Genomic DNA, 72,089 nt, shown 5'->3' on the forward strand with positions numbered 1-72,089 from the left:
TCTTCAAAATACCGATAATCGGGAGGTACCGTTTTATGGGGTGGACCTACACCAAAAATTCTCTGTTGGAATGTTTCATACCTCTGCTGAAGACTAACCACCAAATTTCACTAATTTCGGTTGGTCATTATGATTAAAACTTTAAAAATACTGAAAATAGGGAGGTCCGGTTCTATGGGGGCTATATTAAAACGTTGACCGACCATCCCAGTTTTTTGTCCTGGATATTGTAAGTCAATAATAGGTACGTGTACCAAAATTTATGCACCTACAACAACTCCCTTTATTTTTGCCCACAGTTAATATGGACTAGCGACATAGTGCGATGTGAGATGTTCTGGCGCAGCAAGCAGCAACATAACTCCTATCGCTGTAGTTTTGGAGGCGACTAAGACCGAATCAGCCTCGGATGTGCACCCCTTCCATACATCCACTACATCTCACAGAAGTTGACATATGGTATATGCGGATCTGGTAAATGGAACAGACCAAAAAAGCTCGGACTAGGCATTCCGGGATATATTGCCGCTCCCATGCTAAAAAAACAACACATAATTGTTGAGGTGATGCGCTCTGGCCTAAGATTCCTCCGAGTCAATCCGGTATATTGAGAAGTTAGTCGTATATGATTTCGTTATATGCAAATCGAGTCGATAAATGAGGTTAAAGCTGCAAAATGCTTCAAAATAATTATAACAGCCCCCATACAATGGAACAGCATAATATAGGCTCTTCCAGTTTGAGTTATCCGAAGATTTTGATAGAATTTTCAAATCGAACTACTTCCGATTTGCCATCTTAGTTTCTGTCCCTTGATTTCGAGTATTTAAACATTTATTTTCACAGGCCAGTGTATGAAGAAGAAGAACTTATGTCGTTAATTTTCCCATGTGAGTGTTTTCCCCCATTTCAACTTGGAAAATTGTTTCATTTGTACCATTGAGAAGCCTTAGGGCACAGAAAGAAATTGCAATTTTATTCTGACTGGTTTAATATGTGGAGGATGTGATGAATTAATAATAGCTTGCTAAATGCCATCTTGGAGTGGGGGAAAATACACGAGCATCTGTATAATTGAAATAAACACTTTTGATGGTGATGGAAAGAGAAAAGATGGCGAACAATTATGAAATAATGAAAATGAAACAAAATATGGTCCGCAATTTTATTGATGGCAAAAAATACTAAGAGAACTGCAATCATATCAAATATTACCTATAATGAAGAATTGAACTGCAGTATATAGCATAGGTATTAGAATCCTTTTTTGAAATAAGTAGGGGGGAATTCCCCTTATTAAGACATCCATTTGATTTTTAAATTACAAAATTATGCAATATTCACATTAAGTCCTTCCCACTTTTCATAATCCCTTCACTTGAGAATCTTTATATGCATTCGGTTGCATTTGCAATGCTGCTGCCACCCACCACAAAGCATTCGAATTACAAAACAAAATACAAATTTAGTAATTTTCATCTACTTTGTTTTGTTAAAATTCGTTAGAAGTGTCAGCCAGGACTATGAGGAAAAAAAACGTAAAATCCATTAAAAATTCATTACTCAAGAGACACACATGCGTCTAAGATGACGTTTAGCATGATGAATACGATGCCGTGTGCCCGGTCATATGAAAGTCGTTGCATTACAAACATGTGCAAATACAACTAAAGGGCGAGGTTAATTGGAATGATGGAAATTGTTGAAAGACCACAGGTATTCAAGTAAAATTTTACCAGGCAATTTAACAAGTCGGGTGACGTAGGGGATGTAAGATACCAATAAACGATCCTAACTGACTTGAACAGGGCAATACCCAGTACTTATCTTGGTCACTCTTTCATCACAAGGGGAAACTGTAACCTGGGGAACTGTCTTTAACACCCGCTAAAGGTAGTGAGGTAACATGTAGGAATTGTTAAAAGCTTGAGTTGGACGCCTGGTTAGTAGCCCAACCCTACAAAAACATAAATTCCACTGCGATCGATTCTATACACCGAATTGACTGTAAGGTTTTTGTGATCAGGGTCGTCACCTCAGAAATAAAGTTTTTGTATTCGTATATTTTTTCACCTAGGGATGGGTGAATACTGGAATTTCTGCTCTGCGCCCTTTTGGTCCTTGCCATTATAGCGAAGAACCCCGGGCCGTGCATCTGTTCCGTTTGCAAGATCCATCCACCACATGACAACATCGGTAAGATGTAATGGATGTAGGGAATGGGTGCACATTCGAGGCTACTATGGTCGTAGCCTCCGCAAGGGTGCTAAGTCAGGAGTTATGTTGCTGATTGCTACGCCAGAACATCTCCCAGCTTGTCTCGAAATTCGTCGACAGATTTATCGTCGAAATACAAAATGGCCCCGCAGCCTCCCCAACAACAACAGCTGAGATGTATATATAGAGGATGAATAGTTGTAACATGCGTTATATGCCAGATATTAGTTCGCATTTTGAGGGCAGTTGTTAGGGGACTTCAATGCTCATAATGAGCTTTTGCATTCCATCCAAGACATTGACCAGAAAGATACAAAGTAATAGGTCAACATTTTGCACGGCCCACGAAGATAAAAGGAGATTGCCACAGCTCGCCAGACATAATCTTTGTGGCAACCGTTATAAATAACGTATCTTGGCAACCCGTGGCTCAAACCATCTTCGTTTCCGTTATCAGATCTCAAGACTTCAAACTTCTGGCCGCCTTACTTTTCTGAACCATTTAAAGGTAAGGATTCCTAGCATTTAGTAATCACCGCTTCAGAGAGCTGCCCATTACCTGATATCCTCTGGTTACTGATAGAATTTTTCGGGACATCTGCTTCAGAGAGCTGTCCATTGCCTCAGATCCTCAGGTTACTGAGAGAATTTTTGGGACAGAACACACAGTTGCATCTACTCGCTACTTACCCTCCACATCCATTGCCGCTGATATTGCCACAGGATCAGATTTATCGATGACTGCTACTTGAAGTTTATTTGATACCATTGGTCCGGCTAACTTCTGTTCAAAGCCGCTACCAGTAAGAGAAGATCCGGAAGACACCTTTCGGCTCAAGTTAGCATGAGAGCCTGCTTTAGCTGTGATGTCTTTCCCGCTCCCCTTCTTTTGATAGCCGGCAGAGGAATCAGAAGGTTTGGAGTCCTGGATCGGCGTGGGTCTCTTGGCCTCCCTTTGAAGAGGGAGTTGAAGTCAAGAGGGGTGAAGCCTTCGCTTTCAGTTTGACCTCTGGGGGCTATAGGGGTCGATGCTGGCGTTGGGCCCAGCTGGGCCCCTTCGGTCATAAGGATGAGTGAAACCCTATTAAATTCAGGATTTTTCTTAGATAAGTGAAGATGTTTCCTTCCAAACTAGCTCACCACACAGAGTTTACTCCTGAATAATTAAATTTTCCTCGTCAAGATAGACGATCTGCGATAGCCCCCCTTCTTCTTAGCCAACCTTGAGAAAGAGCTTTTTGAGGTAGTGTCGGGTTACCATCCTCAATAGTGTCCTGCCTCGGAAGACTAGTTTTATCGACTGCGGCCGATAGTAGGTTTATTGGTGCTTCCGATGGTCCTGGCTTCAAGGAGTTGTTTGCTTCTGCTGAAGCCGAGGCCAGGTTATCGTTGACTATAGTCGCTGGAAGGACTGTGGTGGCAAGTTCGACCGAAAAATCACATATTGGGTTTTAGACCAAAATCGAAAAGTCGAAAAATCGATTATTGCGTTTCATTACCTAGCATTACCTAGCATAGCCTAACACCTTAGTTTTCAGCTGGTTGAAGCGCACAAGAATTTGTAACTTGACCGTTCTATACAATACTTACCTCTCCTTCGACCCACAGTAACATCCAACCCAGCCACTTTATTCAATGACGTCAATACCATCAACCATCCCCATACTCAACATTGTCCAACATATCTAACGTTCGATTTAAGTGTTTGGAAAATAATTCTCATTCACTTCTCGTTATTGCCCGAATATATGTATGTTCCGGTTTTTCTTATCGAAGATTTCGAACTCCAGCCGACAAAGTACGAGTAGACGCGTGAGTTGTTAGCAGTCACGTTACCGAGATACCGATTCGACCCTGTGCTTAGCACGCTCCAAGCTCTGAGCAAGCTCCATTCGCTTAGCAAACACTAAGCTCACAGCTCTATGCTATTAGCCAGTTCCCGATAGCAACCGGAATAGCACAGAGCTGAATAACACTGCCCATACGAAGTCGATATTCGCCCTTTAGGCGACCAACATTGGCATTCAGACATTCAGGGTTCGCATGACCTCCTTAAGACCGGAAGTAGCGCAGTGGTTTGCATGCCCACCTTGCTGATAGTAGGATATTGACAAGAACATCATATTTCTCGGCGAAGGCTTAACCCATCTGGGACTATATAGATTTGATATTCTATGAGTTTTCCTTCTTCTGGTTGGTCGGCAACCTCTAAGTACCTAATGATGTCGGATAGGAATTGTGATAAAACCAATCTAGTCTCTCTGGGTAGAATCTTTTCATCATCGCTAATGGAAGGTGGTCTCCCACCGAGCACAATGCTACTTGTCATCTCAGCATTTCTACAAAAGAAGTAGAGGTTGTCCAGTATTTTAGGGTTTTTGCTTTGTCGGGATAACCTGTTCACGAATATGGACGTCGAGTTCCTGATTCACCATTTATCTACGATATGAGGATGGCAGCTGTTGATTTTTGGTGGGGCATATGTACGTTTCTACTAGAAACCAAGTTTTAAAAGATGGTATGTTGCTGTTTATATACCCTGGAAACAATTGGAAGTAATTTTCTAACTCCCTCGCCTAAAGCGTCACTTCCGAGACACGACGAGGAAGATAATAAATATCGTTGGTTCATTAAATAAACAATTTCTATAGCATAATGACAGTTCATCTTTTATCGCGTGTGCAACACTCCTGAGTGACTTAAAAGCCGATTCCTTACATTTATTTAAGAATTCCACAAATTTGAACTACTATATGACATTTTTCTATCTGATGCTTATATGACACTCTGGTGCAGTGGTAAGTATGCTCACTTTGCACTCTGAAGGTCCGAGGTTCGATTCCCAAGCCAGACAACAACATCAAATTTTTAAAATGTCAAAATGAATGTTGGGGATGTTCCTGAGTTTTCAGTTAAGAAATATAAGTTCTCCAAAAGCGTACCAGGATGTGACTCCGTCGTGGTTCACAAATGAGTTCACTTCAGGGTGACTTCCGCGACTATCGCCCGCGACTTTTTCCATCGCCTAGGCAACACTCTTAAGTCACTTCCGCGATAGTTTTTGCTTGCAGGGTATGTTTTACGTCTATGCCTGTCGACATAATCGTGCAGTTGTCTACGTATGATATTAAGTTGTGTACCTTTACTTACCTGAGGTTACCATTTTTACCATTTGTTACTACTTTTAACTTGCAAAGCGTTCCTTAACCCCAAAAAGTGGTAAAACTGGAAGCAATTTTTAAGAAAGAGGGAGAGGAAAACTAACAAATATGCCTTTCTCTTCTACCACAGGCTACCAGACAAATTTCTTCGAGTAAAAAATTGTAGAGCTGATTTTTCGACATTTATTTGACGATTATTTGATAATGAAGAAAAATGAACAAAAACAGAAGATAAAAGCTAACGCTGACAAAACAGAATTAAAAACTTTGATATAAAAAAAACATGTAATAAAGTCTCAGTCGGCTACCCCGACAGAGGTATACCCTCAGCCTGTGTGAAGTGAAACACCTTTTTCCCAAAAAAGCGTATGTATGTATTTAGGGGGTCTTCAGAATTTTTGGCGTATGAACTTGCCGCCAAAGATATGGATTAGTACAAAATCTCAAAAGCACTTAAGGAGGTGCCTAAAGGAATGGACGGATGTAATCCATTTTGGAAGTGTGTCTTGTTTTGGGAGTCAGTTCTCTCGATAGGACCATTATACCAGGAAACATGAACTTGCCCACGAAAAACTTCATATAGCTGTAAACAGGGCTACAATTATTATTTTCAAAGGATTCTCGCACAGACCCTTAACCGAACTTAAACAAAATTGTTGATCATTTGTGTGGGTGGTATCCTAAGGTATGGCCCGATAGGGCCCAGTTTTGAACATAAACTATGCTTGGACAAAATCAAACAAAATAAAATCGGGATCCAAAGTATGGATCATATCGGTTGATCCGTTTATGAGATATTGTGCTTAGCATTTTAGCGAATATTTTCGAACTTTTGTGGAACAGGTACCGGAAGGAGCGGACCTATAAGCACCATCATCGAATTTCATGTAATATTCGAAGAAATATTACGTTGTGCAAAGTGTAGGTGCCAATACTCATGCTGGCCGTATGTTTTTTTAATAGTTTTCGGTTCATTTTCTCAAGAAGTATGGACTTGCCACTGACCAAATTTGTACCATCGTAATAAGGGCCTTGAGTGTAACCTGTTGCACTTTTCCGAAATTGGGAGGTATCCGAAGAAGTTGACATATACATATAGTCCATATTCTAACATGATCTATGTCTCGTAGAAATATTACGATGCCCAAAGTATGGACCAAATCGGTTACTGCATTCAAAAGTTTTCGTGCGTACCATTCTAGTGAAAAGTTTTGAACTTTTGTGAGGAGGTACCTGAAGAAGTGCACCGATAAGGTTCATCTTAGATCTAGATTTAACTTTGGGCAAAATATTACGATTGCTAATTTTTGGATCGAATCAGTGTATCCGTTCGAGAGTTACCGCGCGCTCCATCCACAACACACGGTGCGATACCTGATTTTTACTAGCTTTCAGGCCATTTGCTCAGGAAGTATGGAGTTGCCCCTGAAAAAACTTGTACCGCCGTAAGCGGGGCAGTGAATACAAATTCTTACGACGAAAATCAAAGCGATTTGAGAGCAGGCCCTAATCTGAACTATTCCTAAATTTTGTGTGGGAGGTACCCGAAGGAGTACCTAGAAACTTTACGCTGTGCAAAGTATGGACCAAATCGGTGACTCCTTTCATGAGTTATCGTGATCGCAATTTTTCCTACCATTTTCGAACTTTTGTGGGGGAGGTACCGGAAGGAGTGGACAATTTTCTCTTTTTAAGGAACAAAGCTTTAATTGTATTTGTGGTTGTGGTGCGGGCGTATGCGATACGTAGAAGCTGAATTTGGATAGTACTCCACCCTGAGTTACATCTAACTTGTTTTTATCTGCGATAGTTGGACAACACACGTTTAATATGGTTGGGGAGTTTCGTCTCGAACTCTTTAAAAAAATCCAGTGTCACAAAGATTGACTGTTTATGGGGTCTTTTGTTGTTGGGCTGGTACTTCTTGTCATGGTACTTCTTCCAGCGCGGAAGAATTTCTGGTGGTCAGCCCAGTTCAACAATGGACGATAAAAGTTTGTGAAAGATAAATTACAAAGTCTAATGTGCTTCAGCATTTTTCTTCCCGGAACACCTGGACCACTTGCTGTGGTACTCAAGGCTGATTTAATACTTTTTTAACCACATTATACTTTGGTATTGTGTATGGGTTGACATCCGTCCTCACTGCACGAGAAGCTCTTCGTATTTTCCTCTTATCGCGATCAGGTGTTGGGGTGCTCTACAAATTACCTGCAGAACGCAGCTGCAGTGCGGGATTTTGGGTTAAATAGCGTTGATTATATTCAACAGTCGTTTAGATCCAAGATCTAATTGTCAATGATGTTTACATCATATTACTCTTTGTGATTTAATATATTTGGGTGACGTAGGGGATGAATGACACCAAGCAACGGTCTTGACCGGCTTTAACATGGCAAAGCCCAGGATTTATCTTGGTCCCTCTTTCATCTCAAGTGGACACTGACCTCCCCGTGGTGTCACCAGGGGAACTGCCTTTTAAACCCGTTAAAGGTAGTGAGCTAACATGCGCCGCGAGTTCACCCATAAGAACGTTAAAAACTTGGGTTTGGGCGTCGGGTTAGTAACCCTCCCCTAGAAAAAAACATCCTACTATGAAAAAACGAAAGAAAAGAAAAACAAACCCCTCTAAAGTTGACGAACCCCGCAAACGTTTTAAGGACCATGATCTGCGAATCTGCACCTGGAATGTTCGCACTCTTTATAGAGAAGGTGCAGTCTTCGCATTGGCAGACGTACTTGAAAAGTACAAGGCCGATATTACTGCCATACAGGAAATACGATGGATTGGGAAAGGCGTCACAACAACACCTAAAGGTGACGCACTGTATTATAGCTGCCATGACGTAAAGCATGAGTTTGGTTGCGGATTCGTAGTTAGTCGGACACTAAAACATCTGGTATCCAGCTTCACCCCAGTGAATGAAAGACTTGCTGCAATTCGAATAAAAGCTAAATTCGTCAACATCAGCTTTATTTGTGCTCATGCTCCCACTGAAGAAAAGGACGAACAGACCAAAGATATATTTTACGACCGCTTAGAAGAAACATATGACCGTTGCCCTGCCCATGACATTAAAATCATTTTAGGCGATTTTAATGCCAAAATTGGAAAGGAGAATATCTTTGGCCCAACAGTCGGGAAATTCAGTCTCCACAGTGAAACATCTGACAATGGTATGAGGCTGATAGACTTTGCAGCTGCAAAAAACATGGTAGTTAGCAGTACCAGATTTAATCATCTCGATATTCATAAGGGCACCTGGCTATCTCCAGATCAAAGAACAAGTAATTAAATTGATCATGTTGTAATAGATGGAAGACATTCATCCAGATTCGGACCACTACCTTATTGCAGCAAAGGTACGTACCCGTCTAAACGTTGCAAATAAGGCACGAACAGACTCAACGCGGAAGTTGGACATCGATAGACTGCAAACACAACAGATAGCCACAGCATATTCCACTCAACTAGCCCAATTGCTTAACGCGAGCACTCCTTGTCCCGATAACATAACAACACAATGGCAACATATTGCCCACTCCAAGCAAACAGCCGCAAAATCCATACTTGGATTCCAGAGACCTCCACAAAGGAATTCATGGTATGACCAGGAGTGTCGTGCTGCTACCGAAGAGAAAAATGCGGCATATAGAGCTACTTTGCAATCAGTAGCAACGCGTAGCGCGCGAGAGAGATATCGGGAGAAAAGGAGAGAAGAGAAACGTCTTTTCCGCAAGAAAAAGAGAGAAATGGAAAAGCGGGAGTGCAAAAAAATCGAGATGTACAGGAGGCAGAATGAAGTCCGAAAATTCTACCAAAGAGTGAAACATCAAACAGATGGCTTTGGTACAGGCACATCCTCCTGTAGAGACCAGCAAGGTAATCTGGTAACAGATACAGATAGCGTGCCCAGGATATGGAAGGAACATTTCTCCAATCTGCTGGTATCCAATAGTAGCGAAGACGATGATACCACAGATCCAATCCCAGAAGAAGGTATAGAATGTATACCGCCCGGCCAAGATAAGGTAAAAACAGCAATCAACCGGCTGAAGAATAATAAAGCAGCAGGAGCCGATGGCTTACCAGCCGAGCTGTTTAAAACCGGAGGCGACGCGCTGACGCATTAGCTAGTTAGCACCATCTGGCAGGAAGAACGCGTACCCGACGATTGGAACCTGAGCATCCTATGTCCCGTCCACAAGAAAGGAGATAAGACTGTATGCTCAAACTATAGGGGCATAAGTCTTCTCCCTATTGCCTATACCTTAGTGTCAGGAATATTGTGCGAACGACTAAAGCCAATGGTCAACGAAATAATTGGACCATACCAATGTGGCTTTAGACCTGGCAAGTCCACCATTGACCAGATATTTACCCTGCGCAAATCCTAGAGAAGACCCAAGAGATGCAGATCGACATATTTCACCTTTTTGTCGATTATAAAGCAGCATTCGACAGTCCACGCAATGTCTGAATTTGGTATCCCAGCAAAGCTCATCCGGCTTTGTAAGATGACATTAACTGATACTTGGTCCTCAGTTAAATTTGGAAAGAACCTATTCAACATTTTGCTGGAAAAGGTAATACGAGATGCAAATGTCAAAAGAAATGGCACAATTTACACCAATAGCCACATGTTACTTGCCTATGCTGATGACATAGACATCATGGGACGATCAGTAAAGGAAGTAACTGATACCTTTAGGAAGGCCGAAGCAGAATCTGCAAAAGTGGGTCTGGCGGTAAACGGCGAAAAGACCAAATTGATGGTGTCGACGCGCAAAGCGTCCATAGAGCTCGGACCAACTGTGGAAGTTGGTACCTACAATTTTGAGGTAGTTAAAGACTTCGCCTACCTCTGCACTGCCATAAACACAACAAACAACATCAGTTGTGAAGTAAGAAGAAGAATTGTATTGGCCAACAGATGCTACTATGGTCTAAGTAAGCAATTTAAAAACAAAGCCACATCTCGTCAAACAAAAATAACACTATACAAAACGCTGATACTACCCGTGCTAATGTATGGCTCCGAAGCATGGGTACTTGCGCAAGCAGACGTGGCAGTGCTTGGTGTGTTTGAGAGAAAAAGTCTTCGAAAGATCTACCGGCCGATTTGCGTTGACGGTGAATATCGACGTCGTATGAACCACGAGCTATATAAGCTATACAAAGACATGAATATAGTTAAACGTATCGAGATGCAACGATTGTGTTGGCTAGGCCATATCATGAGAATGAGCGATGATGAACCCGCTAAAAAGGCGTATGAATACATGCCCCATGGCGGTGCACGCAGAATCGGCAGGCCTAAGCTTCGATGGAGCAAACAAGTGGATGAAGAAATGGAAAGGCGCGGTATTCCAAAAAGTCAAGCGAAAAACAGAGAGGAATGGAGATCTTTTCTTAGTTCGGCCTATGGAACAAATGTTCTGTAATTGGCCAACTAAGTAAGTAAGTAAGATTTAATATATTTTTGTTTAGATTTTGGATACTTTGACGGCAGGATTGTTGCCTTCTTATCTCACCCTCAAATCAGAAAATTTTTAAACCTCCGCTAGAAGGCTAGGTTTCCGTATGCATTTTTTGCAGGCTTTCAAGGTGGATTGTCTAAATATTTTTCCCCTGCCTTGAACTGATGTCTATAGGGTAGCATTGGGCATCGACTATGCTCATGAGCAATGGGAAACGAACAGAAGCATACGTACACTAGAGGCAACATCGTGCGTTTACGTTCGATTGAGGCATTTGTTGTTGTTTAGCACAATACAAACACAATATTTAGCCTTTAATTATGATACCGTCCGATACTGCTGTAGGAGTATGGTAGTGAAGTCATCGTCTATTATCTTTTTTTGGGGACCTGTATGTTTCAGCCATATTAAGTAACGGGAAGGTGGTCTGAATTTAGAGCAAAGTCTACGGCAATAACAATCCTTAAAACTACGGCTGTTAGTCAGATGATCTATTTATCATACTTAACAGATGATCAATATAAGGGCAACAGCTTATTGTTGGCTAATAGTACTACACCTTACTAATGCAAGTCCAATACTTCGATAGGAAACACATATCCATAAACGACCTTAGGAATCTTTAAGAATTGATAAATCTTTGGGACTTCATTTCCAAAGTTTCTAAACTTATGTGGTCTATATATTTGGAATGGTGATCGTTTTCTGATGTGGAATACCGTAGGTATTTTTAGCCGATCTTTGATTCTAGATCCATTATATATTTCGGCTATATAGAATGTAGCATGTAGAAAGTAAACAATTAGGGGTAGCTTTTACATAATATGAGAAACAATATCGATCTCTGTGTTGTTCCACAAACCTATCATTCTTTTCGAAAAATACCCTATAATATTTTAATATTCACCTCTATGAACATACCGGCGACAAAAAATTAGAAAAAAAATCTTAACACAAAAATAATCTACACTTAAGGCGACACAATTCATATTAAAACATAAAGAAATCCTTTTATGATAATTTCTCAAGAGTGTCGTCCTTTGATCATTGACGCCAACGTCAGGAAAAAAAACACAAAAACAATATGCACTAAGTCACATTCATGGCAATGACGACGTCTAAAAATTCTTCAAAATTTTACATATGAATAAAATAACAGACGAAAAAAAAAAAACCAAATGAAGGAAACCACTTTGAGCAGAAAACAAGTCCCAAACGATTCCGGATATAATAATGCAGATTTCATAATTTTCAAATTAACAAGGAGAGATGCATGGATGTCTGGATGGGAAGAAGTACTAGATTTCAATTCACAATGATGATGACTGGCTTTGTTAACTCAGTGTTCAATTCCATCTTTTATGTGGTTTCCGAACAAAAAGTGGGAACATATTCCTTTTTCTCGTTTTGTATGAATGTTAATCAGGATATGAATTCGAATTTGAATTTGCATTGTTCAGCTGCCTCGATTCTATAGACAAATTATGGAAATTGCATTGGCTTTTCAAAAGCTTTTGGCATATTTTTGGGGGGTTTGAGGTACCTCACATTGATCCCCCTTTTGCGATTTCGAAACACAACAAAAAAAGTGAGAACTGCATTTATTGCTTGATTGCAATTAGCGAAGTAATTTTCGTTAAACGGCAGATTTTCAATTGGAATTTTATGAATAATTTTAAAGGATTTTTGTTTTGCCATGCATTTGCATTGCGTATCCTAAGGACGTCGTTATTAATAATAAACGTTTTTGTTTTCTTTCTTGCATTTTCTAAGAGAGTAGGTGTGTCCTTTTGTGAGTTTCAATCTCAATGGAATATGGTCCTCGTAGAATTTACATAATTCCTTAATTATTCCCTCAATTTATAAAGAACACTTGCAGAAAGAAGTTTCTTCATTTTGTGTTTGGATTTAGAATGCATTTCATTCATTTAAGAGGACTTATCCAAATATTCTACACAAAGTGTTTTGTATTTTCATGTAAATTGCAATTCATTAAATATGTTGTTGAGATTTGTACAAAAGAAATTCTTTGAATGTGTTTTCAGCAATTAACAAATAACGCAATTGCACAGGTATCACAGCCGAACATGTGAAGACTGAGCTAGCGACTTTCTTAATGTGGTATTCGTTGATAGTCTATTTTGTTAAGCAAATAAAAACACAAACCAAACCACAAAAGGAGACCACTATATAATAGACACAACGTAGGGTCCTAACCACTAGACGATCACGGCCAATCCCACGGCAGCGGGTTCTTTCATACCGGATTGACCCGGAACAACACAAAACCAATGTTCCGGCCAGTGGCTGCCACCTCAGTGTGTACATGTTTGTATTTGTTTCGTTTTTCTGTATTGGGAGCAGCATATCCCGGAATGCCTGCTCCGAATTCTATTGGTCCGAGCCGGGACGGAGGAAAACCCAGGACCAATATATCTGTGCTCAGTTTGTCACATCCGCATCTTCACCCACATCCAACCTTCGGTGAGATGCAATAGATGTCAGGAGTGGGTGCATCTAAGGGGTTGCTCTGGACTCGTCCACGTGAGGGACTACGACAAGGACTATGTTGCTGCATGCTGCGTGAACACAGTCCCCAGTGAGTCGTCGTCGGATTACGAGACTCCCTCGTCTGATTACGAAACTCCCCCGCAGTCCCCTCGACAACAACCGCACACGCAGCCTTTAACACCAGCCGTTGTTGTCCCAATCCCCGAAAATGCAGACTTTTTGCAATTGAATTGCAATGGACTCCGAGGTAAGAGCGAGGAGATAGTAGATTTTATGAGTCGGAAGAACATCAAGGTCGTGGCGATGCAGGAAACCAAGCTGAACAACAACCACAGCTTAGAGCATTGTGATGGTTACAATGTTCTAAAGAAAGATCGCACCAGAAGTGGAGGTGGGGGATTGGCTTTCCTATTGCACCAGTCTGTCCAATACAGACCTATCTCGCTTGAGCCTGTCTCTAATGGCCCGTACATGGAATGTATGGGGGTAGCAGTCAGGTGTGGAGCTGCCCAGATAGAGTTGCTGAATGTATAGCTGTATCCCTGATTATAGGCCTGACATTAGCCCGCTCTTGCAAGGTCATAATCGTCTGGTCCTGGGGGATTTTAATGCGCATCATGAGATGTGGCATTCGGCTCTCGGAAACGAACAGGGAGGTACAGCGCTGGCTGAGCAGATTTATAGCTCTAAGTTTTGCACGGTCAATGAGAGGACGCTTCTACCAGAATTAGAGGATTAGAGTGTCATAGTTCGCCTGACATAACCATCGTGTCACCTGGTCAGACAAATGACGTTACCTGGCATCCCGTCATTTCCGTTGGATCAGACCATCTCCCCATAATTGTCTCCGACGTCATCACCTCTGAACGCCGCACGTTCGTCAATCATAAAAAAAGCTGATTGGCCGAGTTTCAGAGAGTTCACCAATCACCGCTATAGAGAATTGCCCAATCCTTCTCATGTTCGGGTAGCGGAAAGGACGTTCGGGGACATCATCACTGCTGCAGCCACTCGCCATATCCCTGCTGGTCGAATACCCGAACTAAGACCAAATTTCCCAGCAGAGACGACGGGATTAGCAAATGAGCGTGATGAGCTTCGTCGTATCAACCCCAATGACCCCAGAGTTAGGGAGCTGACACTGGAAGTTAACAGGATGGTCTGCGAGCATAAGCGGAAAAAATGGTTAAATCATCTGAAGAGCTGCAACATTGGAGCCGGTGTAGGTGAATTGTGGGCAACGGTTAAGTCACTCTCGAACCCTAGAAGAAGGGAAGATAGGACCTCAGTCACGTTTGGCGACGTTACGTTGACTGACCCGAAGAGGTGCGCAAGTAATTTCAATCGACAGTTTGTCGAGCATCTCGAGAGTGACAGGGCGAAGAGAAGAGTACTACGACGCATCAGATCTCTTCCTGCCGAGGATGAACCACCACAATTTACAATGGATAATGTTGCCAATGCCATCAGGAACGCTAAGTCATCCAAAGCGTTGGGCTCTGATGGAATCTCCATGGTAATGTTGAAGCAACTGGATGAGCCGGGAGTCGAGTATCTCACCAAAGTCTTCAACTTGTCGCTAGCCACCCTCGTTAGTCTGCAAAATGGGCAGGGTGGTCCCAGTACGGAAGCCAGGCAAGGATGCCAGCAAAAGTGAATCGTACAGAGCGATTTCGCTTTTGTCGCCCGTAGCAAAGACACTTGAGGCCTTAGTCCTTCCCAGTATCAGAAATAGCTATCAAGTTGCCGATCATCAGCATGGATTCCGTAAGCAGCACAGCACGACAACAGCGCTGCACGCCATTACCACATATATCTCTAAAGGACTCAACCAGAGACGGCCGTGCGATAGAACAGTGATGGTGGCGCTTGACTTATCCAAAGCCTTTGATACAGTGAGGCACTCCACGCTGTTTGAGGACATTGAGCAGACAACCCTCCGGCCAAGCTTGAAACGTTGGATAGTCAACAATATGTGTGGACACCAATCGTACGTGGAATTCAGGAATAAGAAGTCCAAACCCCGTAGAGTAAAACAGGGAGTTCCCCAAGGTGGGGTGATATCTCCGGAACTGTTTATCCTCTACCTCTCCTGTATTCCACCCTCTCCAGACGGCATTGAGATCGTGACGTATGCGGATGATTGCACGATCCTGGCGTCGGGTACCTATCCTGATGACATTTGTGAGAGACTGTACAACTATTTAACCGATCATACCATCTTTTTCCATTCGAGGAATATGCAGATTTCCGCCACAAAATCTACAGCCACTCTGTTCACCACATGGACAGAACAGTTTGGACGGAGTTGAATGTCGTGGTCGACGGTAGCAGGATTCCGACCATAAACTGCCCTAAAATTTTAGGGGTCACATTCGACACAACATTCACGTCGTGCGCACACGCCACAGCTATCTGCGACAAGTTGAAAAGTAGGAACAAGGTCCTCAAGTCCCTGGCCGGCAGCACTTGGGATGCAGATAAAGAAACCTTGTTGGCCACGTATAACGCGATAGGTCGGTCTGTGGTAAGCTATGCGGCTCCAGTCTGGTCCCCGAGATTGTGTGATACGAACTGGAAAAAGATTCAAACTTGCCAGAATGTCGCCCATAGAACAGCGACAGGGTGCCTTCCCAAATCTTCAGTGGACCATCTACATGAGGAGGCAAAAATTCTTCCTGTAAAGTAACACAATGAGATGCTTTCGTTGCAGTACCTGCTTGGATTATCTTGTGGGTAGGCGCGGCCCATTCAGGGATATCAGGAAGGATATCCATGCTCTAGAGGGAGAGGTCCAACGATATAGGAGAGAACCCCTAGTTCAACAAGCATATCAAGCAGGATTGAATAGCATTCACACGCACGCAGTTGCCAAGGCCTTAAGCAATTATAGTGTGAATAAAGTACTGAGGACATATGCCCAGTATGCGGCATGGGCCCGCACGACGCAAAACACCTTTTTAACTGCACCGCCAAACCTACCCATCTAACTCCAGTGGATCTGTGGCTACATCCCATCGAAGCAGCCATTTATTGAACTGGAGATAGACCCAGAGCCAGATTGAATAGAGGAACGAACATATAAACATAATAAAAACAACTATATAATAGACAGTAGGTCTGTTATCTAGCCGAGAATTCATTATAATTTGCACCAGGGAAAGGTCAGGGGCCTTTTTCCATATGGAAGCGAAAATGCCTCTTACCTTATTTAAAATTTCGTTCGGACTATAATTGCGACCTTCACACAAAATTTCGTGACGATCGATCAAAAAATACAGTTTTATATGACCCCAAAAACAAATTTACAGTCGATCGGGTTATTATATATGTACATAATTTGGTGAAATTTTCTCTAGACCGATTTCGGTCACATATTGCAAATTTCTTCAAAATGTCTATCCAATGTTGTACTTGGTGTTTTAAATACATTAAATACGGAATAAAATATATATGGGAGCTCTAGCAAAATCTAAACAGTTTTCAAAAAAAAAAATTTTGTCAATATTTTACAGTTTTAGTGTCTTTGGACGAAAATACATGTATGGGGGTGTATCCAAATCTCAACCGATTTTAATATAATTTGGCAAACTAAATTCTTCACCAAATTCCGTCACACATTCCAAACTTCATTGAACTTGTACTACATATATAGCGTGTTCAGTAGACAGTTTTTAAGTCAAAGAGAAAAAATTGATGTCGGATTTGTTTAGGCGGCACCCCCGTAAAGTGTTTAATTTTGTTAGATTTTAAGATTGCCATAGTTTGGGCACGATCGGAATATGTTAGCACCTACCACTGGGGCCTCAAGGTTTCCATAGTAATTTGTTGGAGCCGAAGGCGAGTTTTCACGAAATCGCTCTACAGACCACATTTATTTTCCAATCGCTGAAACAGTTTTACCAGTTCATTTCTGAGGGTAAGCAAGTAATGCTACAAAATAAATTTGAAAATCGGGTCGGATTTTATATTAGCTATATTATATAATTCTTCCACAAACATCCCATAAGGGACAATGGAGACTTCTCTCATATCAATGAGTGCATCCCGATACATATTAGCTCAATGATATGGGACCTCCAGTTTATCGCCGAGTCCGAACGGCGTGTCTAAGACACCACTTTTGTAGAGAAGTTTTACATGGCTGAAATACTCAGGAAATGTCGCCAACATTACTGAGGGGTATTTTGCCACCGTTGAAAAGTGTTTTGATGCTGCCTGGCCGGGGAATCGAACCCACGACCCTATGGTGCAAGGCGGTTGTGCATACCATTGCACCCCGGTGGCACCCATATTAGCTATATAGGGCCCATAGAAACTTTGAGGCCCAGTCGCACGTGTCAACTTATTCCGATTGTACTCAAGCTTTGGCAATCTTAAAATCTACAAAACTAAACACTTTAGAGGGTGCCGCATAAAAAATCCGACATCGATTTTTTAAAACCACCCTAGTGCTTAGTGCATCAAATACATGAAAACATTCGTATATGGGCAAAATTTTGTAAAATTGAGAAAATTAAGAAAAATTTCTAAAAAAAATCGCTGATGCAAAAATTTTCCCGAAATGTCTAAACGAATTTGCGTAAAATCAAATTTATGACAATATATTACGTATTTGCAAACATATTTTTTGAAATGGTAGTGCATATGCTTACAAAATATACATAAAACAAGTAAAAAAGTATCAGTTGGCTTTGCCGACAGAGGTATACCCTCAGCCTGTGTGAATTTAAACACATTTTTGCCAAAAAAGTCTTCTGAATTTTGGGCGTATGAACTTGCCAACAAAGATATGGAATTGGATTTATTCTCAAAAGTTTTGTGGGGAGGTACCTTAAGTAATGGACCGATATAGTCCAATTTTGAAGAATGTCTTATTATGGGAGTCATTGCTCTCAATAGGACAATTATATCAGGAAAAACATCATATCGCTGTAAATGGGGCTAGAAGTGCTAGGAGTATCTTCTATAAAAATTTCCAAAGGATTCTCACACAAACCCTTATCTGCACTTAAACAAAAATTTGATCATTTGTGTGGGTGGTATATATAGAAATATATGCAACCAGTTGCAAGAAAAATCAAGCTAAATAAGTGGACCGATAAGGCCCATCTAAAAACTTGATTTAACTTTGGGTAAGATATTACGATTGCCAAATTTTGGATCGAATCGGTTTATCCATTCGAGAGTTACCGCGCGCTCCATCCAAAACACATGGTGCCATAGCGGATTTTTACAGCTTTCTGACCATTTGCTCTTTACTTACCCTTGAAAAAACTTGCACCGTCGTAATGGGAGCAGCGAATACAAGTTGCTACAACAAAAATCAAAAGGATTCGAGAGGAGGTCTTAAACTGAACTTTTCCGAAATTTTGTGTGGGAGATACCCGAAGAGTGAACCGATATAGTCCTATTAGAAATGTATCTATGTCTGGTATAAATATTACGATGTGCGCAGTATGGACCAAAGGGGTTGGTCCCTTCGAGGCGAAACGGATTTCGTCCAAACATACTTGGGGTCTAAAACCATTATTTCGATGTGGCACATAATGCCCGTACGAAAGTGTATGTATATACCCTCGTTAGCATAAATGCTGAGGGTATAAAAATTACAACAGCATCCATAGATTGTCAGAAATAAAGTTAAGCCTGTGTCGTGAAGGTCGGAGCTATAATACTCATGTTATTTGCAAAAATACAAAGAAAATTTTAGGAAAAACTTAATTTAAAAATGTTATTATTCTAATTTTGTTACTTTCTGATTTTATAGGAAAACCAATTTTTGGCTTATAGTTTTCCTATTGGCGAACTATTTTTGATCATTATATTAAACCACTCCAATTGTGGCAAATAATTAAAATAAAGTTATATTGAATATGACATAACTTACAACACATATAAACAACGTAATAGTGGATATGACATCATGCGCATCCGATTTTCTACACAGCGAATGAATCCCTTTTATTTGATATACACTTTGTGAAATTCTATTTGGCGACCACGACGTAGCATCAGTTGCATATTAGGGTCGAAAAAATAATAAAATGGCAACAATTTCCACGAAGTACATTTACATTTTATGCGCATCCGATTTCAATGATCACCATTAAAAAATACATCATTCTATGCCGTTTCAGTGGGGTACATCAAGAACCGTGGATGTAAGATCTCACTCAATTTTTAGAAAAAATCTCTTTTATTTCCGGATTCCCGTTAATTTTTAAATATCTGTTTTTGCACATTTTAAGCAGGCGTATCGTTCTATTTTTTTAAGTAAAAATGACGCATCCAAAACGCGTTTAATATGCGGGAAAAAAACGATGTCGGATTTTTTATGCGGAATTTTCTCTTCTATTGGACAATAATTATGGCCTTTAGATTTAGAGCAATTCCGTGAAAATTCACCTTTGGTCCCATACAAATTACTACGGAAACTTTGAGGCCCCACTGACACGTGTTAACATATTCCCATTATGCTCAAACTTTATCAATATTAAAATCTAACAAAACTAAACACTTTTGGAGGCAGCCGCATAAAAAAAATCCGACATTTTTCCCTTTGAGTTAAAACCAGACTTATGTGCACAGTTTCGGTCAAATTGCGTATTAATTTCGTTGGCTTGGCCATTTCAACAGCTCATAAGCGAACATTTCCACTTTTGTGAGGGAGGTGGTCGAAAGTGCGAACCGAAGTACATCGTTTGTCTTTCAATATAGAATTAAAAAATAACTGATTCCCATTCATGAAGTAGCCTCCACACTTCCATTAATATTATGTGTTTTTTCACTCACTTTATATTCGTATACTTAGTACTTCTTTCTTATTTCTGCATAATGGCAGTGATCTAACAATTAACAAAAAACGCAAGTAAAAGTGGTGGTTGTTTTGACGATCACTACGCTGTGAATGAAGGTGGTGTCTTATGCAACTCAAAAGATCCTCCATGAGAATTTTTATGTTTTCTTGACACGCCCTTTTGCATAAGAAATATGGCCAACTATTCTTGCAAATGATTCATTGCAAATTAAGGAAGACCAGGCAGGGCAACTGCCATAAATAAGCCCAAAGTTAGTTTTGGGTGTTATGAACGGGTGAACGGGTAATAAAGCCTGAATAAAATAAGTCACAATGCCGAATTTTATATAGCTTATCCAAGTAAGTTTTCTTGGATAGCCGTCTATGCTTTAAGCATTTTTTGTTGCAAAATAGGTATAAAGTAGTTTTATTATTTTATTTATCCAATTTTTTTAATATTTAATTATGTCCGTCAACAAAACACTGCTTTTATTACATTATTTTTTCTGCCTTTCCTGAAAGCAAATAAAAGTTAGATGACAGTCTTCGATTTTAAAATTGAAAACACAAAACTGAAGGAATAGACTGACATCGTCCATCCTGGAATTGCTCATAGGACATTTTAAAGTTATTAAGCCATTATGTCCGGAAAATTTTGGTGATTAGGATGGCTCTCACGGTTACACCCGAGCAAGTACTGCAACGAAAGCATGCCACTGTGTTGCTGTAATGGTAGATCTTTGTCCCCTCATGTAACTCGTCCAATGAAGACAATGAATGAATGAAGATGAGGCACTCTTTTGCATCACGTTGCACTTATATTCGAAGGCGACACTGTCTCCGCATAGCTTACAACAGATCGACCTATCGCATTTTATGTGGTCAACAAAATTTCTTTATCTGCAACCCAAGTCCTGCCGCCTAGGGACTTGGGGACCTTGTTGTGGCATGCGCGGACGACGTGAACATGCGGCGAATGTGGACCCCAGAATTTTGGGAAAATTGGTGGTCGGAATTCTGCTACCATCGACCATAATGTTAAACTTAGTGATCACGTCTGCAGTCTGCGTGATGAAAAGAGTAGATGTAGATTCAGTGGCCGATATTTGCATATTCTTTGCGTCGAAAAGGTGGTACACGGAGGAAAAAAAGGCCTCTCTAACATACATATGTCCCAAACATATTTTGCAGCAAACAAATGTTTGGGTACTGCAAACAAATTTATGTTTGGATGCAAACAAATATTTGATTGGGTGCAAAAAAATATATGTTTAGTTATAATATAAATACAAAGCCACAAAAAAACAAACAGATGCACCAGTAAATGTAAAACACATTGAAATGTATGAACACTTGGTCTCAGTAAGCGCTCAATGGCTATCATTAACATAAACACACATTTATAAATGGTGGTTGTTTATTGAGGGTGCCACCGTTGTGCAATGGTATGCACGCCCGCCTTGCACGCAGAAGGTAGTGGGTTCGATTCCCCGGCCAGGCAACATCAAACATTTTTCAACGGTGGCAAAATACCCCTCAGTAATGTTGGCGACATTTCCTGAGTATTTCAGCCTTGAAAAACTTCTCCACAAGTGGTGTCTTAAGACACGCCGTTCGGACTCGGCGATAAACAGTAGGTCCCATATCATTGAGCTAAATATGAATCGGGGTGCACTCATTGATATGAGAGAAGTCTCCCTTGTCCCGTATGGGATGTTGTGGAACAACGTTTTTTTGTTTTTTGTGTGATTGTTTATTGAAAGGCATAGAAATACCAATCACAAAAGCAACAACAGACACATATGCAGGTGGTAAATAAAAATTCCAATGAAATAAATAACAGACTTTAGTAAAAAAATAACGGAAAAATACTTTGCGGACATAACTCCCAAAATTCGTTGGGATTTATGTCCGTGAAGCAAAACGGACATAACTCCCAGAAAAAACGCTGACATAACTTCCAACGATTTTTTTCTTAATTTAAAAATTATTTTTGTTAAATTTCAATATTAACAGTTTTTATACCCTCCACCATAATATGGAGGGTATATTAAGTTTGTTTTTCCGTTTGTAACGCATTGAAATACTCATTTGCGACCCTATAAAGTATATATATTCTTGATCAGGGTAAAATTCTAAGTCGATCTGTGCACGTCCGTCCGTCCGTCCGTCCGTCCGTCTGTGGTAATCACTCTAGCATCCACAAAAATGGAGCTAGGACGCTGAAATTTTGGGAAAATGCGTCTTTTGTTTGCAGGCAGGTCAAGTTCGATGATGGGCTATATTGGTCCACGTTTTGGTATAGCCCCCATATAACGGTACCCCCCGATTTACGGTATTTTGACGTTTTTAGCTACATTTTCAGACCAATTTAGCTATAATTTGACATTTAGGGTTCTTAAGTGTCAGTAAACTTATATAACAAAACTTGTGGGGATAGGTCCACGTTTTGGTATAGCCCCCATATAACGGTACCCTCCGATTTACGGTATTTTGACGTTTTTAGCTACATTTTCAGACCGATGTAGCTATAATTTGACACTTAGAGTTATTAAGTGTCAATAAACTTACATAACGAAAGTTGTGGACATAGGTCCACGTTTTGGTATAGCCCCCATATAACGGTACCCCCCGATTTACGGAATTTTGCCGTTTTTAGCAACATTTTCAAAACGATTTAGCTATTATTTGACATTTAGGGTTCTGAAGTGTCAATAAACTTACATAACAAAAGTTGTGGACATAGGTCCACGTTTTGGTATAGCCCCCATATAACGGTACCCCCCGATTTACGGTATTTTGAAGCTTTTAGCTACATTTTCAGACCGATGTAGCTACAATATAACATTTAGGGTTCTTAAGTGTCAATAAACTTATATAACAAAAGTTGTGGACATAGGTCCACGTTTTGGTATAGCCCCCATATAACGGTACCCCCCGATTTCCGGTATTTTGACGTTTTTAGCTACATTTTCAGACCGATTTAGCTCTAATTTAACATTTAGGGCTCTTAAGCGTCACTAAACTTATATAACAAAAGTTGTGGACATAGGTCCACGTTTTGGTATAGCCCCCGTATAACGGTACCCCCCGATTTACGGTAGTTTGACGTTTTTAGCTACATTTTCAGACCGATTTATCTATAATGTGACATTTAGAGTTCTTAAATGTCAATAAACTTATATAACTGGTGGACAAAGGTCCATGTTTTGGAATAGACCCATATAACGGTACCTTGGTATAACGGATTCCGGTATCCCCATGTAACGGATTTTCGGTATTTTGAGAATTTTACCTACAAGTTTTAACCGAATTATCTGTAATTTGAACATTTGACATTTGAAATTCTTAGTGGTCACCACACCTCTTCACCAAAAATTGTCAAGAAAGGTCGATGTATTGATAATGCTCCCATATAAAAGTACCTCCCGATTTTCAGTAATTTGATGATTTTAACTACAATATTAAACCGAACAAGCAGTAATTTGACAATTGAAGTTCTTAGTGGTCACAACACTTCTCCATAAAAAATTTTCAACATAGGTCCATGTTCGGATATAGCTCCCATATAACGGTACCTCCCAATTTTCAGTAATTGGCAATTTTAGCTAAAATTTTTAACCGAACTAACTGTAATTTGACATTTGAAGGTTGTAGTGGTCACCACACATCTGCATCAACAATTTTCAACATAGCCCCAATATAACGATACTTCCCCATTTTCGGTACTTTGAGGATTTTACTTAAAATGTTTAACCGAACGTAGGTCCATGTTTTGGTATAGCCCCAAAACAAACCTCCCGATTTTCCGTACCTTAGCTTTATTTTTTGGACGAACTTTCTGTAATTTGAAATTTAAAAGCCAACAAAAATTGTTCACAAAAAGTTCATATTTTCGTATAGCCCACATACCTCCGAACTAGCTGATAATGACATTTGAAGTTCCCACGTTATGTACCGATTTTCGGTATTTTGAAGATTCTAGCTACAATTTTTAACCGAATTATGAGTTATTTGACATTAAAGGCTCCCATCAAAACTGTCAACATAGGTCCATGTTTTATTATAACCCCTATATAACGGTACCTCCCAATTTCTAGCCCACCAAAAATTTTCAACATACATAGTTAGATATAGGCACCATAAAAAAGGGCCTACCGAATGAAACATTTTATGTACATTATCTGACATTTTAACGTACCCACTTAAAGTTGGGGACAGGAATGAAAACTAATTAATCCATTTTAGTTCAGAATATTTTATGGTGGAGGGTATGAAAAGTTCGGCCCGGCCGAACTTAACGCTTTTTTACTTGTTTCTATTGATCTGGCAAAAACCCGTTATAAATTTTAGGGAAGAAATTAGTTTTTGAGTGGAATTGTTTATTTGAGAAGGCTTAAGTGCCAAATAATGCCAAAGTATCAGTTTTCATAAAATCGTTTAAAAAATAATTAAGTCTGAATTTGTCAGCAGAAGCTTTTCCAGATTACGGCGATTTTTAAAATATTTGCATATTTTTAACGTAACTTTGTATTTTCGCCTGCTGCTCTTTTCGATTTTAAAAAATACTTGCATATTTATACAAAAGCTTTCTATTTTCTTAAATAGTGAAAATATTTTTGAAAAAAATCGGGCTATTTGTACAGAAGGCGAGAGGACGAGGTGGCGTCGGACATAGCTCCCAAGGCGGACATAACTCCCAAAACGATTTTGGGAGTTATGTCCGTTGGGAGTTATGTCAAGGCACCAAACAAAACACATTTTCCTCAAAGTTGTTTTGACACAAACACATTATGTTTGGATCCAAACATATATATGTTTGCAATCAGTCCCAAACAAATATTTGTTTGGATCCAAACATATTTCTAACATATTTTTTTCTGTGACCAGTTAGTATATGACGCATGTTTTTTGTGCGTTTCGCTGTTCACGTACTGAAATTAAAAAAGTTCAGATAATCTGAAATAATTACCCAAAAAAGAAATTCCCCACAAAATCCCAAATATTTTTCAGATTTTCCCAAAAATTCCTCAACTAGAATTTTTTCACCATTCCAAAAAAAAAAATTCCACAATTTGGGGGAAATCCCCAATACTGACAACGGGGCTGTAGAAGTATAATACGAGTACAAGCTTCCTTTATAGACAGAATCTCCCCCTGAAAACACTACGGTAGCATAGTGGATGTATTCATATTAGAGCTGTCCGTGTACACCTTGATGTCGCAACCCGTCAGTGGTGATCCAATAGTCCATACTTTCCAGTTTACAAATTTGACTTCATAGGGCAGATCAAAGGTCATTGCAGCAGTGCAGTAATCCGCATTAGTTGCTATCTCTCTCTTGGTAGTTTGTGAAGCGTGCAGGCCTGTCCACATGTCTTTTATCTCGCCACATTCCGAGGTCTAGTAGCCTCGTAGCATTATAATCACACTTCCATGATATGTACACCTATTCGGTCCAATCGGATACTCTATTCATCCGTTATCGTGCAAGTCAGTAATTTTAGTTGATGTCTGTAGGGTTTTTGTTTGGAGGTTTTAGGCAATTTTCTCAGTGAGTATGTACTTGCCTCCAACAACAACCTGAACAAAATTAAAAAAAAAAAAACCAGTAAGAAAGTATCAGTCAGAAGCAGAGTTCGAAAATAAACAGTACACTAACATAGTGTACCGCTCCGAGAACAGTATCACTAAAATATTTTTAGCGTTAGTGTTCCGGAACACAAACACTAAAAAATATTTTAGTGATACTGTTCCGGAGCACAACGAAAAACGTAGTGTACCACATTTTGGTACACTAAAAACGTTGGGTACCGCAGTCGGAACACTAAAAATCGTAGTGCTCCGCAGTCGGAGCACTAAAAATCGTAGTGCTCCGCAGTCGGAACACTAAAAATCGTAGTGCTCCGCAGTCGGAACACTAAAAATCGTAGTGTTCCGCAGTCGGAGCACTACAAAATAACGTAATGATAATGTACCACACACGAGTTTATTATGATTTGGGAGGAAAATTAAATATTTATATTAAATAATAAGTACAAATTAAGACATAAAAACACAGATACACCTGTTATATCCATGTATGTATACATATTAATTAATAACGTTGGGAACTTAAGTAGAACATATGACAAACTTTAATTCGGTTCTTGTACAATGGCGCACTAAAAATTGTAGTGTTCTGACTGTGGATACATAGAAAATACCACAAAGGAGTTTATTATGATTGGTGAGGAAAATTAAATATTTTATATTTTTTTTTAATAAATACAAATTAAGAAATAAACTATAATAGAACACGTGAAAAACGTCTGATTTGATTTTTGGAGAATGGATCAATAAAAATCGTAGTGTTCGGCTGCGGAGCACTAAAAATTGTAGTGTTCCGACCGTCGGATCACTAAAAATGTTAGTGTTCCGACTGCCGGATCTCTAAAAATGTTAGTGTTCCGACTGCCGGATCTCTAAAAATCGAAACAAAGGATCAATAAAAATCGTAGTGTTCGGCTGCGGAGCACTAAAAATCGTAGTGTTCCGACTGCCAGATCACTAAAAATTTTAGTGTTCCGACTGCCGGATCTCTAAAAATCGAAACAAAGGATCAATAAAAATCGTAGTGTTCGGCTGCGGAGCACTAAAAATCGTAGTGTTCCGACTGCCAGATCACTAAAAATTTTAGTGTTCCGACTGCCGGATCTCTAAAAATCGAAACAAAGGATCAATAAAAATCGTAGTGTTCGGCTGCGGAGCACTAAAAATTGTAGTGTTCCGACTGCCGGATCACTAAAAATTTTAGTGTTCCGACTGCCGGATCTCTAAAAATCGAAACAAAGGATCAATAAAAAACGTAGTGTTCCGCTGCGGAGCACTAAAAATCGTAGTGTTCCGACTGCCGGATCACTAAAAATGTTAGTGTTCCGACTGCCGGATCTCTAAAAATCGAAACAAAGGATCAATAAAAATCGTAGTGTTCGGCTGCGGAGCACTAAAATTTGTAGTGTTCCGACCGTCGGAACACTACGATTTTTAGTAGGAACACTACGATTTTTAGTAGGAACACTACGATTTTTGTGCTCCACAACCGAACACTACGATTTTTATTGACCCATTGTTTCGATTTTTAAAGATCCGGCGGTCGGAACACTACAATTTTTAGTGATCCGGCAGTCGGAACACTACGATTTTTAGTGCTCCGGCAGTCGGAACACTAACATTTTTAGTGCTCCGCAGTCGGAACACTACGATTTTTAGTGCTCCGGCATGCGGTACACTACGATTATCGTTGTGTTCCGGTACAGTATCACTAAAATATTTTTTAGTGTTTGTGCTCCGGAGCGGTACACTATCGTAGTGTACCTATCCACCTTGGTACGGTACAGAACGGTACGGTACGATATTATAGTGTTTATTTTCGAACACTGGTCAGAAGAAATTCTTGAAAAAGTTTTAGAGTTATCTTGCATTATAGTTATCTTAGTATGTGCGGGCAGGGTTTTGGAACTTTTGAGCCATTATTTCAGTAAGTATTGACTTACTGCGGAAAAAATAGTACCGTTGTAAATGAGTGCGCTAGAACAACCTACTGAAAACAGAATCAAAGCGTGCGGAAGGACCGCTTAAAGTTCACTTTTTCCGAATTTTGTGAGGGAGGTACCCGAAGGAGTGGACCGATATAGTCCATGTTCCAACCTGATACATGACTGGATTAAATAATACGATGTACAAAGTCTGCACCAATCAGAAATACCCTGTGAGAATTATCTTGCGGATTTGCCATTTTGGTTGGTGCCGTCGGGGTATCTTGGAACACTTAGTTCAAATTTTAAAACGATCCGAGAGCAGCTCTTTGACTTCACTTTACCCAAATTTTGTGTGGGAGGTACCGAAGGAGTGGACCGATATAGTCCATATTTAAACACGATCTATATCTCGAAGGAATAATACGATGTGCAAAGTTTGGACCAAAACGATGGCTCCCTACGAGAGTTATCGGTCACACCATTTTACAAACAAATTTTGAACTTTTGGGGTGGAGGTACCCGAAGGAGTGGACCGATATGGCCCATCTTCGAACATAAACTATGTTTGGACAAAATATTCCTATACCCAAAATTTTGTTCGAATCAGTTGATCCTTTCGAGAGTTATTGTGCGCACCAGCCAGCCAGACAGACGGTCAGGCAGACAGACGGACGTGGCTAAATCGACTCCAAATTGTCTGAAACGAATTTCGTCCAAACATACTTGGGGTCTAAAACCGTTATTTCGGTGAGGCACATTTTTGGTCGTATCAAAGCCTAAAGGCTGAGGGTACAAAAACGATGCGATATGCACTTTTCTGATAACTTTTGAAATTTTGAGTGCGAGATGTCCTCGTTAGCCCGACGTTACCGTGGGCGAACTTAATTCACTTTCAGGATTTTTTTCCGCCGTTTCAACGCACTTTATTTGATCCGACCACAAAAATTTGATTTAATACGATAAGGCACAAATCTCCAACCTATTTTCTGTAATCCTAACAATATTAATAATTTAAAATCACTTTTCACATTTAAACATAAATTCATTGTAATTTGCACCTTTTTCACAAACTGAAATTATAAAAAATAAAATTCATTATCCTTTTCCTGTTTTATTCAGCGCTGTTTCTTCTTCTCTCTCTCTACCTCCCATCTAGTTTGCAATTCACTCAACAACTCAACAGTGACACAATAGACAAAATTATCTTTTTTAGCAATGATTTCATCAGCATTTGCTTTGGTAACAACAGAAGCAGCAGCACACCAGCACCAACGACAACAAGAAAAACAACGATGTGGTGCGATGCAAATGGAATTAACATAATTCCTAACGTTAGCGAATTCATTTCGAATCCCAGGAACCCATTCAGCAACCATTCTCTTGGCAAACAAAAATCCTTTGGCCTGATAAAAATGTAATGAGTGTGTGTGTGAGTTGTGTTGTTTTTTTCTACGACACCATTTTGCTGGGCAAAGCTCTTGAGATTAATGTACAGCGTATGTGGGGTGTAGTGTGAAGTGATGTGTTCGGGGTATGGGTATGATTCTCCTCTTAATTTCCATTTGTTTCTTCTTCCTAATGCAAATTATGGCAAAATGTAATCATAAGCACCTAACAGCTATGGAAATAATCTGCAAATGTGAGGTGAGTTGCAGAGATACTAAAGGGTAGATGGCCATTCACTCCTGCTCCCCCATTCCTTTTTCTTTTTGGCATCATGCGTTATTCATAATTATTCTGCACTTTAATCGCATTTCCCATTTCATGTGAAAATACACTTTGCTCTGAAAAGAGAAGAGGAGCATTTGCAAGGCACTTTTGCCATGCTGTCCCTTCTCCCTCATCTCATCATTTGTTGATGCGCGTATGATTTTTTAATTTAAGTATATTCTGTTCCATATTTTTTGCCAAATCCTTCCTCCCTAGCTGCTAAAATTATGCTTTTTCGCCTTCTTCTGCTTTTTCTACTGTCTGTTAGGTCTGTTGTTGTCTTAAATGTTTTATGAGTTAAAAGCTGCTTTAGGTGCTTTCTATTTTAATAATGAATAGCAAAAAACACACGCTCACATAGACGACTCTCGCACTCATACTCTGTACAGCAGTCAAAATCTGGACAGGATATGAAATGTCGAATGCTTTCATATGTAAATCCTTTGCTATTTCTCAAAGTGGTTAAAATGTGAAACGTTTTGTTTTTCCTTCTGTTGGCCTCACATTAGTTTACTGCGGCATTCACAGGTTTTTTCTTTGCTTACTTTTGTTTGCAATGAAACTAAGTGTAATTAAGGAATGTTTTTAGACATTCAGTGCATTACATAAAGCGGTTAAGGATGATAAAAATAAGAGGGTGTTGGGGAATAACTAAAAAAAATCCATAGAATAAAGTGTACACAACATATTAATGGTAAACATATCATAACATAATCTCCACTATTTCAACGGGTCATGAATGCTACGGACAGATCGAACACAGGGTACGCGAATACAATTCTTATTCCGAGATTGCTACAAAAATTAAAGCTCAACGGGGGAGGTTCCTAAAGGAATTGACCAACATAGTCCATTCTCTCGATAGGTTCACAATATAATTTAGAGCTTTTGGACCATTATATCAGGAAACATGTACCACGTAAAACATAATATCGCTGTAACAGGGAGTGGACCGAAAGGGCCACTTTTGAACATAAACTAAGTTTGGAAAAAATATTTCGAGATCCAAAGTTTGGACCATATTCAAAAACGGAACAACCGCCGTTTATGGATATCGCGCGTAATACTTTAGCGAATATTTTCGAAGTTTTGTGTGGGAGGTACCGGAAGAAGTGGGCATATAAGCACCATCTTCGGATTTCATCAAACATTCGAAGAAATATTACGATATGTAAAGTGTGAACGTGTCGTGCGCACCAGCCCTACACTTGCTGGCCGTAGGGGTTTTTACAGCTGTCGGGTCACTTTCTCAAGAAGTGTGGACATGCCACTTAAAAAATTTGTACCATCGGAACAATGTCCTTGAGTGCAACCCGTTGCAAGAAAAATCAAATAGTTTTGATGAGGAGGTCTTAAACTGCACTTTTCCGAAATTTTGTGTGGGAGGTACCCGGAAGAGTTGACATATATAGTCCATATTCTAATCAGACCTTTGTCTCGTAGATATATTACTACATGCAAAGTATGGGGCAAATCGATTTCTGCCTTCGGAAGTTACCGTGTACACCATTTTAACCAAAAGTTTTGAAATTGTATGGACGAGGTACCCAAAGAGTGGACCGATGACCATGATTTGATTTAAGTTTGGGCAAAATAATATGACTGCCAAATTTTGGACCGAAGCGGTTGATTCTTGAAAAAAAAAATGTTACCTTTCTATACAAGTTGTTACAATAAAAACAAACCCGGTGAAAGAGAATATCATAAACTGCACTTTTCCGAAATTTTGTGTGGGCCATATTCGAAGTTGATCTATGTCTGGTAGAAATATTACGATGTGCTAAATATGAATCAAATCGGTAAGTCCCTTCGAGAGTTACCGTGCCCATAAAATTTGCAAAAAAAATTGAACTTTTGTGGGGAAGTTATCCGAGGGAGTGGACCGATATTATCCATCTTCGAATTTAAAATCAGTTGTGGGAGTATTGTGGTGGTTGTGGTTGTACCCAAATCGCTGGTAGAGTCTTAGGCTGTCTGAGCCATAGAAAGATAGGAGTTTTAAATGGGTTCCGCACCAAATCCAGGTCGTGAACAGGACCAAACTTTTGAACACAATTGGTACCTCGAGTTAAGATATCTTGGAATAATTATATTCTAGGTATATAGTGTCTTTGGCAACTTTACAGAGGAGGATGTGGGGAATATTGTTGTTAAAAACTTTAACCCTCATGTGGTTCATCAAAGGTGTCTTTGTGGTGCTTTTTCTAAAATATTTCAATAACTCCTTTAAGATGTGATCATATGAAATCCAAATATTGTACAAAATTGTTCGTCATAAAATTTTACTACACGCAGAGAAAACATATTTTTCGGTTTTGTTGGAACAAAAATATCTATTTTGGTTCCAAAAATGTGTTTGTTTTGTACAAACATTGTAATCCAAATCCAAAAATACTATCTTTTGTTCCGAACATAGAAAACAAAAACAACTTTCGAATCACCGCAATATTGTAAAAATCGTTAACAATACCGATTGTAGGAACAATCATAATCTAAATTTTTTACAAAACATATTGTCAGCCCTGTAAACCTGATACTAAATTTTTTGATTTGAGTGTATATACTTCTCATATACACTTTCCACACAACTTTGATATAAATATCGCGTATAATATTACGAGCATTGATGTACGCAATACATGGTTTGCTACTTTAGCAGACAACAAAGACAAACAAAAAGCCACCACAGCATAAGGAATAATTAAACACCATAACAAACATGAAAAGGAAAGAAGAATGAAATAAAAAAGAAAAATGAAACAAAACAGAAACAAATAAAAACAAGAGTCTCATTGTTGGTATACATACACACAAAAACAAAGATAAAGGCAGCATGTCATACAAATACCACAACTCACCAAAATTGTTTTTTCAACACGGCATCGAATAGCGAGAGAAGAGAATAAAATTTTCGAAGAAAAGAGAGAAATAGTGTTCAGTTGACACAAACTATTTTTGGATTTAACAAAAACGATTGTTGGATTCACAATACTACATAAGGAATCCAACAATATGTTAACAATACATATTTTGCTCTTGGAATATTGTTGGATCAAACATATTTTTTTCTCTGCGTGTATAGATCTCAGAATACACCAAAAACTGTAAAACTTATCTAATCGCCATAAATCTCTAAAAATGAAAAACACGTTTTAGGGTTAAAGTCGGACTTCATCTGAGTTTATTCAAAACTGTCCCACAAAACATAATTTTAGAGAGATGACGTCAAAGACAAAAATATTGTTCGTCAAATTCCACACAAGAAATAAAATGTCTATTTACATTATTTGACATGAAAATATCAGCAAAAATTTTGCTGAAAAAACATGAAAATATTTCCCAATTTTTTTTGATGAATTTTTTTTCCTTCTTTTTCGAGTTGATACAAGAAAGTAATATGAAACTTTGTTCTAAGAGGAAAGTGTCGAAAGAAGAAAAATTCTAAACATATGACACCTATATTTTCACTGGACTGTAGCCGTAAACCTCTCAAGTATTTTCACATACAATTTAAGTAACCAATAGCTTATCCTAACTACGTAACTTAAGTTAAAAGTACTAAAAATACTCAATTTTAAAAATTCCAATCTGAGTTTTCTATATTTTTCAAATATATATTCATCACAAATATTTCAATGGTTGTTTAAATGGAGCGCACAACTTCTTCTGTATGAATTTATAACGAAAAACCATCAATAAGATATTCATATTGTCCAATCACAACGACAATCTGGATAAAAATTGCAAAATATGGACCTAAATATGTTGTGATTACAGATTTCTTATATATTCAGAGACTCATATTGAAATTTGATTTAAAAAACATTTCTTTTTTTAACAATGTCTCCAAAAAGTGATGGATTTTGTTAGGTTTTTATCCAGTGTAGAATAATGTAAAATTAACAGTCCAAACTTAAAACAAATAATTTCATCCTAAAATGTATAAATATGTAATCTAATTTTCTTAAGAAAATGTTCTACCTAGATATACGAGTATGGTTTATTCTTAAGCTCATAGGGAAATTTTGTGTATAATTTTTCTTCCTTTGACACATTTCACCTACAACCAAGTTTCATATTACACGGTACGCCTTAACCAAATTTAAATGGAAGGAGCTTACACCTGGGAAGTTTTTGCGGATTCTGAAACTGCAATGTTCATAGATGAGAAAAATCAAAAAATTAAAAAAATCACCGGAGGTGCTTTTTAAATAAATCGCGGTCAAAGTTCACACTTTAAGTTTTAACGATTTTGGTTGAAACCCGCAAGTCCTTTGGAAGTGGGACTAAAGAAAATCTTGTAACAGCGAAAATTCTATACAAGATTGACCTTCATGATATTTTCGTAGGTTTTACCGTTTTTGAGATATAGAAGTTCAAATTTGGACAATGCACTGACTGTATCGCTTCCTTACAAAACAATGCCATGACTACAATTTCCCAACTTTAACTTATATATCTCAAAAATGGGACAACCTAGGAAAAAATTACAAAAGACAGTCTTGCAGAGAATTTTCATAGCTATACGATTTTTTCTGGCCGCATTTAAGACTAGCCGTTCCCAAGCAAAATCGTGAAAACCTAACAAAAAAAACCTAAAAATGTGACCTAAACTTCAATATCTCAAAAATGGTAAAACCTACGAACAAATCATAATAGTCAATCCTCTAACGAATTTTTACATCTACAATTTTTTCCTTAGCCCCATTTCGTTCTCAAGCAAAATCGTAAAAACCCAAGTAAACCCTAAAAATGTGAACTTTGATCGCGATTTATTTATTTGTTTTTGGATTTTTGTCATCTACAAACATAGCTGTTTCAGGATCCGCAAAAAATTCCTAGGTATAAGCGGTTTTCATTTAAAGTTAGTTATGGCTAGGGTTTTGGGTAGGGAAATCCCGCACCGGGAATTCCCGGGAATTCTCGGTTTTTTGGTTACGGGATTTTCCCGGGAAAAAATCATATTTCCCGGGAAATCGGGAAATAGCTTTTCACATTTATCACAACTAATATTGAATTAATGAATAAACTATGCTCGTCACTTTTATACCATAGAATCAGAATTCGAATAGATTTTACAAACTTACTTAAAGTTCGAAAATGGACCATATCGGTGGTCCACTACTTCCGGTACCTTCCCCACAAAAGTTCAACAATTATCACTAAAATGGTGCGCACGATAACTCTCGAAGGGAATAACCGAATCGGTCATAATTTTGCATATGGTAATAAGGTTCCACACAAAATTCGGAAAAAGTGAAGTTTTAAAGCTCCTCTCGGATCGATTTGAATTATTTTCATCAATTTGTCTTTACGGGCCCCTTTACGACGGTTCAATTTTGTCGGGAGCAAGTCCATACTTCCTGAGATAATGAAGGCCCAAGAAACCTTGACGGCAACAACTAAAATGGAAAATTGGCAAGAGAACTCCTGCAGGAAGTTTCTGATTGGTTCTAACTTTGCATATCGTATTATTTCATCTAGTCATGTATCAGGTTGGAATATGGATTATATCGGTCCAGCCCTTCGGGTAGCACCAACACAAAATTTGGGAAAAGTGCAGTTTAACAGCTCATCTCGAATCGTTTCAAAATTCTTCCCAATAAATTCTACTTGAAGGCCCTCTTACGACGGCGCAACTTTTGTTGGGAGGGCAAGTCCACTCTTTCTGAGGTGAAAGCACAAAAATCTCAAAAAAGCCTCAAAAACTACATTGTGTAGTAGGCATGATAACCGTCGAAGGGAGAAATCTCCCACACTCTCTCTTTTAAATGTTTGGCAACATGTTTTGTTGCGGCCCTAATTAAAACAGTAATTTCTTTTTCGGGGCAAATGCATACTAGAGGTGGGCGATTGTCGTGTTCGTGGCACTAGAAAACACGACACAACAACAAATACGCACATGAACAACAACACCACTTTAGCGACGACTAAGTACTAAACCTTTTAGATTTGCTGTGTCGTGTTTTCTAGTGCCCCGAAACACGACAATCGCCCACCTCTAATCCATACTTCCTTAGAAATTGACTCAAAAACTTAAAAATCTCCTAGAAATGTCAGAAGTATTGTGTTTGCATTTTTTTCTTTAGGTCCGAGCCTGAGCTGACTGATACTTTCTTTCTTGTTTCAAGCAATCTTAAGCATAAGGATAAAACATACGATTTTCGAGGTCCATAAAATTGGAATTTCTGAATCAGAAATTCTGACCAAGAACTTAATTTTTTGAGCCAAATCATTTTCCATAGAGCGATTTCATTAGCTTTGAATATTGAAAATGGTCAGTGTGGGCAAAATCCGGGCAACACGGTGCATTTTTCCATATTTTTTCGTTGTTAATCGATAGAGCGAAAAATTTCCCGGGAAATCCCGGATTCCCGGGAATAGCGATTTTTTGATTCCCGTTTCCCGGGAACGATAAAAACCGGGAAAACCCAAATCCCTAGTTATGGCGCACGTTCATGATATTGTTTTATAAGGAGACGATACAGTCAGTGGTATTGTCCCAATTTGAACTTCTATATGTATAAAATCCATCGAAAATAACATAAAAGTCAATTTTGTAGAGAATTTTCACTGCTACAACGTTTTCTTAAGTACCATCTCCATAGTACTTGCGGATTCTCCTTCGACCTTTATAAAGGTATCAGTTACTTCTTTTACTGATCGGCCCATGATGTCTATATCATCAGCATAAGCAAGTAACATGTGACTATTGGTGTAGATTGTGCCACTTCTTTTGACGTTTGCCTCTCCTATAACCCTTTCTAGCAGGATGTTGAAGAGGTCACACGAAAGGCTGTCTCCTTGTCTGAAACCTCTTTTGGTACCAAACTCTTCGGACAGGTTCTTTCCTATTTTAACTGAGGACCTCGTGTCAGTTAATGTCTATGAACATTGCAGTTTCATAATTCGCAGAAACTTCCCAGGAGTAAGCTCCTTCCATTTAAATTTGTTTAAGGGACACCGTGATTAGTTTCATGTATCATCTCGAAAAAAGAAAAAAAAATTCATCAAAAAATTTGGGAAATATTTTTATGATTTTTTCAGCAGAATTAATACTGATATTTTCATGATATACAATGTAAATACTCATTTCATTTCTTCGGTGACCTAAAATGAAATCTGACGAAGAATATTTTTGCCTTTGAAGTCATCTCTCAAAAATTATTTTTTGTGGGACAATTTCGAATAAACTCAATGTAAAGATTGGATTTTCTACTTTCATAGTAATGCTTTGCCACCTACGACAACCTCCTTTGCATAGTTAGATAGGCGGTATTTTCTACTTTCATTGTCAGGTTTTACTTTTGGTATACCTTTTATAGACGCTAAGATATTTGCTTTGGAAAAAAACGTTGACTTTTTCTCAAAATAAGTTTTTTGTCCATTCAGACCGCTGATTATTATCCGGTCATCATTCAAATCAGTAGCCTTCTTTCCATCCAGGACCCCCATTAACCACCAACATTTCGTGACGATCCCATCAAAATTGCGACCTGTAGCGTGACTTAAAAAAATGGAAAAATGGGATGTATTATCGACAATTGTGATATCTCCGTTATTTGGCCACCTACGCAAACCTATTTTGCATCATTGTAATGATGGGATTTTCCACTTTCATAGTCATGCTCTGTTTTTGGAAAGTCCCCAACCAAAGCTGTGATATTCTTCATTATAATTAAAATCGCAAAAATGAAATGTTGGGTTTTACTTGCGACTATTGTGATATCTTCGTTGTTTGAATACTTACGACAAGCTGCTTTACATCGTTAGAAAGGCGATATTTTCTACTTTCTTTGTCAGTTTTTGCTTTTGGTATACCCCTTATAGAAGTTGAGATATTAGCTTTGAAAAAAACGTTGACTTTTTCTCCAAATAAGTGTTTTGTCTATTCCGACCCCTAAATATTAACCTCCTAATATTAACCTCCAAAATCAATAGACTTTTTTCCCTCCAGAACCCCCAACAACACCCAAAATTTGGCGACGATCCGATTAAAATTGCGACCTGTACTGTGATTACAAGGTTTAGATGGACAGACGGAGGGACGGACACACACAGCCAGATCCACTCAGCTCGTCGAGACAATCAATTTGGTATATATAAGAATCGGTCTACGGCCATTATTTCGATGCGTTACAAACTTTTTGGCCAAAAACAACTTATAATACCCTCCCCACATGGTGGTGTAGGGTATCACTCCTTACTACTTCTCACAATTTTAATCCTAATCTTACTTGAAACAATTTAAGCAATAAGTTTTTTTTAGCGTTATCGCCTAGATTTATCCACATTTGAATTTTACATTATTGCCTATTTTCCAAATTTCATACCAAAAACTTCACTTTTAATTAACTCTTATAAGTTTCTTATTGAAAATACTCTGCATTGTTTCTGAACCACCACTCATCCCACTTAATTATGGCTTAACTTTTTAATACAAATTCGCAAAACCATCACCTGGGTTGTGGTCTTAACTAGGTGTTGGCATTGCTGTTGACATCCTGCTGGGCACTCGAATTTCGAAAGTTTGCAAACAAAACACCAATAGCTTTTAACATCCCTGTTGGAGAGAAGAGCTTTTTTCGCAAATACTGTGTGTATGTTTAATGTGTGCGTGCAAAGTAATTTCGACTGAAGAATGTAAGTGTGTATGTGTGCCTTTTGAAATTCTCCTTACTGTGAAGGAATCTTATTGGAATTCCAATACATACGATAAATTAAAACACAGGATATGGTAAGGCCTCGTTCATAAGCGAAACCAAATGTTTTTTAATTGGAAAGAGAATTAAACAACTTCTTAAAATTGTGATTCATTTGTACATAGGACAACTACTGTTTCTTTTTTATTTTTACAATCAGGCAACAATATTTAAACTCGCTCGATTAAAATCTGGTACTAAAACAATATGTCAATAATGTTAATACACTGCAGAAAATTTGTATTTTGCAATGTATTTTATTCGTTCATTCACAAAGGGTTTATCATTTCAATCTGAATACAATTATTCCATCAACATTTTCAGGGTGTGAATATTAATACATATGTTAACAAGCGGTTATCAAATCAACATCGGGATCCTTACACTACATTTCCTAAAGCAGATGGCATGTGGAAACATTCCCATAATATTTTTTTGTAAATTTTAAGCAAGTTGTATAACATTCTTTGATAGATATCTATACAAAATTATAATAATAGCAAAATAGACAATTAAAAGAAAGCAAAACAAGATCGAATTCGGGAGATATGAATGCAAACAATGGCGATGACATGGGATGTGTGCATGTATGACAAGACACATATCATCACTACAATGTGGATAATAGTAAAAAACTGTCACCACCATCACAATCATACCAGCGATTCAATGCTATTGCCGGGTTTTGAAGCATTTCATCAAACATTCCCTCAAAACAGACATGTCCTTGTAAATACACACATACCCATCATACAAACACATCAACAACAATAACCATATGTGGTGTTGAAAGTGTCACATATGACATATCAGCGCCATTGTTAGAGACAACTAAACAAAAGCCGTTTAAAAATCCCTAGGAAAAGAACTGCTGCAAAAATATTGATTTTCGTCGGTCTATCTTTCTCACTTCAAGCGAACACATATTTACAAATGATAATAGAATTAATAGGAAATAAATTACATAAAAAAGCAGTAATAATAATGAGAGCGGAGACAGATTTAATTCAATTGGATTCAAAAAGGAAAAGAATCATGGATGATAAGTAAGGTATTACTACTTTTGTATACGAACAGAACCACATATGTATGATACATTTCTATACGAAGAGTACCGCTGACTATACTTTTCTCTAAACAAATTATCACTGATGCACAGTGGTTCAGAATCGTTTTTTCCTGGTAAAAACTCTGTAACTTTTAAACGGATAGAGTTATTTTTATACACAGTTAGTCAACTAAATTATTGCAAAACCAAAATTATTACAAAAGTTTAATTAAAACAACGTTTTATTGGTATAAATGAACAACATTATTAATATATTTGTTAAAAGATTAATCCATTCACATGTTTATTAATAAAATAAAACAAAAAAGTAGTTGAGTTTGAAGAGCCAATTTTCTGAGAAGAGCCAATTTTCTGAGGCTAGTTAGGGGTCTATCGTTGATTTCTTTAATTATTCTTTTTTCAATTAGTGGGGTGACTGTTTTTGTGACGCCTTCAGCTTGAGCCTTTCTTCTCGGCCAGGATTACCATTTTTATAATTGGAATAGACCAATTGCATCATATCTGCCGAAGCGTGTTTGCCGCCAAATGTCAGTTCCCGAATATTCCGCCTTTGGTTCACTCAATGCAATCAACTAATCGTCGGTGTCATTTTTGACTTTTTGAGGTATAGGTGGAATCCAGGTTTTCGCGCACGCTATTTCTGAATTTTTGGTCGGCTTTTTCCTATCTGACCTAGTTTCCGAGATATACACCTTTCGGCCAGAAAGCTTAAGTTCATTTCAGGTAAACGCAAAAAAAACGGCCTCTCTAACATATGTCCCAAACATATATATGTTTGCAACAGTTCCAAACATAATATATGTTTGGGTCTGCAAACAAATATATGTTTGGGTGCAAACATATATATGTTTGGGTGCAAAGATATTTATGTTTGGGTGCAAAGATATGTTTGGGTGTAAACAATTTTATGTTTGGGTGCAAACATTTTATATGTTTGGGTGCAAAAAAATACAAACCCAAAAGGCACAAAAAAAAAAACAAACACATGCATCAGTGTGCGCTTACTGAGAGCAACTGAGCGTAAAATTCAATGTAAAACATTTGAAATGTGTGCTTATTGAAAGGCAAAAGAACAACAAACACATAGGTACATACAAAATTCCAAAGAAATACAATAGTAAGTCAGTAGTTCCTGAGGAACCATGTATTGACATTGGAGGTAGTGAGTCAGTATAGACCAGGTATCGGCACTAACACAAACGCATTGTTTGCGGTCTCACGCATACGACTCTCTCTCGCTCTCTCCACAAACAGCGTGTGCGTTAATGCATTGCTAAAATTAAAAATCATCGAAACAAGCGACAGCAGAACCTGCTTCTTTGACTTCTGGACGAAGACTGAATGGTGGTTGTTCTGCTGTTATTCTCATCAAGGGCACGTATGCCCCTTTTTGCCGGATGCTGGTATAGACATTGGAGGCAGTAAGTCAGTAGAGACATTGGAAGTAGTGAGTCAATAGAGACATTGTTCACTATTAAGTTTTTTGGCTATTTGAAAGTTTTTATAGATTAAAAGGCTATATAGTGTGTTTTATAAGACGATGAACTTATACTTTTGTTTAAGTAGTATATTTTATTAAAGAATAACATATAATTATGAAAATACTAAAAAGTACAAATTGCGTATTACAGTATTTTCTTATTAAGGTAAAAGTATCAATTGTTGACAACCTGTTGAAAAAGTGTTGACTTTGTCACCATAATAGTAGACAAAGTGGTGACATGTCGACGCATGTCCCCATGCTTTCTACAGGGCTTCTTCTCCTGCTAAGTTGGTTAACAACAACAAAACAAGAAACACACGAGTTTGACGCATACATGCCACCAAAGCCCCCTTCTTCGCTTCTACGTCTTCTATTATACAATACACACAACTCTTCATTATAAAACAGCATTCCACAGCCGCGAGAGCACTGTTATTTCTCTCGTTGACAAACATCCTCTCTCCACCCATGAAAAAAATGTTCTAACATAAACAATATGTTTTACCCAAACATATCAATTTGAGATATGTTACAAAATGTTGAAAACATATATTTGTTTGGACCCAAACATATATTTGTTTGCAATCGGTCCCTAACATATATTTGTTTGGATCCAAACATATTTCTAACATAAATTTTTCTGCGTGTATGGTAATAATATTTTAATCATAGACAAATTAAAGAATACACCAAGAAATCCTCTCACCTAAATTCTCTCACTCAATGAGAATTGAGTCAGTTTACGAGATACTCAATTTTTAAAATGGCAAGAACTATAAATTTTTAATCTATTTTTGATGGTAAAAGACAATATGTGAGTAGTATTTGGCCGGATCTACAGTGTAGATTCTACTTCTTCTTTATTTGCTAATTCGTTTTCCGAATGTTAGCGACCAATACAATACAAATAGTTTTTTATAAATACATATGGATACAATATTTGTAATATTTTTTTGTTTATAGATTGCTTAGTATATCTGCAAATGCCTCTCTATCTCTAGCCTTAAACAATAGGATTGTAATGTCTCGGATGCCAGTCCATTCTGTGATGTTATCGATCCATGTTGTCTCCTTTCTACCTCTAGCAGGCCTTCCTTCTATCCTTGTGCGGATTACAATTTGCAGTAATTTATATTTTTGATTTCGCATTATATGTCCCAAATATGCTGTCTTTCGTCTTTTTATAACTGAGATAAGTTCTCTTTCGCAGTGCATTCTTCTTAGAACATCGGCATTTGTCACATGGGCTGTCCAAGGAATTTTCAGAACTCTCCTATAGATCCACATTTCAAAAGCTTCAAGTCTTCTTATATCAGCTGTTTTTATGGTCCATACTTCCATTGCGTACAATAGCACTGACCAGACATAGGTTTTGATAAAACGATTCTTTGTTTCAAGATTAATGTCATGACTCGTAAACACTCGTCTGTATTTTGAAAATGCTTCTCTGGCCAGTTCAATTCTGCATCGTATTTCTTTTGAACAGTCCCACTGTTCAGTTATTGTAATTCCTAGATATTTGAAACTTTTAACCCTCTCCACATTGGTGTTGTGAATTTTCAATGTTGCATTATTGTGGCCATTCTTTTTGCTTATAACCATGAATTTTGTTTTACTGATGTTAATTTTCAAACCATATTTCTCGCTGTGTGTTGTGAGCTTATTCACAAGATTCTGGAGACCAGATATGCTATGCGACAGTAAAGTTGTATCATCAGCATATCGTATGTTGTTCAGAAATGTTCCATTTAAAGGAATGCCTATTGGAATTTTGTTTATCGATTCTTCAAAAATTTTTTCTGAATAGATATTGAATAGCAAAGGTGATAATATGCACCCTTGTCTGACTCCCTTGGATATATCAATACTATTTGTCATTTCCCCGTTCACTTCTATTTGTGCATTTTGATTCCAATATAGACTTTTAATACATTGTACTTCTTTCTGATCTAGGCCAATGGAGATGAGGATGTCAATCAACTTATCGTGTAACACTGTGTCGAAAGCTTTTTCGTAATCAATGAAGCATAGAAATAGGTCTTTTTGTGCATTTTTACATTTCTGAACCAATGTTTGTATTGAAAAAAGTGCTTCTCGGGTTCCCATACCATCCTTGAATCCAAACTGGGATGTTCCCATGGCTTTTTCACATTTTGAGTATATTCTGGAGTGGATAATACGCAGAAATATTTTTAGAGCATGGCTAATAAGTCTGTATTCGCTACAATATTTTGCATGGCATTTCTTCGGAATGGTAATAAATGTTGATTTTAGCCAATCTTGCGGGAATCGGCCTGTATCATATACATGGTTAAATAATTTTGTTATAATTTCTATATTTTCTTCATCTATTAGTTTTAGGATTTCCGAGGGAATCTCGTCCGGCCCACAAGCTTTCTTATCTCTCAGACTGTTTATAGCAGTTTCAACTTCTCTTCTACTTATTGGTGTTCCTGTAAGAGGATGTTGCGTCTGTTCTTCAAAAGTTGTTCTATGTTCATCTGTAAAAATTTGTTTTATATAATCTCTCCAGATATTTTTCTTTTCTTCTATGTCAAAAACAGGATCATTATTATTGTTGTAAAGTACTTTTGAGGGAGTTTTGCGGTATACACCAGCAAGTTCTTTTAACTTTCTATGGAGATTAAAATCGTCGTGAAGGCTTTTTAATCTTTCAATCTCCTGACAATGTTTAATTATGTGGTTGTTTTTTGCTATTCTTACAGCGGTTTGGATTTCCCTATTTAGTTCCCAATATCGTTCAAAATTTATGTTTTTATGTTTTCGTCTCTCTTCCATCAAGTCGAAAATATCCTGTGTCATCCACTCTTTCTGTTTAGATATTTTGTGGTATCCAAGGGTATTATCCGCTAGGGACTTGAGCGTAGTCCTTAGTGCGTTCCATAAGTCGTCAACGTTTTCAGTATTTATGTTTCTCAGTTCTTGATTTATTTTATCTCGGAAATTTGTTTTGAATGTGGTATTTTCAAGCTTTGACACATCGAGTTTACGGCGAATCTTCCGTTTTTTGCTTGTGGCAATTTTCATGCGCAACTTCATCATCAGAAGATTGTGGTCTGAAGGAACATCAGCACCTGGATACGTTGAACATTTCATAACCGAAGATCCGTATCTGGTATTAATTAATATAAAATCTATTTGATTTCTCACAATAGTGTCCCTTCTATCTTGCGGTGATTTCCACGTGTATAGTCTTCTTGGGGGAAGACAGAACATTGTATTTGTTACCATCATTTTATGTTCCTGACAAAACTGAATTAGTCTATCACCCCTTTCATTTCTTTCGCCAAGACCGTATTTTCCTGTTATACCTTGACACTTTTCTGCACCTATTTTAGCGTTGAAGTCGCCTTGAATTATTGTTATTTCGTGGCTTTTTGTCATTCTTAATAAGTCGTCGATTTCCTCGTAAAAAGATTCAATTTCATGATTACTTTTGTCCGCAGTAGGTGCATATACTTGGATTATGTTTAAATCAATTGGTTTACATTGAATTTTAAGCAGCATAGTCCGATCCGACTTAAAAATAGAACCCGTTACGCTTTGCGCTATGTTACTTTTTACTATAAATCCCACACCGTTTCTGTGATGTTCGGTAGAATTGCCAGAGAAGTATATTTTCGCGTTTTGGGAGCTAAATTCACCGTTTTGTGGCCACCAGGTCTCACTTATTCCGAGTATATCGATGTTTAATCTATTCATTTCCGCTATGGTGTTGGCTAGTTTTCCTGCTTCATAGAGACTCCTTACACCCTCATATAAAAGAATCAAAAAAAAAAATCTATTCTTTTATTTGTCTATGATTTTAATTACTTACATTTGGTGAACAAATACAGATATGAAAAACCTTTAGTTAAAGACAGTACTTTGGACTGTAAACAGCCATTACTCTTCCTTTAAGTAAGTTTTAAATTTGTAAAACATTTACAAATTGTAATAATTGTAGTTCCCTGAAGATGATTGGAGAATCCAATCGAAATATTGGAAACAAATAAAGCTTGGGAAAAATTAAACATCAAGTCTTTTACTTAAAAAGCCTATAGCCTAACAATACAACAACAGAAGAAATTAACAGAAGGCAAACTATTGGAAAAATACCAAACATTACTTACAAATTTAAAAATACATTCCAAAAATCAGAACTTTAATTTTCGATTAGAAGGTTTGAATTTGTCACTTTTTTCAATGTGATTTACAATATTTTGCATTGGTATCAAAAGTGTGGATAGGGAAAAATTCAACAAAAAGTCTATTTTTAAAAAAATCTCTATAACTACAGTATAGTCTCGATAATCCGGACACTCGTTAATCCGGACAACGCGGTAATCCGGACACTTGAATTTTTTACATTGTAGACTCGGTAATCCGGATACCTCACATTTTTCGCACCTCGATAATCCGGACATCAATGTTTTTTCCTATCTTGAGCATTATATTCTTATTTATTTCGTTGACGTTTTCGTTCTTAGCAATATCAATTGGTGTATAAATAAGAAAAAATACATTTTTCGAAGTTTTCGGATCACATATCGTCTTTCTGGCTAGCTGCTGTTGACCCAGTTATACAGTTAATATTAACTATTTTAATTTGTCGAACGTTGTTTCTATCCTTCAACCATCGATAGCTGACTATGATAAGCAACAGTATTTTGAACCTATGTAGTTCTGGGTAGCCAAGTTACCTTAATAATCGATTTTGGGATTCCTCCGATTAGTGAGAAAGTCCCTTGGAACTGTATCTAGAAATGTTTAAAACATTTAAAGCGCTGGGATTAATAGCTCTGTTTTAGATTCTGTAACTCATTTTTGAGAAACCGCAAAATCGGTAAAATTAAATGGAAAATTATGAATGGAAAGTTTAAATAGAATTTGACAGTAGTCTTGCTATAGGCAGAACTTAACGACCACTTTTTTAGTCGCTAATTTACTGAATTACCGAAATTATCGGTTTTTCGGTAACGCAAAAAAGTGAGTTGGAGATTCGCATTTCTTGTATAGAAATTTCAATTAATTAAAAAAAAAACGTGTGATTCCTTTTATTTTCATTCTTTGATATACAAAATCACCGGCAACTACGGATTGTTGTATTGTATTCTTGTAATTATACAACCAATAGATTTCAATGACATTGTCTTATTCCATTTATATAAAACCTTTTTTTGGCAAGGTAAAGTCAGTTGCTGAAGTTCATAGAAATGGCTAAAATATATTCAGCATAATGAGATGAGTGCATTTGAATTCTAAACTAATATCTCAAGTCGTAAGAGGCTCATGTCCCATGTACACTAAAAATCAATACGTGTACATGGGCCACAATGTATACACCTTGAATAAAACATTAATTAACGAGTACACCAACTGTAGAGAAGTTTTAGACTACATAAATATACAGGAAATGTCACCTACCAAATTACGCTGGGGAGTAAAATTAAAGAAGAAAGCTCCTTAAAATGGTCGCAACCCGTGATATTTTCTTAAAATGAATTCGTTTAGCATAGATTTCAGGTTATTATCTAGTAAGATACCGATATTAATGACTTGAACTTACAAAATTATCTGTTTTTGTGACTACTCGGTAATCAGGACAATTCGATAATCCGGACATTGCCGAAACATATGGTGTCCGGATTATCGAGACTATACTGTATATTATTCCAACAGATATTTCCCTAACTTTTGGCAAAGATGTTCTACATATTATTACAAATAAATCGTGTCAGATGTTCGAATGAAACAAAAACTAAAATATTTTAAAAAAAGGTCCATGTCATAGCTGTCAGAGTTGCCGCATGTTGTACCAAAAATTTGTCATTCAGTTTTTTTATTTTTGGTCCATGGGAGGAACCACTGTGCGACGTAATGACAACAAGTTTTGATGCGTCAAGAAATTACATATCCATATTCCCTAAAAGTTATAAAAATTCTTTTTTTTTTTTTTTGAAATGTTGCCTTTTTGGGCGAAGATCATTTTTAATGATTTTTTATTAATTTTCTCGTTTAGAGTTAAGCTTGATTATCGGAAATTATTTGCAAGTGAAAAAGGAAAGCGAAGGACTCGAACCCACATAGTCACCAAATTACGTTACCTGGTTTCACTTTTGGTAAAGCAGATCTTCGGACGTGTCGACTATGTAATGGCATCTCTGTCCTAGAACTTTTCGTTTTTCAAATGCAAAGGTGTTTTATACAACGCTAACACGCCATGACAACATTTTTTGATATGTTTTCAAGGACGTGGGTTCAAATTTTTTGAAATTTTGCCTTTTTGGGCGAAGATCATTTTTAATGATAATTTGGTGACTATGTGGGTTCGAGTCCTTGGCTTTCCTTTTTCACTTGCAAATAATTTCCGATCATCAATCTTAACTCTATACGAGAAAAATTAATATAAAAATTCTTAATTGCAAAAAATAGCGAGAAGTTGCGCGATTTTATTGCATCTTCATTCTTTTTACAACTATTTAGTTGACACCAAAAAACAGATACTTCTCCTTTTTGCCTCTTTTATGATGTGCGTTCCAGTACTTTTTTAATGGTAAAAGTAGTAAAAGAGCGAACTGTGAAAAATGAGATAAACATGTAACTTTATTCAAAAAAATAAAAAAAACGTAAAAAAATTGGAACAAATGTCACAGTTGGCCTACCAGCCAATCAGAAGGCGACAACCATGTTACTAATTTGTAAAGAGAGCATCATTCAGCGCGATTTTTGTTTAAAGAGAGATGAACATTTTACAACTTTTTTGAGTGCGGGAACGGATTTTCGGGTAAAATGTGTAAAAGTGGTAAAATTGCAAAAACTTTTTAGTTCTGGAACAAAGCTATATTTATGTTATTTCCGACCAACACAATCGTTGTATCTCGATACGTTTAACTATACTGATGTCGTGGTGCGTCAACGCAGATTGGTCCGTTAATTTTTCGAAAAAATTTTCTCTCAAACACACCATGCACTGCCTTATCTCCTGGCGCAAGTAGCCAGGCCAAAAATACATTACCACGGATAGTATAAGTGTTTTATTAAGCCAAAGGGGTGACGTAGGAGATGGAAACTGACTTTGGAACTGGCACATCGTCCTGTAGATACCAGCAAGGTAATTTGGTAACTGGTATAGATAGTGTGCTAAGGATATGGAAAGAGCATTTTTCCAAACTGTTGGTGTCCAATAGTAGCGAAGTCGACGAAGATACCACAGATCCAATCCTAGAAGACGGTATTGAATGTATACCACCCGGTCAAGATGAGGTGAAGACAGCAATAAACAGCCTGAAGAATAATAATGCAGCAGGAGCTGATGGCCTACCAGCCGAGCTGTTTAAAACCGTCTAACAGGAAGAACGCGTACCCGACGATTGGAACCTGAGCATCCTGTGTCCCGTCCATAAGAAAGGAGATAAGACTATATGCTCCAACTATAGGGGCATAAGCCTTCTCCCTATCGCCAAGATAGTGTCAGGGATATTGTGCGAACGACTAAAAGTCAACGAAATAATTGGACCATACCAATGCGGCTATAGACCTGACAAGTCCGCCATTGACTAGATATTTACCATGCGGCAAATCCTGGAGAAGACCCAAGAGACGCAGATCGACACCTACCACCTTTTTGTCGATTATAAAGCAGGCTCCACAGCCCGCTACGTTCAAAGGTATTCCAAGCCATGTCTGAATTTGGTATTCCCACAAAGCTTATTCGGCTTTGTAAAATGACTCTAACTGACACAAGATCTTCAGTTTAAAAAGGAAAAAACCTCTCCGAAGAGTTTTGTACCGAGAGAGATTTCAGGCAAGAGGACCGCCTTTCGTGTGATCTTTTCAACATCCTGCTAGAAAAGGTTACACGAGAGGCAAACGTCAAATGAAGTGGCACAATCTACACCAATAGCCACATGTTACTTGCTTATGCTGATGATATAGACATCATGGGACGATCAGTAAAAAAGTAACCGATACCTTTATGAAGGATGAAGGAGAATCTGCTAAAGTATGTTTGGCGGTAAACGGCGAAAAGACAAAGTTGATGGTGTCGACGTGCAATGCGTCCATAGAGCTAGGACCAACAGTGGATGTTGGATCCTACAATTTTGAGGTAGTTAAAGACTTCGTCTTCCTCGGCACCGTTGTAAACACAACAAAAAACATCAGTTGTGAAATAAAAAGAAGAATTGTATTGGCCAACAGATGCTACTTTGGTTTAAGTAAGCAGTTTAAAAACAAAGCCACAACTCGTCAAACAAAAATAACGCTTTACAAAACACTGATACTACCCGTGCTGGCGTATGGTTCCAAAGCCTGTGTATTTGCGCAAGCAGATAAGGCAGTGGTTGGCGTGTTTGAGAGAAAAATTCTTCGAAAGATCTACGGACCAATCTGCGTTGACGGTGAATCTGCTGTATCTGCTATACAACGACATCAATATAGTTAAACGTATGATGAGCGATGTTGAACCCGCTAAAAAGGCGTATAAATTCAAGCCACATGGCGGTGCACGCAGAATTGACAGGCCAATGAATAGATGGCGCAACAAGTGGATGAAGATATGACAAGGCGCGGTATTCCAGAAAGTGAAGCACTAAAAAGAGAGAATTGTAGATATTTTCTTAGTTCGGTCTATTGAACAAATGTTCTGTAATGGGCCAACAAAGTAAGTACTTAAGCTAAAGTAGAAGATATATTGTACGAGCAATTATATTCTATGAAAAAATAGTGTATTGTAAAAATCTGAAAATATATATTTTTGATACAACAATATATTTAGTTTCATGAAGGTGCCTAACACAAAATATATGGTTGAAAGAACAATACACATTTTCAGATGTTTAAAATACACTATTTTGTTCTTAGAATATATTGTTCCTACAATATCTGTTCTCTGCGTGTACGCTCGATGAATGCCTTCCATCTACCACAACGTGATCAATCTGATTTCTTGGTATTTGTTCTGGAGACAGCCAGATGCCCTTATGAGTATCGAGATGCTTAAATCTGGTACTGCTAACTACCATGTGTGTTTCTTTGTCACTATGGAGACTGAAATTCCCGACCAAAGATATTCTCCTTTCCAATTTTGGCATTAAAATCGCCTAGAATAATTTTAATGTCATGGACAGCTCGAAGAATATATCATTGGACTGTTCGTCCTTGTCTTCGATTGGAGCATGAACGCAATTAAAGCTAATTTTGAAGAATTTTGCTTTTATGCGCATTGTAGCAAGTCCTTCAATCACTGGAGTGAAACTGGAGTCCAGTTGTTATAACCTCCGACCAACTACAAATTCGCAACCAAACTGAACGTGGCAGCTATAATACAGTGCTTCACCTTTAGGTGTTGTTGTGACGCCTTTCCCAATCCATCGTATGTCCTGTATGTCAGTTATATCGGCCTTGAACTTTTCAAGGTTGGGTCCGTTGCTTGGTATCTTTCACCCCCTACGTCATCCACACAAAAAGTATCCCTGATGATATTTTCTATAGGAAAGTGCCACTTATGATATTTTTCTATAGGAAAGGTGTCACTGATGACACCTAAAAGTATCACCGGTGATTAAAGTGCCAGTGGTGGTACTTTTCAGCATGAAAACTATCATTGGTGATATTTTATTTATACTAAAAGTATCACTGATGATACTTTTCTATATGAAAATTATGACTGATTAAACGACCCTATATTCCCCTAATCATTAATGAGTTTTTTCATAAAGTATCACTGCATTCAATTTACTCATTGTTTTACATATTTTTGTATACAAAACCTTTGAGAACAATACTCGCCATTCCATCACCAAACGTAATTCGCAGAGATGTCACCAACATCAACGTACTTCAACCACTCAAAGTGATTAAGTTAAAAAAAGTACTTAACTAAATAACCGCAAATTGCTACTGGGACGCTGTAACAGAAAAAAAAACTTCTGTAAACATTGTATGGCATTCTTAAGCTCGCAACTTTCATGTAAGTGGGAGTTAATAGCATTCCTCTTAATTCACTTCATCACATCACTGGTAAGGGGAAGTCTGTTCTTGTCTTCCTTCTTATGGCAACGACATCTTTGGCTCTCAACTAAATTGTTCCAAATTGATGTTTATTTGTTGAATTACACAATTGCTTTCGTGCAAAAGGTCGTCCCTCTGTTGATGGTGCTTCTTGTTGTCCGTCATTTTGTTGACATTTTCTGTGGATTGGTTTTACGTTGATGGTTACGATTTATTTGCTACTTTTGTTGATTATTTTTTTTTAATTCAATTATCTGTAATTTAGTCAGAGAGATGTGGCAAGCATTCCAGATATTGTTGGGTTAAATAAAATGAAATTAAAGGCAAAACTGCCCCTATATAAGCTTCGTTTCAGTACTTTTTCTATATAATTATGTAATCTGTAATATTTGTATACTTTTCAAAGGTGCACAATCTACTGGTTGGAAGAAATCAAAACTAATCGCCAATATTTTTGATAGTGTCCAAAATTGCAGACCTCTTCATCCACAAAATCCGCGAAATTAAATTAAATCGTTAAGCAAGACCAGTTGATTGCTCATTTAGGTAGTCCACTAGATTCATGTTACTGGATTAAAAAATTGTAAAACCTAGAAAAAATCGTAAGGGTCAATCTTGTAGAGAATTTTCTCCAGTACTTGTCATTTTCAAGCAAAATTCTGAAAACCTAGACAAACCTTGCAAAGGCGAACCTTGACCGTGATTTATTTAAAATCTCTCTGGCGATTTTGTTTTTGTTTTCTTTTAACCTCAGCATTTATGCTAACGAGGGTATATACACTTTCATACGGGCAAAATGTGCCTCATCGAAATAATGGTTTTAGACCCCAAGTATGTTTGGACGAAATGTGTTTCAGACTATTTGGAATCGATTTAGGAATGTCCGTCCGTCTGTCTGGCTGGCTGGGGCGCACGATAACTCTCGAACGGATGAACCGATTTGGTCCAAAAGTTGGCTATCGCAATTTTTTGTCTAAACTTAGTTTAAGTTTGAAGATGGGTTATATCGGTCCACTCTTTCCGGTACCTCCCCCACAAAAGTTCGAAAATGGTTGCAAAATTTGTGCGCACGATAAATCTTAAAGGGAGTAACCGACGTGGTCCATACTGTGCACATCGTGAAATTTCTACCAAACTTAGATGAGGTTCCAATATGGATTCAATCGGTCCACGCCTTTGGGTACCTCCCACAAAAAAATTTCGGAAAAGTTCAATTTAGGACCTGCTCTCGAATCGTTTTGATTTTTGTTGAAGCAACTTGTATTCACGGCCCTCCATACGACGCACATAGTAGATATTGAGTAATTAGGCGGCCAAAAGTCCAAAATTCTAAATACTAGCTAAGCGCAAAATATTGAATTCTAGGTATAGTAAACACTTCCGCGAATTACCCCCCATCTTTTTTTCTAAACCATACGTCACCGCTTCCGTGCAGTTAGACGCAATTTGATCGTTGACTTGATACGTATTTCTATTTGGGCGCCCAAATTATATCAAATTTTGCAATACGCAATTATTTTTATTTTAAATTGTGTAGTGAAGTGAAAGTGATAGTGATTCCTATAGCTCAAGTAAGCTTCTATTAAATAAATAATAGTTTTATCTTTTATTTTTAACTTTCGTTATATTTTTCGGTAGTTGAACATAAACTCTTTTTCACAGAAAAACATTTATTTTTTTAATTTCAAAAGCAATTTTGTTATGGAACAGGATTCGTCCGGGTCATATTTTTTTGTTTATTAAATACCTTAGACATTCAGCTTTTCTATAAAAAAACAATAGCCGCCGAAACCTTAAATACAGCAGTTCAAAGTTAGTTAAAAAATTTAAAAAAAAGTAAAAAAGTATCAGTCGACTTTGCCGACAGAGATATACCCTCAGCCTGTGTATATTGAAACAATTTTTCCCAAAAAACGCATCTATTTAGGGAGTTTTAAAATGTTGGGCGTTTGAACTGACAAAAATGTTGATTAGGATTAGAGATCAAAAGTTTTGCGGAGGAGATACTAAAAAGAATGGATCTCCAGCCACTACATATGGTACCATATGGGTTTTTTACAACTTCAGGTATGTTTGCTCAAGAAGTATGGAATTGCCCCTGAAACAACTTTTACCATCGCAATTGAGGCAGCGAATGCAAGTTGCTTCAACAAAAATTAAAGCGATTCGAAAGCAGGTCTTAAAGTGAACATGTTTCCGAAATTTTGTGTGGGAGGTACCGGATGGAGTGGACAAATATAGTCCATATTTGAACCTGATCTATATCTGGTAGATATATCAGGATGTGTAAAGTATGGTCCAATTCGGCCACTCTCTTCAAGAGTTATTGTACGCACAATTTTTCCGAACATTTTTGAACTTTTATGGGGGAGGTACCTGAAGGAGTGGACCGATATGGCTTATCTTCGAACTTAAACTATGTTTGGACAAAATATTACTAAGGCCAAACTTTGGACCGAATCGGCAGACCTGTTCGAGAGTTATTTTGCCCTCCAACCTCCTCACACGGTGTCATAGGGGTTTTTGCAACTTTCAGGCTATTTTCTCAGGAAGTATGGACTTGCCCCTGATGAAACTTATACCGGCGTATGGAGGGCAGTAAATACAAGTTGCTAAAGCAAAAATCAAAGCGATTCGAGAGATGGTCCTAAACTGAACTTTTCCAAATTTTTGTGTGGGAGGTACCCGACGGAGTGGACCGATTGAGTCCATATTAAAACCTGATCTAAGTCTGGTACACGCTCCACGATGGGCAAAGTATAGACCAAATCGGTTACTCCCTTCAAGAGTTATCGTGCGCACAAATTTTCCGAACATTTTCGAACTTTTGTGTGGGAGGTACCCGACGGAGTGGACCGATTGAGTCCATATTAAAACCTGATCTAAGTCTGGTACACGCTCCACTATGGGCAAAGTATGGACCAAATCGGTTACTCCCTTCAAGAGTTATTGTGCGCACAATTTTTCCGAACATTTTTGAACTTTTGTGGGGGAGGTACCTGAAGCAGTGGACCGATATGGCTTATCTTCGAACTTAAACTATGTTTGGACAAAATATTACTAAGGCCAAACTTTGGACCGAATCGGCAGACCTGTTCGAGAGTTATTTTGCCCTCCAACCTCCTCACACGCTGTCATAGGGGTTTTTTGCTACTTTCAGGCTATTTTCTCAGGAAGTATGGACTTGCCCCTGATGAAACTTATACCGGCGTATGGAGGACAGTGAATACAAGTTGCTAAAGAAAAAACCAAAGCGATTCGAGAGATGGTCCTAAACTGAACTTTTCCAAATTTTTGTGTGGGAGGTACCCGACGGAGTGGACCGATTGAGTCCATATTAAAACCTGATCTAAGTCTGGTACACGCTCCACAATGGGCAAAGTATAGACCAAATCGGTTACTCCCTTCAAGAGTTATCGTGCGCACAAATTTTCCGAACATTTTCGAACTTTTGTGGGGGAGGTACCGGAAGGAGTGGACCGATATAGCTCATCTTCGAACTTAAACTAAGTTTGGGCAAAATATTACGAAATCCAAAATTTGAACCGAATCGGTTCATCCTTTCGAGAGTTATCGTGCGCTCCAGCCAGCCAGACAGACAGACAGACGGACGGACATTGCTCAATCGACTCCAAATTGTCTGAAACACATTTCGTCCAAACATACTTGGGGTCTAAAACCATTATTTCGATGAGGCACATATTGCCCGTATGAAAGTGTATATACCCTCGTTAGCATAAATGCTGAGGGTATAAAAACGAAAGAAAAGGAAAACAAACCCCTCAAAAGCTGCCATGACACAAAGCATGAGTTTTGCTGCGGACTTGTAGTTAGTCGGAAGTTAAAACATCTGGTCTCCACCTTCACTCCAATGAATGAAAGACTTGTTACAATACGGATAAAAGCAACATTCCTCAACATTAGCTTTATATGCGCTCATGCTCCAACCGAAGACAAAGACGACCAGACCAAAGATCTATCTTATGAGCGCTTAGAAGAAACATATGACCGTTGTCCTGCCCATGACATTAAAATTATTGTAGGCGATTTTAATGCCAAAATTGGAAAGGAACAACAGTCGGAACACTCAGTCTCCACAATGAAACATCTGACAATGGTTTGAGGCTAGATAGACTTCGCAGCGGCAAAAACATGATAGTTAGCAGTACCAGATTTAAGCATCTCGACATTTAAGGGCCATTGCTGTCTCCGGACAACAAGAAATAATGTTGATCTCGTTGTGATAGATGGGAGACATTCATGGAAGACGTTCGTTCCGAGGAGCAAACATAGACTCGGACCACTACCTTGTTGCAGCAAAGGTACGTATCCGGTTAAACGTAGCGAATAAAGTACCAACAGACCAAAACCGAAAGTTAGACATCGGTAAGCTGCAATCACAACAGATAACCACAGCATATTCCACCCAACTGGCCCAATTGCTTAATCAAAGCACCCGATAACATGTCAACACAATGGCAACGTATTGCCCATTCCATGCAAACAGACGCAAAACCCATATTTGGATACAGAGACCTCAACCGAGGTATCGTGCTGCTACCGCAGAAAAAAATTCGGCATATAAGGCTACTCTACAATCAGTAGCAACGCGTAGCGCACGAGAGAGGTATCGGGAGAAAAGGAGAGAGGAGAAACGTCTTTTTTCGCAGGAAAAAGAGAGAAGTGGAAAAGCGAGATGTACAGGAAAGTCCGAAAATTCTACCAAAGAGTGAAACATCAAACTGACGGTTCTGGTACAGCCACATCCTCCTGTGGAGACCAGCAAGGTAATTTGGTAGCTGAGACAGCATTTTTCAAAACTGTTGGTGTCCAATTGTAGCGAAGACGACGAAGATACCTCAGATCCAATTCCAGAATATGGTATTGAATGTATACCGCCCAGCCAAGATGAGGTAAAGACGGCAATAAACCGGCTGAAGAATAATAAGGCAGCAGGAGCCTATGGCTTACAAGCCGAGCTGTTCAAACCCGGAGGCGACACGCTGATAAGGTGTATGCATCAGCTAGTTAGCACCATCTGGCAGGAAGAACGCTTACCCGACGATTGGATCCTGAGTTTCCAGTGTTACGTCCACAAGAAAGAATACAATACTGTTTGCTCTAACTACAGAGGCATAAGTTTTCTCTCTATTGCCCACAAGATAGTGTCAGAGATATTATGCGAACGACTAAAGCCTATGGTCAAAAAATAATTGAACCATACCAATGCGGCCTTAGACCTGGCAAGTCCACCATTGACCAGATATTTACCCTGCGGCAAATCCTGGAGAAAACCCAAGAGATGCAGATCGACACCTATCACCTTTTTGTCGATTATAAGGCAGCCTTCGACAGCCCCCTACGCCCAAAGGTATTCCAAGCCATGTCTTAATTTGGTATCCCCGCAAAGCTCATTCGGTTTTGTAAGATGACGTTAACTGGTACCTCAGTTAAAATAGGAAAGAACCTCTCCGAGCAATTAAGTACCAAACGAGGTTTCAGACAAGGAGACAGCCTTTCGTATAACCTGTTGCTGGAAAACGTTATACGAGATGCAAATGACAAAAGAAATGGTACAATATCCAGAAACAGCCGCATGCTACTTGCTTATGCTGATGGCATTGGCTTCATGGGACGATCAGTAAATGAAGCAACTGATACCTTTAAGAAGGTCGAAGGAAAATCAGCAAAAGTGGGTCCGGCAGTAACCGGCGAAAGACAAAGTTGATGGTGTCGACACGTAATGCGTCCATAGAGCTAGGATCTACAGTGGATGTTGGATTCTATCATTTTGAGGTAGTTAAAGACTTCGTCTACCTCGGCACCGCCGTAAACACAACAAACAACATCAGTTGTGAAATTAAAAGAACTGTATTAGCCAACAGATGCTACTTTGGCTTAAGTAAGCAATTTAAAAACAAGGCCACATCTCGTCAAACAAAAAAACCTTTTATAAAACACTGATACTACGAGGGCTGAACGATAAATATCTGGTCTAGCAATGAAAACGCGAATATTTACCATATAAACGGTTTTATTATTTTCTTAAGTAGTCTCCAACATGATTTATACACTTTTTCGTGCACTCAAACTTATTGGCGAAGCACTTTTGCCACTCCGAATGGGACACCTCCAAAACATGGGGTTTTGAACGCTATTACAGCATCTTCAGGCAACAAAAATCGTTGACCACGCCTTTTTTTCTTGATGTGCTGGAATCAAATGAAGTCATTGGATCCCCAGTCAGGGCTATACGGTGGATGACCCATCAATTCCACGTTTTGTCCGGTCCAACAGGCGCTTGTTTGAATCGATGTGTGAGAGCATGATGCAGAATGATTTGTCTTCTCTTTTTCGAACTTCTCAGGAGACTTGAGGCAAACAAATTATAGTGTACCACTCAGAATTAACAGTCCTATATTTCTCTGGCCGTATAGTCGTCACACGTTCAGTTTTTCTGAAGAAACAGGCAACCTTTTGCTTCGAAGTGCTTCTTACATGAACAACTTGCGTTTGATTTGGCTCACTTTCGAAGACCCAAACGGCCGATTCCTGTTGTTGTTTAAGGCTTCTAAGGATATATCCTAGATTCGTCGTCTATGACGATAATATAAACGTCGTTTGAAGCACCGCGATCGATTTTATGCACAATTTCTTTAAACCAATTCACAGGAGCCTTTTTTGAGCGATTGTTCAATTTTGCTGGATCTAGCGAGAAAAATAAATTTTTGCGGCCATGTGCTTATGCAATATCAAATGTTAGTTGGTGGAAGAAATGCCCAAAGATGCCTCTATCTTACGGTAATTAAAATGGCGATCTCGCATTATCCGTTCATAAACGGCATATTTTCTTTTCTGTTGAGCGACCCTCACAACCTTCGTTTTTTGGCGAGTGCCGACCACGGTTGAATTCATTAAACCAGATTTTCACAGTCTTATAGCATGGTCCTTTATCGACATACAAAGATTTAATTTGATCGATACACTCTTGCGGTGATTATCCACGTCGAAAGTTGTGAAAAATTCTTGGACGAAAATGTTCACAAGTAAATTCCATTTTTTTGCAATGTGATATTTCCAAGTCACTGTAAACAACACATAAAATGGTCGTACGACAAACTTTCCTGACTAAGTCTAGGCTAAAAACTGTCAAACTTTCCAAAAAAATTCAAATGGCGCCTTACAAAACGCGATGCTGCCTAGGCCATGTAGTTTTCGTGCAGCACTCGTACCTGTTCTAATGTATGGTTCCGCAGCCTGGGTACTTGTGCAAGCAGATAAGGCAGTGCTTAGTGTGTTGGAGAGAAAAAATCTTCGAATGATCTACGGGCCAATCTGCGCTGAAGGTGAATATCAACGTCGTATGAACCACGAGCTGTATCTGCTATACAACGACACCAGTATACATAGATAAACGTATCGAGATGCAATGAATGCGTTGGCTAGGCCATATCATAAGAATGAGCAATGATGAAGCCGCTAAAAAGGCGTTTAAATACGGGCCACATGGCGGTACACGTTGAACTGGCAAGCCAACGCTTCAATAAAGCGGACAAGTAGAAAAAGAGATGGAAAGACGCGGTATTCCAAAAAGCGAAGCAACAAACAGAGAGAATTGGAGATCTTTTCTTAGTTCGGCTTATGGACCAAATTTTCTGTAATGGGCCAGGTAAGTAAATACGTAAGTATAAACATTGTAGTTTCAGAATCCGCAAAAACTTCCCAGGTGTTAGCACCTTTCATTCAAAGTTAGTTCAGAACCACAACGACTATAGTCGTATATAATGGTATACCCATGGCCTATACAAGGTCGGCCAATAAGCCCACCTGATTATTATGTTTGTTGTCGAAAACATTATTGTGATTTAAAATACAAAGAAACTCAAATCACAATAATGTAAAATATATTATGTTTGTTGTCAAAAGTTGTTAACAGAATTCTGAATTGCCGACCTTCTCTAGGCCTTGGGTATACCATTGCTGAACAGAGAATTTTTACATTTTGTAAGGGAGGTACACGAACAAGTTCTGCGATAAAGACTTCTTGGAATTTTATGTGCATTTGAAAGAAATATTACAAATTGCAAAGTTTCTGCAAAATCGGATACCTAATTCCTATGGTACCATGCTCATAAGTTATTTTAGTTTTTCTAGTTTTTGGACCATTCTCTCAGTAAGAAGTTTTACATGCCTGAAATACTCAGAAAAAGTCTAGATTACCCTATCTGTGCCGTCCCAAGGTATTTAGGTCCCGCAGAAATACCGGAACTTAACATTGCATATAAAAATGTACATATAAATTATTATTTACGACCTGAAGGAAAACTCTTATCGCTCAACAAAATACATAACAACATCGTTGCTACAACATTACCTCCTTCAATATTTCAATCTAAATACCTTCAAACACGTTTAATGGAATATAAAAGTTAAAAGGAAATTGCTTGCATTCCCAATTGCATTTGATTTGCCATACCATTGTATGGCCTTAATAGTTCTGACATATTCGTTTGATTGGTATTTGCTTTGACAACTCAAAATTGCTACGAATTTGAAATGTCACAAGGATTTGTTATGAATTTTCAATTTGCTGCGATACACACAAAACGAACTACAAATATTTACACAGTTCAAATGCATTTTCAAATCAACTAAACTATACATCACAATTTCCAATCCTCAGCAATAGAGAACAGCTATTATGATGGAGTCAAGTCCTTATTGCTTCTGCTAGTGACTGCATGAGATGAACTTTTATTCGAGTGTGGATGAGTGTGTTATTGGAAAATAGTTTTACAGCCAAGTTAAGCATTTCCGTTTTCTGGTGTAATCATGTTTACTGTGTTTGATTGGAAAAGGAAGTGAGATATGACAAATGTTGATAAACGGGAAATTATATTTTATTTAGTTAGAATGTTATGTTGAAGGTATTTTTGTTAATAATCACGATTAACGAAATGTATACAAGAACTACACAAAGAACCCCCCAAACCCGATTACAACATTTGGCACTCGAAAACGGACAAGAATAGCCCAATGGAATGTAAGGACTCTAAGAGAAGTTCCAGGCTAGCACAAGTCGAAAATCAAAGCGAACTCCAAATAGAAATCCTAGGCATTAGCGAAATGCAATGGCGTGGTAATGGAGACCTGATGCCTGCGAATGGAAACAGGGTTATTTATAGTGGAATGGATGACAAAAGCGAAAGCGGTGTAGGCATTGTCACCTCAAAAAATATGCAAAAATTCCTCCATTCATAGCATCCAGTGAACGACAGAATACGCACAGCGCGGTTCTATACACACATTAAAAAACTTTTCACCATCATCCAGTGTTACGCACCCACCGAAGAAGCAGAGGAGTCAGTGAAAAACGTGTTCTACGAACAATGGTATTGCTTGGCGACTTCAACGCAAAAATCGGTTGTGAAAACGAAGTACTACACCACATCGTGGGAAAACACGGAATGGGCACGATGAATGACAATGGGGAACGTTTTGTAGAATTTTGTCAGGCAGCGCAGCTGGTAATAGGTGGCTCGCTATTTCCACATAAACGGATACATAAGTATCATGGACATCTCCAGATGCCAATACTCAAAATCAAATCGACCATATGTATATGCATACGAAGAACATGAAGAAGCTCTCTCGTAGATGTGCGCATGCAACGTAGCGCCGATATTGATAGCGACCACGAGCTCCTAGTGGCAACGCTCAAAATAAAACTAGAATATGTACGTGGCAACAACACCCAACGAACACAAATGCGATTTGTCTTAAAATTACTGAAGAATGAAGATAAGCGCATAGAGATATCAAATAAACTAAGAGCACACATCCCCCCAAATAATATAACATCCTGGGAAGATAACTGCAACAAACAAAAAGCATAGCAGTAACCCACGTTGGATACACCAAGAAGACCGAACGAAAGGAGTGGATCCCAGACAACACCTGGAATCTAAGCCAGCAACGAAATCGACTAAAACAACAAGCCTTAGGCGATGTATCATGGAAGCAACGATACAAAACCGTCGCGAAAATGGTAAAACGATCGGCGCGAAACGATAAAAGGATTTATGCAGAAGCAATGGCCAAAAAAGCGGAAGCAGCTGCAGGGTCAAACAACATTAAATAGCTATACAAAATAACAAACGCTATACAAACAATCCACAAATCAGTTCACAACCAATAAGAGATACGAACGGTAAGCTATTAACAAACGTGGAAGAGCAAACGAAACGTTGGAAACAGCACACTTGTTCCGACAAATTGAAGAAAACCAAACTCCGGATGAATCTATACAAACTGAAGCCCCCACAATAGTTGAAAATGCATCAGCCATAAATAAATTAAAAAAAAAAAACAAGTAACCTTACCCTGTGTATATTGAAACAATTTTTTTCCAAACAAACGTATGTATTTAGGGGGTTTTAAAAATTTTGGGCGTTTGAACCGACAACAATGTTGATTAGGATTAAAGGTCAAAAGTTTTGCGGAGGAGTAGTCCATATTTGAGCCTGATCTATATCTGGTAGATATATTAGGATGTGTAAAGTATGGACCAATTCGGCCACTCCCTTCAAGACTTACCGTACGAACAATTTTTCCGAACATTTTTGAACTTTTGTGGGGGAGGTACCTGAAGGAGTGGACCGATATGGCTTATCTTCGAATTTAAACTATGTTTGGACAAAATATTACTTGTTGGACCGAATCGGCAGATCCGTTCTAGAGTTATCTTGCGCTCCAACCACCTCACATGGCGTCATAGGTTTTTTTTTTGCAATTTTCATGCTATTTTCTCAGGAAATATGGACTTGCCCCTAAAGAAATTGTACCGTCGTATAGGGGTCGGTGAATACAAGTCGCTAAAACAAAAACCAAAGCGATTCGAGAGATGGCCCTAAACTGAACTTTTCCGAAATTTTGTGTGGGATGTACCCGAAGGAGTGGACCGATTGAGTCCATATTGAAATCCAGCAGTTATCGTGCGCACTAATTTTTCGAACTTTTGTGTGGGAGGTACCGGAAGGAGTAGACCGATATAGCCCATCTTCGAACTTAAACTATGATTGGGCAAAATATTACGAAAGCCAAAATTTGAACCGAATCGGTTCATCCGCTCGAGAGTTATCGTGCGCTGCAGCCAGCCAGACAGACAGACGGACGGACATTGCTCAATCGACTCCAAATTGTCTAAAACACATTTCGTCCAAACATACTTGGGGTCTAAAACCATTATTTCGATGGGGCACATTTTGCCCGTATGAAAGTGTATATACCCTTGTTAGCATAAATGCTGAGGGTATAACAAGGCGCCAGGGGAAGATGGTATACCACCACTCCACAACATCCACGAGAATTATACACTCGCACATAAACGAGGCGTGGACACCGTTTATAAAATTATTGCAATCATAATAAATGAAAGATTGCAACCTATTACAAAAAAAAACTTTGCTGGATTCCGCCCACATCGGAGCTGCGTCGATCAGACAAATACCCTGCAGGTAATAATAGAGCAGTCTATCGAATGGCGAACACCCCTATAGCTCGTTTTAACAGATTTTCGTAAAGCGTTCGATTCTATTAAACGTAATGCAATTTGGTCCGCATTAAAAAAGGGGGTGCCGACGACAAAGACAAAGACTGAGCATATTTAACGTATTCGCAATATGAGAGCGAAACCTGGCTCATTTCAAACGCAATAATTCAAAGACTACAAGCCTTCCAAATACCATTTCTAATTTGGAACTGTGGAATAAAGCCAATGAAGAACCAATAAAACGCCAGGTTACAAGAAGAAAATAGAAGTGGATAGGACACAGCCTCCTAAAAGATCCCGGCGGCATCTCCAGATGTGCACTAGATTGGAACCCCCAAGGCATCAGACGCCCAGGAACCCCCAAGAAGAAAATGGAAGTGGATAGGCCACAGCCTCCGAAAAGATCCCGGCGGCAACTCCAGATGTGCACTAGATTGGAACCCCCAAGGCATCAGACGCCCAGGTTGGCCCAAGAACACATGGCGCAGAACAGTTTCTATGGAACTAAAACGATTAAACAAGTCCTGGTAAGAAGTTAAATTTATATGCAATAATAAAGTATAATGGAATTTTCTTGTAAATGCCCTATGTTCCAAAGTGGAATGAATAAAGGAAAAAAATTTCGTTAATCTATTTCGAATTGGGTTCAATCTTAGAAAAATGTATATTAAGGGGAATTTGTAATTATTTTATAAAAATGTGACCTGAAAATATCTCAAAAGTTGTAAAACCTAGGAACAAATCATAACGGTCAATCCTCTAGAGAATTTTCATAGCTACAACATTTTTGTTAGCCCCACTTCGATAGAACTTGTGGTTTCAAAGACAAATCGCGAAAACCTAACATAAACCTGAAAATGTAAACTTTGACCGCGATTTATTTAAAAATTTCTCCAGCGATTTTTTCTTGTTTTTGATTTTTTCATCTATCTCAAAATATGGTAAAACCTACGATAGAATCATGAAGGCCAATCTTGTAGATAATTTTAACTGCTACAACATTTTCATTAGTCCCATTTTGATAGGACTTGCGGTTCCCCAGCAAAATCTATTTTTTTTTTTTTTTGTTTTTGGATTTTTCTCATCTATGAACATTGAAGATTCAGAATCCGCAAAAACTTCCCAGGTATAAGCTCCTTTTTTTAAGGTGGTTCAAGAGCACCGTGTGTGTACATCTTATTATGTAAATAGTCCTTAGCTGGTATCCATCCACCCATACCATTGTCATACCATTAGCGGTTGCATAAAATAATTGATTTTTTCCAATAATGATTTCGAAATCAAATTCTGTCTCTCTCCTCTGCAAAAGTTTCCTTGAATTTAGGGTTGCATTTCTGCTTAAAACTGCATCATTAAATTGATGGCGTATTACAACAAACAATGAATGCACCAACAATGTCCATTCCTTCGGCACTACGCCATGCCTCAATCAATCGTATGCAGTTAATGCAATGCACATATTATTGATTTGGTTTCTCCATTGCACACGAATGCCATGATGATTATAATTATTTGATAATTATTGAAAAAATTCTGCATACGCACTGATTTACATAATAATAAGGTGCACCAAATAACGATCCATCCATCCATCCATCCATTAAAAATCGAACTGTTTTATTTTTCAAATACGGGTTTTTGTTTGAAATGCTGTTATAACTGTAAAAATATTTGCATAATGCGTACTTAACTAAGGCTGTTTTTTATAAATGCATGTTAACTTTATGAGTCTGTATATAGCCTTCAATGGAGTATATGGGATGATAGCCATGCCAATGAGCTTTACATGTTACAGTAAGAGAAATAATAGGAAATATTTTTGAATTTTTCGCTTTAAGAATTAAGCAGGGAATAATTATTAGACTATCCGACAGCTAGATTAGGTTAGGTTTAATGGTTTACTCGGAGACCTTTGGTCCATTGTGTTCATCCTACTTACTTACTTAGATGGCTTTTATACTAAACAGAACGTCTTGTTCCATAAGCCGAACTAAGAATAGATTTCCAAACGCACCGATCGTTTGCCTTACTTCTCCAATTTTGGACGCTATGTTTTGTGATATCTTCTTCAACTTGGCCTTTCCATCTGAGTTTTGGCCTTCTCTTGGGGCGTATACCGTCGAGTGGTTCGTATTCAAATACCTTTTTGGCGGGGGCATCTTTATCCATCCTGCTGACATGGCCAAACCAACGCAATCGTTGTAGTTCGATACGTTTTACTATATCGATGTCGGTCGGCTGGTATAGCTCGTGGTTCATATGACGTCGGTATTCACCTTCAACGCATATTGGTACATAAATCTTTCGAAGAATTTTTCGCTCAAACACACCAAGTTCTGCCTCATCTGCTTTCGCAACTACCCATGTTTCAGATCCATACAAAAGAACGGGTAGTATCAGTGTCCGGTAAAGTGTAAATTTTGTTTGACGAGAGGTGGTTTTGCTTTTAAACTGTTTATTTAGACCAAAGTAGCATTTGTAGGCCAATATTATTTTTCTCTTTATTTCAAGGCTTATATTGTTGGTTTTATTTATGGCGGTGCCGAGGTAGATAAAGTCATTTACTATCTCAAATTTATAATTAACAACATCCACAGTTGGTCCGAGTCTACTGGACGACTTGCGTGTTGATAGCATAAACTTCGTCTTATCGCCGTTGACTGCCAGACCCACTTTGGCAGACTCTTTTTCAATTTGTTACGGCTCGCGCTGATCTACCTATTATGTCTATGTAATCTGCGTATGCAAGCAACATTACATCTTTATTGTATATCGCCTCTCGCATCTCGTATGACCTTTTCCAGTAGGATATTAAATTGGTCACACGATAGACTGTCACCTTGTCTGAAACCTCGTTTTGTGTTGAAAGCCTCGGAGAGGTTCTTTCCTATTTTAACCGCTGATCTTGTGCCAGCCAATGTCATCCTGCATAGTCAAATTAGTTTTGCAGGGATGCCAAACTCAGACATGGCTTGAAACACCTTTGCTCTAATTGGGCTGTCGAACGCGACCTTATAGTCGACGAATAGGTGGTATGTGTTGATCTGTCTTTCTTCTCCAATATTTGGCGCAGTGTGAAGATTTGGTCAATTGTCGACTTACCAGGTCTAAAACCGCATTGGTATGACCCGATTATTTCATTGACCATGGGTTTTAACCGTTCACACAGTATGCTCGACAACACTTTATATGCGAAGGGAAGGAGACTTATACCTCGGTAATTTGCACAAACCGTTTTGTCTCCTTTCTTATGTACGGGACATAGTAGGCTGAGGTTCCAATCGTTGGGTATGCTTTCTTCCTGCCAAATTTCGCAAATTAGCTGATGCATACTTCTTACCAGCATTTCGCCACCGGTCTTGAACAATTCGGCGGGAAGTCCATCAGCTCCTGCTGCCTTATTGTTTTTCAGCCGATTAATGGCTGTCGTAACCTCGCTTTGGCTATGTGGTAGACATTCAACATTGTCATTTACGATTGGTTCTGGGGTATCTTCATCGCCATCCATATTCGATACCAAAAGCGTCATAAAGTGCTCCTTCCAGATCCTCAGTACGCTATCTGTATCAGTTACCAGATTCCCTTGGTCATCTTTGCAGGAGAATGTGCCTGCACCATATCCTTCAGTCTGGTGTTTTACACTCTGGTAAAATTTTCGGACTTCATTCTGACTCCTGAACATCTCGAGTTTCTCACGCTCACGTTTTTCTTGCTCCTTCTTTTTACTCCTGAAAATACGCTTTTCCTCTCTCCTCTTCTCCCGATAAGTTTCTTTCGTTCTTCGTGTTGCTACTGAATGCAGTGTTGCTCTATATGCCGCGTTCTTTTCTTCTGTAGCTTTACGACACTCCTGATCGTACCATAAATTTTTAGGTGGAGGTTTTTGGTACCCAAGTATGGTTTTTGCGGGCTATTCTTTGCCAACGTGCCTCTACATTATCGGGACAAGGAGTGCTGTTTTCCAACATGCGAGTCAGTTGAGCGGAGTAGGCTTGTGCTGTCTGTTGTGTTTGCAGCTTCTCGACATCCAACTTCCGTCCTGTGTTAGATCGCACTTTTGCCGCAACATTAAGACGAGTGCGTACCTTGGCTGCTACAAGAAAGTGGTCCGAATCGATGTTCGCACCTCGAATCGATCGGACATCTAACACACTGGACGAGTGTCTTCCATCTATCACAACATGATCAATCTGGTTTTTTGTTTTCCCATCCGGGGATATCCACGTAGCCTTGTGTATGTCGAGGTGTGGGAATCTGGAGCTGCTCACTACCATATTCTTTGCCGCTGCAAAATCAATCAGCCTCATTCCGTTGTCGGATGTTACCTCATGAAGACTGAATTTGCCGACCGTGGGACCGAATATATTTTCCCTTCCAATTTTAGCATTAAAATATCCTAGGACAATCTTAATGTCGTGGCCAGGGCAGCGGTCATATACTCTCTCTAGGCGCTCGTTGAATATATCCTTGGTCTGTTCGTCTTTCTCTTCGGTCGGAGCATGGGCGCAGATGAGACTGATGTTAAAAAACTTTGCTTTTATACGGATTGTGGCATTCTCTCATCAACCGGAGTAAAACTGGATACAAGATTTTTAAGCCTCCGGTTTACCATGAATCCAACACCTAGCTCATGCTTCGTTTCATGGCAGCTATAATACATTGCACAATCGTTTGTGACCTTTACGTCTGCCCGATTCCATCGCACTTCCTGTAAGGCGATAATATCAGCATTGTACTTGTCAAGTACATCCGCCAATGCGTAAACTGCACCTACTCTGTAAAGAGTCCTGACATTCTAGGTGCAGATTCGCAGATCATGGTCCTTAATACGTTTGCGGGGGTCGTCAACCTTAGAGGGGTTTGTTTTTCTTCTTTTTCTTTGTTTTTTCATAGTAAGCAGTTTTGACCGGGTGAGTTACTAGCCCAACGCCCAACCCAAGTTTTTATCGTTCTTATGGGTGAACGCGCGGCACATGTTAGCTCACTACCTTTAACGGACGTTAAAGACAGCTCCCCAGGTGACACCACGGGGAGGTCAGTGTCCACTTGAGATGAATGAGGGACCAAGATAAGTCCTGGGCTTAGCCATGTTAAAGCCGGTCAAGACCGTTCCTTGGTATCATTCATCCCCTACGTCACGTGTTCATCCAGGATAGGTTTAAAGATGATGATGACAATATATGATGGTTATTGATTGTTAAATTGAATATGAAGAAGAATAATGAGGTTTCGGGATATTGCTGTGTTGTTGATCGATGATTTGTACTAAAAGAAAGAGAGAAGTAAGTTGAGAATTTATGTATTTTTGTCACACCATGAGAGGTTTTTGGAAAATTTAAAAAGAATAAATGGACCTACGTCAGATAAGAAGTTGAGAGTATGCATCTCGTATCTACCCAGTAGTCTGTGTTTTGAGACCTACAAACTAGATGTTCGACCGTCTCTATCTTTTCTGCATCTTCGCATAATCTACAGTAGTCGACGTCACTGTTATCCCACCTTGATGTTTGAGATCTTACCCTGAGGCTGGTTTTAAGTCCCTCAACTAATCTTGCAGCTTTTATGATAGCAAGAATATCTCCTTAAAAGAAGCAACAACTATCATTAAGCTTATATGAGTTTTTGGTTAAACCATTCTCGCCAAAAAATGAACTTGAAAGAAAGTATGAAACGTTAGTACAGTATTGAAAGGCATATATATATTTAGATGAAATTTGGAATGTTTGACGGAATTTTGTCTAGTAATAATTGTGCCATGTTATATCGAAATCCGTTCAGATTTATATATATTCACAGTGATGTAGGGTATTATATAGTAGGCCCCGCCCGACTTTGATCCTTTCCTTAATGGTTTAAGTTTGGTTTAAATAAAAGTACAAATATGGAAACAATTATGATAAATAATATCAGATATCACTTGGAATTGATCACAGCATAACACTATGCAACACTGAAAATGCAAACAACTTCTATTATGCATTTTTTGAAAGTACACATTTAGACTACGAAAACCCTAGTAGGGTTTTGTACTGTCAGATCCAGTTCGGATTTTATGGCCTCATCTAAACCGGGCTAAAACTACACTTTTTTGCATTTGTCAGGCCTTTATCTCAGAAACGAATAGGAATTTGGTCTTGCTGTCTTAGTAAACTAGTAGAACTTGTCTTTTGAACAGACCACATAAGAAAAACTCCATCTAGGGGATCATAATTATGAATATACGTACAATACATCATCTAGTTTTATTTTCTGCACGCTATATCTGCATTTTTCCCACTGTGCGCAGGTGCATCCATCTTGGATCCATCTGTTCATATCGCCAGACAGTCCAAATGTGTCTGCTTGGAAAAGTTACGGATTTTGTGTCAAACCTGAGGGAGGTGGTAGCATATGCGACTTCTGTCGTTTTTTTCAACCTGGCTATCAATTAAGGGGTTATCTTAGTTGTGCAGACCAAAAAGAACTAATTTGTCATATTTTTTTTTAAAACTACCAAAATTTTAAGTAGATTTTACTTTTATCTGAAAGTGCACAACTAAAACTACTTTTGGAATTTTTGCTGTCGAAAAATATTGCACAGTTTTGTGGTAAATGGCTACCTGTGAAACCCTTTTTGTAAAAGCGTTTTGCGGTGCCAACGATAACTCGAAAACGAATGTGTAGATCGTCACATATATTTTTGTGGCCGTTTTAAGAACCTATCTTGCTTTTAAGCGAAACTAAATTTTAAAAAATCGGTTTAAAAAAATTGTGAATTGCCAAAATTAAAATTTCGATTTTAACGAAAAAATTACCGTATTTTAACCAAAAATCGGGCAAAGAATATTTAAAAAAATCTGTCTCGTTTAAAGAGAAGATTTTTATCGGTCCTTTCGTTTTCGAGCTATTGTTGGTACCGCCTTCTTCAGTTTGAACGGCCATATCCCAATCAATGTTGCTCCGATCGATTTTAGGGATACTCTCTTCTACACATACTTTAAAATAACTCAATAAAATTTTTTTCGACTTTATGAAAGTGATAAGTAGGGGTAACCCCTTAACTTAATGTCCTTCGCATGTCCTAAATGTGAAACGCTCCACTATCCTGACTCTCGGGGCGTCCATGCAGGCTGTAACTGTGTCAAGATATTCATACCGAAATCGGGAGGTACCGACCTATGGGGGCTATATGAAGACGTGGACCTATAACGACAAATTTCAGTTGGAAAGTTTTGTACCCCCAACGAAGACTAATTACTAAATTTCAGCCATTTCGGTGTGATAATGAGGCCAAAACCTTCAAAATACCGAAAATTGGGAGGTACCGTTCTATATCAAAATGTGGACTGATATAGCCAATTTTTCAGTACCGCATATTCTAGGGGTAATAGAAATTTCTATACCAAATTACAGAGCTCTATCTTAAAAATTGAGAGCTGTATCTGTATGCAACAGACGGACGGATAGACGCACATAGCTATATTTACTTAGAATTTTATGCTGATCAAGAATATATATAGTTTATATGGTCTCAGACGAATTTTTGGATGCGTTACAAACGGAATGACAAATTATAATTATACCCTCCATATTGTGGTTGAGGGTATAAAAATCGCAGGAGGGATTTTTAAATAAATCGCGGTCAAAGTTCACATTTCTAAGGCTTTTTAGGTTTTCAGGATTTTGCTTGAAAATAACAAGTTCTATCAAAGTAGGACTAGAGAAAATGTTGTAGATGTTTTATAAGGAGGCGATACGAGTCCATTGTGAACTTCTATATCTCAAAATTGGTAAAACCTAGGAAAAAGTAATAAAGGTCAATCCTGTAGAGACATTTCCTTTAACCCCATTTTTTTATTTAAAAAAATCGCCGCAGGATTTTTTCTCATAAATTTTGTCATACATGAACATTGTATGGCTCTCTTTATATATCCCTATGTAGCCTATCATGTGTTGGCCCGATAGATCAGGAACCTTAAATGAAAGGGGATATGGTGATTCTATTTCAACTGTCTTCCATCCTTATATTCTCATTGCTAAACATAATAGAGAAAGGTAAAATTTAGAAGCGGCAAAAGTGGTAAAGCAATATCAAAACGATATATACTTCGGAATTCATTAGACCGCAAATGTTGATAACCAGGAATATACATACATTCGAAAGTTATTCAACAAGATCACATCCTCTGGACATATATAGTGAAGAGGATTTTAGGAAACTCAGGGGAATCAATCAACCTAAAACCAAACAGGTGACGACTCAGGTTCCAATGCCAAGTTTACACTTACGCTCCAAAATCCACTGGATTTCACGAAATCCTAAAATACACCCCGGTGTTTCCACTTATTTTTTGTTGATTTCAATCATATCGCAATAATCAAGGTGGATGCATATGCGCAGCTGATCGAATATGAATTTTCAAACAATTTCTTGTAAATTAGACATCAAAAATATACGACAATATAGAACATTACTGCTTTATTTCGAAAAAGATCGTAAAGTTATCTATATATCGTATTATATGTGTATAATACTTGCAGTTGTTTTCCCGTTTAGTGCTAGAAATGCGTTCCCGTACTCCTAAATCTAGTAAGACTTGCACTTCTCTTTAAACAAAAATAGCTGTTGTTTTTTGCCATAGATATTTGGTCCAGGAGAAACTTGTAGCATGTTTATTGGCTTCTAAATACGATGGCTGATACGTTGAGCTTGACATTTCTGGAGTTATATTCTAAGAGTCATATTCTAAGAACAAAATAGTGTATTTTAAAAATCTGAAAATATATATTGTTGGTGCAACAATATCCTGACGTAAAATATATGGTTGAAACAACAAAATATATTTTTAGAATTTTAAAATACACTTTTTTCTTCTCCAAATATGATTGTTCCTACAATATCTCTTCTCTGCGTAAAGTAACAACACATCTGCCGACTGGAAGGAGTCTTTATAGACTTTTTAATGAGAGATCTTAAGGAAACTATATATAAATGATATGACCGTTCTTATAGACGACCTGAAGTCCGTCTTTATAGATGACCTGAGGCTACTACAACGATGTCTTATATTCTATCCTACACCTACTTTTTTCTGTGTAATATTTCAAACAAAATTCTGAAAACTTAAAACCCCTCTCGAATATCAATGTGCTTTGTACAACAACAAACTACTATTACTAGTCAACTTGTTATACCGAAATCTAGTGATGCTTAAAATGCAATTCTAATATATTCTCCCCTCTCCTTTAACAGAAGCATCATCATCATCTGTACTCTTAACTGAAGAACATAACTGAAGAACATAAAAATCTAAATTCCAGGTTTACAAAATAGAAAAAACACACAATTCAAAACCATTAGCATGAAACAGTTAGGCCGAGACCGGAGGAGATGGAGGTGTGTTAACAGAAATCAATTCAGAAAATTTGCATTAAGTGAAGTAGTCATCAGCAAATCTTCGACAATAATGATTTTCGGTTGGTAGTTATAATAAAAAATTGAAGTGAAAAAAAAAACGAGAAAGAAATCAACTAAACGAAGCTGAACTGAACTGAACGGAACCCCAACAGCAAAATTCGCATAATGATAATGATGAGAGATGGTGTGGGAGTGGGAGAACAAAAATTACAAGGATGAAGAAACAAATGAAACAGCCAACCAAGCAAACCCAGTTTTGCAGTTATGGTGACATCCTTGAATGGCAGCAAACACCCACTTTACAGCGAGGGGTGTAGTCAAAGGAATTGGGAACCAAAAGAGACGATCACTTAGGAGAATAAAAACGAGCAAAAGAGAGTCTATATACAAGCGAAAGCCCGTCTTTATATACGAGCGAAATCACGTCTTTATAGACGAGCTGAATGTCGTCTTTATAGACGAGCTGAAGGTCGT

The sequence above is a fragment of the Musca autumnalis genome, unplaced genomic scaffold (genome assembly GCF_047663935.1).
Source record: "Musca autumnalis isolate F117 unplaced genomic scaffold, ASM4766393v1 scaffold_3, whole genome shotgun sequence".
Classification (NCBI taxonomy): Eukaryota; Metazoa; Arthropoda; class Insecta; order Diptera; family Muscidae; genus Musca; species Musca autumnalis.